Raw genomic sequence first — 71,671 nt, 5'->3', positions numbered from 1 at the left:
ATTGGTGGGAGGAAGAAATCAAGGGGAGAGCGGTGTGTTGGATTGCTAGCCTGATTTGGCATTTCCTCTGGGTGAAGAGGAAAGTGCTTTTGTTCCAGGATAGGGAACGGAGAGGGGGAATCACTCTGTGTAGTTTCACAGAGCTTGTGTCTGTGCATCTCTCCAGGAGCACCTGGAGGGGGGAAGGGAAATAGGATTATTTCCCTTTGTTGTGAGACTCAAGGGATTTGGGTCTTGGGGTCCCCAGGGAAGGTTTTTCAGGGGGACCAGAGTGCCCCAAAACACTCTAATTTTTTGGGTGGTGGCAGCAGGTACCAGGTCCAAGCTGGTAACTAAGCTTGGAGGTTTTCATGCTAACCCCCATATTTTGGACGCTAAGGTCCAAATCTGGGAATAAGGTTATAACGTGAGTGGCAGCGGCGGGATATAGACAGAATCCAGAAGCCAGTAGGAATATTATATTTTTCTTTTCTCTGCTAAGGGCTTTTTAGCAGAGAGAAACAGTTTGGTTTTAAAAGGGAACCAGAGAGAATTTTTTTTTTCTGCTCTCTCTAGCAGTTTGTGGTTTGCATGTTAAGCGAGAAGACTGTTAAGGGTCTTTTGTCATGCAATAGCCCTCCCATTAGGAGGCAAGTAGCAGCACTTATATGCATGCAAATAAAGTGGTTTTTCTGGTTTCCCTTCATTGAACATTAGCTAGAGAGAGAAAGGGGAAAAAAGCACTGTTGCTAGGCAGACTTCAGGAGGCAACAGAGCCTGCAGTTCAAAAGAGAAACACCGGAGGGCACCCCAACACAAAAAAACAGAAACCATGTCTACCAGGACAAAAATGGAGGCCGTAGACCAATTAAAAGAAGCTGAACACAGGCGACAGATGGAGATGAAAGACAAGGAAGAAAGCATCAAACTGGCAGCCTTCCAAAGAGAACAGGCAGCCCAAGAGGCAGCACACAAAAGAAAACTAGAAGAAGAAGAGGTGGCCCACCGCCGAGAAATGGAAAAACAACAAAAAGAAATGGAAAAACAACAAAAAGAGAATGAAGAGAAGGAAAAACAGAGAAAACATGAACTGGAGATGGCAAAAGCTGGGCTGCATGTGCCAGCCAACCCTAACAACCCGGCGCCAATTATTGCTCCACAGCACAGGAAATTTCCCACCTACAAGGCAGGTGATGACACCGAGGCCTTCTTGGAAAATTTTGAAAGAGCCTGTCTTGGGTACAGCATCCCCGAAAACCAGTACATGGTGGAATTAAGGCCACAACTCAGTGGACCTTTAGCAGAGGTGGCAGCTGAAATGCCCAAGCCGCAAATGAATGACTATAAACTTTTTCAAACCAAGGCCAGATACAGGATGGGGATAACCCCAGATCATGCCCGTCGGCGCTTCAGAACCCAAAAGTGGAAACCAGAGGTGTCATTTCCCAAACACGCCTACTACATTGCAAAAAACTATGAGGCCTGGTTAACAGGAAACAACATTCAAACCTTGGAAGAAGTGAACCTCCTCATACAAATGGAGCAGTTCTTGGATGGTGTTCCTGAAGACATCACACGGTACATACAAGATAGAAATCCCAAAACTATCGCTGAGGCGGGGGAGATTGGAGCCAAATGGATGGAACTGGCAGAAAGCAAAAAAGCTACTGTCAAGGGAAACGATTACCACAGGGGGCACACAGACCATAAACCCTACAACCGAGGACAGCCAAAGACCCCACATACCACCCAAGTAAAGCCACAGATATCCTACCCTTCAACCTCACCAGTCTCCAGTAACTCACCTCGGCCCAGTGACCCATCAGATGGAAGATGCTTTAAGTGTAATGAACTGGGACATATCAAGGCCAACTGTCCCAAGAACACCATGCGAGTGCAATTCATTACACCTCCATCACACCAAAGATCCCCAGGCCCAGATGCCTCTCAAATACCCTTGGAGCGAAGGGAAAATTTGAGAGTGGGCGGAAAGAAGGTTACTGTGTGGAGAGACACGGGGGCACAAGTGTCAGCTATCCACCAATCCTTCGTTGACCCCAAATTCATCAACCCAAAGGCCAAAGTTACAATTTACCCCTTCATGTCACAAGCTGTAGACTTGCCTACAGCTCAACTGCCTGTCCAGTACAAAGGCTGGTCAGGAATGTGGACTTTTGCAGTCTATGACAATTATCCTATCCCCATGCTACTGGGGGAAGACTTGGCCAACCAGGTGAGGCGGGCCAAGAGAGTGGGAATGGTTACACGTAGCCAAACCAGGCAAGCTTCCAGACCCATTCCTGTTCCTGAGCCGTCCACAGAAGCCCCGTCTGTGTTACCAGAGACCCAGACAAAGGCAGTGGACCCGGAGTCCATGCCTACCACTGAAACAGCCACAGCATCTCCAGTCCCAGGCCCGGAACTGGAAAAGCAAACAGCACCAGCAAGTGCAACCACATCTTCAAACTCAACGCCAGAGGGCGCCAGCAAGCCAGAACTGGCAGAAGCAAAAGACAGCCATACCCAAAAGGCTCAGCCAGAGCCTGAAATACCCTCAGGTGCACCAGCGGAGAGCGGTTCACCAGCAACGGAAACAACCCCATCACCTACATCGCTTCCAGAGGGACCAAGCCCAAGTCCACAGTCTAAGGAAGAACTGGTGACCCCAGCCTCAAGGGAACAGTTCCAGGCTGAGCAGGAAGCAGATGACAGCCTTCAGAAAGCTTGGGCGGCGGCACGGAGCACCCCACCGCCTCTCAGCTCTTCAAATCGATCCCGGTTTGTTATAGACCAAGGACTTTTATACAAGGAAATTCTTTCTGGTGGACACCGGAAAGAATGGCAGCCGCAAAAACAGTTGGTGGTTCCAACTAAGTACCGGGAGAAGCTCTTAAGCTTAGCCCATGATCATCCCAGTGGCCATGCTGGGGTGAACAGAACCAAGGACCGGTTGGGGAAGTCCTTCCACTGGGAGGGGATGGGCAAGGATGTTGCCAAGTATGTCCGGTCTTGTGAGGTATGCCAAAGAGTAGGTAAGCCTCAAGACCAGGTCAAGGCCCCTCTCCAGCCACTCCCCATAATTGAGGTCCCATTTCAGCAAGTAGCTGTGGATATTCTGGGCCCTTTCCCAAAAAAAACGCCCAAAGGAAAGCAGTATGTACTGACTTTAGTGGACTTTGCTACCCGATGGCCAGAAGCAGTAGCTCTAGGCAACACCAGGGCTAACACTGTGTGCCTGGCCCTAACAGACATCTTTGCCAGGGTAGGTTGGCCCTCTGACATCCTTACAGATTCAGGGTCTAATTTCCTGGCAGGGACCATGGAAAAACTGTGGAAAACTCATGGGGTGAATCACTTGGTTGCCACCCCGTACCACCATCAAACCAATGGCCTGGTGGAAAGGTTCAATGGAACTTTGGGGGCCATGATAAGAAAATTCATCAACAAATTCTCCAATAATTGGGACCTAGTGTTGCAGCAGTTGCTGTTTGCCTACAGGGCTGTACCACATCCCAGTTTAGGGTTTTCACCATTTGAACTTGTGTATGGTCACGAGGTTAAGGGGCCATTACAGTTGGTGAAGCAGCAATGGGAGGGGTTTACGCCTTCTCCAGGAACTAACATTCTGAACTTTGTAAGCAACCTACAAAGCACCCTCCGACACTCTTTAGCCCTTGCTAGAAAGAACCTAAAGGATGCTCAAAAAGAGCAAAAGGCCTGGTATGACAGACATGCCAGAGAACGTTCCTTCAAGGTAGGAGACCAGGTTATGGTCTTGAAGGCGCAACAGGCCCATAAGATGGAAGCATCATGGGAAGGGCCATTCACGGTCCAAGAGCGCCTGGGAGCTGTAAACTACCTCATAGCATTTCCCAATTCCTCACTAAAGCCTAAAGTGTACCATGTTAATTCTCTCAAGCCTTTCTATTCCAGAGACTTACAGGTTTGTCAGTTTACAGTCCAGGGAGATGATGCTGAGTGGCCTGACGGTGTCTACTACGACGGGAAAAAAGACGGTGGCGTGGAAGAGGTGAACCTCTCAACCACCCTGGAACGTCTGCAGCGGCAACAAATCAAGGAGCTGTGCACTAGCTTCGCCCCATTGTTCTCAGCCACCCCAGGACGGACTGAACGGGCATACCACTCCATTGATACAGGTAATGCTCACCCAATCAGAACCCCACCCTACCGGGTGTCTCCTCATGCCCAAGCTGCTATAGAACGGGAGATCCAGAACATGCTACAAATGGGTATAATCCGCCCATCTACCAGTGCATGGGCATCTCCAGTGGTTCTGGTACCCAAACCAGATGGGGAAATACGCTTCTGCGTGGACTACCGTAAGCTAAATGCTGTAACTCGTCCGGACAACTATCCAATGCCACGTACTAATGAGCTATTGGAAAAGTTGGGACGTGCCCAGTTCATCTCTACCATAAACTTAACCAAGGGGTACTGGCAAGTACCGCTAGATGAACCTGCCAAGGAGAGGTCAGCATTCGTCACCCATACGGGGGTGTATAAATTCAATGTCCTTCCTTTCGGCCTTCGAAATGCACCCGCCACCTTCCAGAGGCTGGTAGACGGTCTACTAGCTGGACTGGGAGAATTTGCAGTTGCCTACCTCGATGATGTGGCCATTTTTTCAGACTCCTGGCCCGAACACCTACTCCACCTGGAAAAGGTCTTTAAGCGCATCAGGCAGGCAGGACTAACTGTTAAGGCCAAAAAGTGTCAAATAGGCCAAAACAGAGTGACTTACCTGGGGCACCAGGTGGGTCGAGAAACCATAAACCCCCTACAGGCCAAGGTGGATGCTATCCAAAAGTGGCCTGTCCCAAGGTCAAAGAAACAGGTCCAATCCTTTTTAGGCTTGGCCGAATACTACAGGCGATTTGTACCACACTACAGCCAAATCGCTGCCCCATTGACCAACCTAACCAAAAAGACCCAGCCAAATGCCGTTAAGTGGACTAATGAGTGTCAAAAAGCCTTTACCCAGCTTAAGGCAACGCTCATGTCTGACCCTGTACTCAGGGCCCCGGATTTTGACAAACCATTCCTAGTAACCACAGATGCATCTGAGCGTGGTATAGGAGCAGTGCTCATGCAGGAAGCAACAGATCACAACTTCCATCCTGTCGTGTTTCTCAGCAAGAAACTGTCTAAGAGGGAAAGTCACTGGTCAGTCAGTGAAAAGAAATGCTATGCCATTGTGTACGCCCTGGAAAAGCTACGCCCATATGTTTGGGGACGGCGGTTCCAACTACAAACTGACCATGCTGCACTAAAGTGGCTTCATACTGCCAAGGGAAACAACAAAAAACTTCTTCGTTGAAGTTTAGCTCTCCAAAATTTTGATTTTAAAATTCAACACATCACAGGAGCTTCTAACAAAGTTGCTGATGCACTCTCCCGTGACAGTTTCCCATAATCCAGTAGTTAAAAAGTGTTCTTAAAATGTAAAAGTCTGTTAGTTATATACTTAGTAGTATATGTAAAGGTGCATGTGTTGTATTAATCTGTTTATTTTCAAGTTCTAGAAGGAAATTGCCGCCAGTGAGCTTCCCCACTGTCTGCAATTTGGGGGGCGTGTCATAAACAGATAGCTAAGGGTTAATGTCTCTTTCACCTGAAACACCTGACCAGAGAACCAATCAGAAAACTGGATTTTTTCAACTTTGGGTGGAGGGAATTGTGTCTCGGGGTCTTTTGTTTTCTGTCTGCCTGCTGTCTCTGAGCTTTGGAGAAGTAGTTCTATTTTCTAGTCTTCTGTTTCTAAGTGTAAGGACAAAGAGATCAGATAGTAAGTTATATGGTTTCTTTTCTTTGGTATTTGCATGAATATAAGTGCTGAAGTGCTTTGATTTGTATTCTTTTTGAATAAGGCTGTTTATTCAATATTCTTTTAAGCAATTGACCCTGTGTTGTATCATCTTAATACAGAGAGAACATTTGTATTTTTTCTTTCTTTTTTATATAAAGCTTTCTTTTAAGACCTGTTGGAGTTTTTCTTTACTTCAGGAAAATTGAGTCTGTACTCACCAGGGAATTGGTGGGAGGAAGAAATCAAGGGGAGAGCGGTGTGTTGGATTGCTAGCCTGATTTGGCATTTCCTCTGGGTGAAGAGGAAAGTGCTTTTGTTCCAGGATAGGGAACGGAGAGGGGGAATCACTCTGTGTAGTTTCACAGAGCTTGTGTCTGTGCATCTCTCCAGGAGCACCTGGAGGGGGGAAGGGAAATAGGATTATTTCCCTTTGTTGTGAGACTCAAGGGATTTGGGTCTTGGGGTCCCCAGGGAAGGTTTTTCAGGGGGACCAGAGTGCCCCAAAACACTCTAATTTTTTGGGTGGTGGCAGCAGGTACCAGGTCCAAGCTGGTAACTAAGCTTGGAGGTTTTCATGCTAACCCCCATATTTTGGACGCTAAGGTCCAAATCTGGGAATAAGGTTATAACACCAATAAAACCCTGAGAATGCAAATACTTTAGCCATCTCACTGCTAACATAAATAAAAGCTAAATATAGGTAGTCAAAATGCAACATTCTGTTTTAGTTATAAACTTAAAAATGTTCAAAGATCAAAATCACTGTCAAATAGTCAATTGCTTTCCCCACTTCCACCCTATATTTACGTCAAATATAATTTTGTTGTCACGGTTGCCTAGTCAACTGATTAAAAATAACATTTCACTAATCTCAGAATGTCAGATTTATAGAATTTATTAAAGCTAAAGCACATTTATCATGCTTCGTAAAAATAATTAGGAATGAAGAATCTACATCATTAGCCACACTCAAGGTTGGACTAGACACTCATCTCTTAGGGATGATTTTGAAATGGTGAAATCAATTCTTCCACCATGTAGGGGACAGACTACATGACTCACTAGGGATCCCTTCTAACCCAGTGATTCTGATTCAGCTGCAGCACCACAAAGTCTGAGGCCTGTTTTTGTTAGAGTATTCCTAATGATATAGTAATGAGGCTAATATTTTTTCCTATGTTAGTGCTTTGGATGGGACCCAACTAAGTGTAACCCTTCTGCCCCTCTGAGTTGGCAGCAACAAGGGCCGGGTTCAGTATCCACGGGTTCCGTTTCAATAACACAATGGATAACCGGCTCGATCCCCCACCCAGTGACCTGGGACACTTACATACCACACCCCCCTAGGCGCCTCTAGGAGGCAATACTTCCCCTCTCGCAAGCACGGAGTCTGAGTGTAGCAAAATCCTTTTAATAAAGGAAGGAACCAATGCGGCATCCCATTGGAGAAACACCACAAACAGGATTATAACACAAACCATAAGCAAAAACCCACCTCCAAGTACTTTTGGCAATGTCCTTTCCCCCTTAGGGTCTTAAGCCCAATCACCCCAAGTCCAACAACCCAAAAGTCTCTGGTCAGTGCCACCCCAGAATTCAAAAGTTTATTTGCAGAGTTTTACCCCCCCCCAGCCTGGGTGGAAATGGGGGGAGGGAAGTCCACGCAAGGTGTTAAGGGGCACCTTACATGGGTCAGGGCCAACTGCTCCACCTCTCCGTGGAGTTCTGCTGCAGCCTTCACCACGATCAGCTCCACTACACCAGCTGTGCCGCTCATCCAGCTGTCCCTGCAAACCGCTTGACTCCGCTCACTGTTCCATGGGCTGCTCCAGCATGTTGCAAACTGCTCTGCTCTGCCAGCCGCTTAATGATAGGTCTTCAGGCTCCCCTACTAGTTAACACAGCACTCAGTGATCTCAGCTCAGCTCTTTCAGTGATTTCAGCTCTTAGTGGGGGAACCCTGGTGCTGGTGCACCATTGGCCCAACATGAATTCAGCTCAGCAGTCTCTAGATGGACTCCTAATGGAATCAAAATTAGCTCTACTCTTTTACAGCGGAGAGAGGAGGATGTGCAATTGGTGTTCCAGGCCCTTAAAAGGGGCCCATACCATCAAGTACACACACCAACCTCCAACCTCTCTCAATTCACTGGGTTTTGGAACCCATGTCCCTTGTCTAGCAAGTGTCACTTAATTTGTATTGAAACATCTCTGTCATAAAGCAGTCTCGTAGTTTTTCATTCACATAATCAGGTGGCAACACTTTATTTATCCTGCCCCAATAACAAAGAAATTGGGGATCCCAGAGCTGTCAAAATAACCATCCCAGGCTGCCTTGGGCTATGCTGGGCGTGCCTATGCAAATATCTGAGATTTCACACTTCCTGAAATTCTTTCCACACTTCCCATAATTCACCACCAGATGTCAGGGTAGAGCTCATCCTGACTTTGCTTACATCAGTAATAAATTATATATTAAAAAAAATCGGTATAAGCAACATGTAATATGAATCTGAACTCAGGGAAGAACTACAGTTTGCTAATAACATGCTCACTAGACATTAAAAGACCTCCTCAGTTGCCTTAGCAAAAGTGCACTTTCCTTTGCCTTCCCTTGGGGGCAGAAAAAAAATTGTATACAAAGTCTCAAATCCATAATAATATATTTTCTTTTAAATCTCTGGCATTCGATCCACTTAAAACTTAAGCCTCTACCAGTAAGATTCATCAAGGGCCTGATCCAGGTGCCATTAAAGTCAATGTATTGACTTCAGTGGACTTTGCCTCTGGCCCCAAGTTAAGTATATACTAATATTTTTCTTTAGCTTTCTAGAATATTGTATAAAATTGCTGCATCAAGCTCAAGCCCTGGACAAGAGCAGCTGAGGGCACTTTGCCTCATTGACCTATAAGAGAGAGTGCCTGCCAGAAAAAGAAAGAAATTTGTTGAATATTTCTGAATTCCTGCTGAAGATTAAGAGAAGAGAAGAGATGGTTACAAGCAAATATAGCGTTTTACACAAGATGGGAAAAGACTCAAGTGTGACCGTAAGAGCTTCTCAGTGCCAACTGGCGAAGGGTTCATAGTTCGGTCAGCAACATGACCAACTCACTACACCTAACATATTGCTTTCATAATATTTCCAAAAAGCATCTTGTGAGGTATCAAATGAAAGTCAGTGGGACACTGATGATTTATATTATCATGCAATGTTTGTATTAACACTATGTGAGGAATTATGTATATCTACTGATACTAAGTTTTAAAGTCTGTAACGAAAGGAAGAAACACGTTTTCTTTCAGACAGGAGGGAAGGTAGTTATCTTTATCAAATGTAAATGTAATATTTTCATCCTCTGGACAGATGATCTAATTTCCCTCATAGATTTCTACTACAATTTCAACAATCACCATCATCAAACTCTCTTTAGAACACTCATGGACCAGGATCAACTTCCTGGACACCATGCTTCAGCACTGGAACCCTGCAGACAATTATATACAAAAAACCCACAGTTCACAATACCTAGTTTTACAGTCCAAGTAACCACCCCACACATACCAAAAAAATTGTTATCTACAGCCAGGCAATCAGATACCACAGAATATGGTCTGAGGAATAAGTCCAGGATACACACCTTAACATACTTAAAACTAACTTCAAACAAAGCCATTCCACCAGAGAAGGAGCTTACATCATGTAATCCAAAAACCCCAAGAGAATCCGCTTCAATACAGGAAAAATAAAATCCCTCTGACCACATACTCGATGGGGACCACATCCTGAAAGAAAACCACACACTCTTTTTCTGGTCTTCAAACAACCCCACAACCTCATCAAGTTCATCACCACAGACCAGGACAAATCAAATCAGAGGCACCAGGCACTATTGTAACAACAGATGCAAAACCTGCAGGTATATCTCAACTATAATGATGACCAATTACCCCCCACGCCCCAACACACCTGTCGGGATCCATGGGTCCTACGCATGCCTATCTCCACATGTGGTGTACCACTGTACCTCATCCATGCACTAAATGTTCCAGTAACAACTATGTGGGTAAACCAGACAATCACTATACTTTTGAATGAACTCAGAAAAATGATAAAGGACAAAAACACTGTATGCCCCATGGACTTCTCACAAAACCATCACTCCACGTCTGATTTCTCAGTCTTCATCTTCAAAGGAAACCTGCACAACAATTTCCAAAGGTGAGTCCGGGCACTTAAATTCATAACTGCTAAATGCAAAAAAAAACCAAACCCATGATCCTAATAAAGACACCGTATTTATGACTTATTATAACAATCTGTAACCCACTAAGCCACCTTCTTTGTCTTATGACTGCAGAGGGGTTAACTGGCCACTTCACCTTGAACAGTGTCTCAGAATGTGTGTTAGCTGCTTATGCTGAATAATTTGTTCCACCTTGTATTTAGCTGTGACACTCCAAGTACGTTTCCCAGACCTCAAGAAGGGCTCTGTGTAGCATGGAAGCTTGTCTCTGTCACCAACAGAAATTGGTCCAATAAAAGAAGTTACCTCAGCACCTTGTGTCTCAAATATAAATTCAGCATGGTGAAGCTGATAGAAAGGAAGCTCTATTTGCATGTAGAGTCAACAGGAAAAACAGATTGACAAGGGAATGTGAACTCAACATGGTGCCAACACACCAGAGAACAAACAACAGGGCAGAGAGTGTTATCTGGGGGTGCACTTCAAAAGGATACATTTTAAAAGTTACTGGGCTATAAGCGGAAGGAAAAAGAACCCCTTTGTTATCCATTTACTGAGGAAAACCCTCATAGTATGTAGAGCAATAATGAAAGTCTGGATCCTGGTATGACTGAAAACTAGCAAGTTCTGCAGAAAAGGTTTTAGGTGAGAAACTGCTTTAGATAACTTGAGTATGTTAATCTTTTGTTCTAGTCTTGTAGAAGTGTGTTCTTTTTGCTTTACTTGTAATCTGTTTTTATCCGTGCTCATTACATCTTTGAATCTCTGTTCTTTGTTAATAAACATTCTCTTTTTATTATAAATTCATCTTCGTGCTGTGATATTAAATGTGCATCCTCAGTTGACTCAAGCGAGTGGGTGTGTACAGTGTCTCTTTGGAGACAGCAGACTTGGTAATTACTATTTGTGGCCACTGATGGGCTGGACATTATAGGGAGACACTTCTGAGGTGCTGGGGTACACCAAGCATTACCTACAAATCAGAGTAAAGGCTGGCAAAGCTGAGCAGATTGTTTGGGCAGCTAACAGACTAGCATGACAGGCAGCTATGCCAGTTTAACACTTGCAAGTCTCTCTCTCACTTAGGTAGAGGGTAAAAGACAGTTACTCACCTTTGTAATTGTTGTTCTTCTAGATGTGTTGCTCATATACATTCCAGTTAGGTGTGCGCGCCGTGCGTGCACGTTCGTCGGAAACTTTTTACCCTAGCAACTCCAGTGGGCCGGCAGGTTGCCCCCTAGAGTGGCGCCGCCATGGCACTCGATATATACCCCTGCCGACCCACCCGCTCCTCAGTTCCTCCTTGCCGGCTACTCCGACAATGGGGAAGGAGGGCGGGTGTGGAATGGATATGAGCAACACATCTCGAAGAAAAGACGGTTACTCACCTTTGTAACTGTTGTTCTTCGAGATGTGTTGCTCATATCCATTCCAGTTAGGTGTGTGCGCCGCGCGTGCACATTCGTCGGAAAACTTTTACCCTAGCAACTCAGTGGGCCGGCAGGTCGCCCCCTAGAGTGGCGCCACCATGGCGCTTGATATATACTCCTGCCGGCCCACCCGCTCCTCAATTCCTTCTTGCCGGCTACTCCGACAGTGGGGAAGGAGGGCGGGTGTGGAATGGATATGAGCAACACATCTCGAAGAACAACAGTTACAAAGGTGAGTAACCGTCTTTTCTTCTTCGAGTGATTGCTCATATCCATTCCAGTTAGGTGAATCCCAAGCCTTACAAAGGCAGTGGGGTCGGAGTGAAATGTGGCAGAATGAAAACTGCTGAGCCAGAGGCTACAGCCTCTCTTGACTGTTGAACCAGGGCATACTGCGAAGCAAAGGTATGGACCGAAGACCAATGGAGCTTCGCGACAGATCTCGTGGGTAGAAACACGAGCCAGCAAGGCGGCAGATGAAGCCTGAGCCCTGGTAGAATGCACGGTGATGTGGCTTGGGGAAATATGAGCCAAATCATAACAAGTGGGGATGTCCACCATCACCCAAGATGAGATCCTCTGAGAGGAAAACAAGCAAGCCCTCCCTGTGGCCCGCTACCGGGACAGAGCTGGGGCACCTTAGGAAATGGTTCGGTCAGCACAATATAATGCGAGCACTCCACAGATGTCCAAGGAGTGCAATGGTTGTGCCCATTGCGTTGAGCTGTGGGTAACATGAAAGGCCGAAACCACCTTAGGGAGGAAAGCCGGGTGCGGTCATAACTGCACCTTGTCTTTGTGAAATCTAATGTACGGCGGAACCACCGTAAGAGCTCTGAGCTCGGAGACCCGTCTGGCCAAGACTAGGTTGAGGTCCCAGGTTGGGGCTGGGCGGCGCACCCGAGGGTGCAAGCGCTCCAAGCCTTTGAGGGGCCTCGAACCCATAGAGCGTGAGTACACGGAACGTCCACCTTAGCCTGCTGGAAGGTAGAGATGGCTGCTGAGCGTAACCTCAGCGATGATACCGCCAGGTCCTGCCGCTGAAGGCCAGAGGCAGGCCAAATAGAGGGGGATCGAGACCTCAGCAGGAGCAAGATCGAGCGTATTGCAGCTGTAGAAGAAACGCTTCCACCTGGCCCGGTACGTTGAGCAGGTGGAAGGCTGCCTGTCACCCCCGACTCAGGTACGCAGCAGCCACCGTGAGGCGAAGAGGCTGCAGGTCCGAGTGACGAAGCCTGTCGTTGCCCTGAATGATGAGGTCTGGGTGGGGTGGAAGGGTAATTGGGTCTGTTACTAACAGGCCGAGCAACGTGGTATATCAGTGCTGCCTGGACCACTCTGTAGTGATCATGATGATGCGCGCTCTGCCCCTGCGGAGTTTGAGCAGGACCTAATGAACCAGTGGGAACAGTGGGAAGGCATAATGCAGTTGGCCTTTCCACGGCATCAGGAACGCGTCCAAGATCGATTCTGAGGAGAGACCCTGGAAGGAGCAGAACAGCTGGCATTTCCTGCTCTCGCGGTGAGCGAACAGGTCTGTGTGAGGAAACATCTCCACTTCCGGAAAGCAGGACGCCTCACATGGGGCAGAGTGATCACTCGTAAGACAGGAAAGACCTGCTGAGTCAAAGAGTTAAGATGTTCCGAACGCCTGGGAGAAAGGACGTCGCCAGCTCCATCGAGTGTGCCATGCAAAAGACCTGGAAATGGATGGCCTCCTGACAAAAGGGGGGAGGACCATGTCCCTCCCTGGTTATTTATGAAGCACATGGCCATTGTGTTGGCTGTAAACACCGAGATACAACGGCCTCGCAGCTGCCGCTGGAACCCCTGGCACGCCAGGCGGACTACTCTCATTTTTGGGGCATTGATGAGGAATGCCAGCTCCCTAGAAGACCAAAGGCCTTAAGCTCGGAGGTGACCATGAGCACTCGAGCAGAGAGATGATGCGTCCGTCGTCAGGGGCAGTGAGGGCTGGGGCGGATGAAACCGCATCCCTGTCCACACCAAGGAGGGAGTTAGCCACCACTCTAGGGAGCCTGAGGTGTTCGAGGGAACGGTGACTACCATGACCATTGGCTCCCTGTCCGGGCGGTACGCCGAGGTGGGCCGGACTTGGAGAGGACGGAGGCGAAGCTTGGCGTGTTTGGTTACAAACTTGCGGGCAACCATGAACCCAGGAGACTGAGACAAGAACGAGCTGAGGTCGTTGGGAAAGCCTTCAGACCTCAGATGATTGTTGCCATCGCCTAAAACCGCAGTTGTGATAAGGAGGCTCCGGCTAGATAGGAGACCAGGATAGCCCCTAGGAAGCCCAACCTCTGCGTGGGAACCAGAGTGGATTGCTCTATAGTAATCATCAGGCCTTGACCTGTGAATAAGACCGTGACGATGCGCACGCGCTGAGTGGTTTGTGTCTCAGAGTCTCCTCGGATAAGCGAATCATCCAGATACGGAAAAACGCATATCCGACATCAGCGACGGTAGGTGGCGACTATGGCCGTAAACCAGGAGTATTGACAGTTGGCTATAAGCGGAGGCATCTCCTGTGCGGAGGGAAGATGGCATTGCGAAAGTACGCGTCCTTCATATCCAGGGCGGCATAGTAGCCCCCAGGAGGCAAGGATGGAATAATGGTTCCCAGGGATACCATGCAGAACTTCAACCTTATCCTAAACCGGTTGAGTCCGTGCAGGACCAGGAAGGTCTGGGACCTGCGTTCGAGTGGGGGACTAGGGCATAACGGAAGTAAAACCCCTTGCCCCTTTCGTCCGCTGAAGGGGGACAGGGCTGGAGCAAATTAAAGGTGGTACCTATGCTCCATCGTGCTCAGGACCCACCGATCTGAAAGTAACTGGGGCCACGCCAGGAGAAAGCGGGATCCCGGCCTGTGACTGGTACACCGCCCTCAGGCGAACCTTGGAAGGTTCGTCTTCGGTCCCAGTGGTAATTGCGAGGGACCTTGACTTTGGCTCTTTAGGGGTCCTGACGTTCGCCTGCGACCACCTTGGCCTTGCCGTTTGCCAGAGTTCTGCCTCTGGCTAGGTACAGAGTATGGCGGCTGGGGCCAGAAAGGCCTGCGTTTGGTCGCTGGCGTATGCATGCTGAGAGCGCGCATTAGGACCCTATTGCCCATCAGGCTTCGTAGCCTGGGGCTGTCTCTGCCGCGAAGAGGCCTTTACCAGCAAAGGGTAAATCCTGAATGGCATACTGCAGCTCCGGCCGGAGGTATGAAACCTGAAGCCATGAAATGCACCTCATGGCGACACCCAAGGCCAGAGTCCTGGCCGCAGAGTCTGCTGCGTCCAACGAGGCCTGGAGGGACGCTCTGGGAACCTTCTTTCCCCCGTCCTCCAAGACGGCAGCGAACTCCTGGTGGGAGTTTTGAGGGAGAAACTCCTTCACCCAGGTGCTATAATTATCGCAGCTAAGCAAGGCTTGTTGCTTTGCTACCCAGAGCTGCAGGGCCTCTGCAGAGTACACCTGGCGGCCAAGCAGGTTCATTCGCCAAGCCTCTTTCGGCTTCGGGGCTGGCGCCCGCTGGCCATCATATCAGAATCGTGGTCCTGAGCATAAAATCTGCGCATATGGGATGACACGGATGCGTGTCCGGACGGCCATGGAGGTACTAAAAGAAGGCACAGGCAGAGTCTCTGACTCATTTGGACCTTGCCCAACTCGGCACCGGGGACCGGCACCGGGAGGCGTATCGGTACCTGGAACGAGATCCAGACCCGCAACCAGAACGGTGCCGGGAGGTCGACCGAGATCTCGAGGCTCGGGGAGAGGCTACAGGAGTCAAGGCACCTGCCGCGGTGCCGGGAGTCGGAACGGTGCCGATAGCGGGTCGGCGAACGGGATACCGACCGGTGCAGCGAGTGCGACCAGTACCGATGAGGAAAACAGCACCGGGACTGCCAGTGGTGTCCGGCGTGCCGACAGGACTTGGAGTGTCTGCGGGACCGTGATCATGAACGGTGCCGCTCTGCTGTGCTGACAGAGGACGGTTACCTGAAGAGACTGTATTACCCGCACCGGCGGTGTCGGGATCAGACAGCATCGACTCTGTCATGGCACTGAGAGCCCTCGCCGTTGGTAACGTCTCCGGCGTGGAGGGAACAGCAGGCTCAACCACAGTGCATACTGGGGAGCTGTCAGGCACTGGATTCGACGGCCCTCGTGGGACCAGGATCAACGGTACCGAGGTCGTCAGAGCTTCGGTAGGCGTCGGTGCCGGGCGATCCGAGTTAGATAAGCTGTCTGGCTGCGGTGCCGTCAGCACAGAAGCAGCAGGAGCAATAAGCTCAACCACGGCGCGTGCCGGGGAGCCGTCGGGCACCGGATTCGATAGCCCTTGTGGGACTGGAATCGACGGTGCCGACGTTGTTGGTGCCTCAGAGGCGTCGGTGCCGGGCAATCCGACTTAGACTAGCCCTCTGGCTGCGGTGCCGTTGGCACGGAAGCAGCAGGAGCAGTCGCTCAACCACGGCGCGTGCCGGGGAGCCGTCAGGCACTGGATTCTATGGCCCTTGTGGGACTGGGATCGACGGTGCCGACGTCGTCGGTGCCGTAGCAGGTGTCGGTGCCGGGCGATCCGACTTAGACGAGCTCTCTGGCTGCGGTGCCGTTGGCACGGAAGCAGCAGGAGCAGTAGCTCAACCACAGCGCGTGTCGGGGAGCCGTCAGGCACCGGATTCTACGGCCCTTGTGGGACCGGGATCGACGGTGCCGACGTCGTCGGTGCCGCAGCAGGTGTCGGTGCCGGGCGATCCGACTTAGACGAGCCCTCTGGCTGCGGTGTCGCTGGCACAGAAGCAGCAGGAGCAGTAGCTCAACCACGGCGCGTGCCGGGGAGCCGTCAGGCACCGGATTCTACGGTCCTCGTGGGACCGGGATCGACGGTGCCGACGTCATCGGTGCCGGGCGATCCGTCTTAGACGAGCTCTCTGGCTGCGGTGCAGTTGGCACGGAAGCAGCAGGAGCAGTAAGCTCTACCACGGCGCGTGCCGGGGAGCTGCCAGGCACCGGATTCAGTGGCCCTGGGGGACTGGAATCGACGGTGCCGATGTCATCGGTGCCTCTGCAGGTGTTGGTGCCGGGTAATCCAACTTAGACGAGCTCTCTGGCTGCGATGCAGGTGGCACGGAAGCAGCAGGAGCAGGGGGCTCAACCACGGCGCGTGCCGGGGAGCCGTCAGGCACCAGCAGGAATCGTAGGCTTTCTTGACCTCGGAAGAAGGGAGCGGTGCCGAGTCGACATCGGTGCCGAAACGCCTTGGTAGTACCGGCGGGGTCCGGTGCCGAGGAGGCGCTTCTGCCCACCGCTTGAACATCGCTCGGCGCCCAAGGTGGAGGGGTAAGTGAAAGTCCCGCACCTTTTTGTTCTCGGCTTAAAAGCCTTGCAAATGGGGCACTTAGCTGTCAAGTGTGATTCCCTGAGGCACTTCAAACAGGAGTCGTGTAGATCTCCCTTCGGCCGCGGCTTCGGGCAGGCCGGGCCCATTTTAAAACCCGGTGAGCCATGCATGGGCTCCGGCACCGGGATTATGGAAGGGGCTACTTCCTGAACCCCGCTAACTAAACTAACCATGTTAGCAAAGAAAACACGTATAACTATACAATATATATATATAAGGGTTATAACTGCATAACTATATACGAGAAATACGAGTAGCTAGGGAAGTGGAGGTCAGCTAAGCCGCGCTCCACTGTTCCAACGACCAACACGGGCGGTAAGAAGGAACTGAGGAGCGGGTGGGCCGGCAGGAGTATATATCAAGCGCCATGGTGGCGCCACTCTAGGGGGCGACCTGCCGGCCCACTGAGTTGCTAGGGTAAAAGTTTTCCGACGAATGTGCACGCGCGGCGCACACACCTAACTGGAATGGATATGAGCAATCACTCGAAGAAGAACAACAGTTACAAAGGTGAGTAACCGTCTTTTCTTCTTCGAGTGATTGCTCATATCCATTCCAGTTAGGTGAATCCCAAGCCTTACCTAGACGGTGGGGTCGGAGTGAGAAGTCGTGGCATGGAGAACTGCAGAGCCGAAGGCCGCGTCATCTCTGGACTGCTGGACCAGGGCGTAGTGGGAAGCGAAGGTGTGGACCGATGACCAGGTCGCTGCCCGACAGATCTCTTGGATGGGCACGCGGGCGAGGAAAGCCAGCGATGACGCTTGCGCCCTGGTAGAGTGCGCAGTCACACGGCCTGTAGGGACGTGAGCCAAGTCATAGCAGGTCCTGATACAGGACGTTACCCACGAGGATATCCTCTGTGAGGAAATGGGAAGCCCCTTGATTCGGTCCGCTACTGCCACGAAAAGCTGGGGGGATTTGCAGAACTGTTTGGTCCTCTCCACATAAAACGCGAGAGCCCGACGGACATCAAGCAAGTGGAGTTGTTGCTCCCTGCATGACGAATGAGACTTCGGGAAAAAGACGGGGAGGAAGATCTCCTGGTTGACGTGAAAGGCTGAGACCACCTTGGGGAGAAAGGCAGGGTGCGGTCTCAGCTGCACCTTGTCTTTATGGAAGACCGTATACGGGGGATCTACTGTGAGGGCCCGGAGTTCCGACACCCGTCTAGCTGAGGTGATGGCCACTAGAAAGGCAGTCTTCCAGGAGAGATAGAGCAGGGAGCAAGTCGCTAACGGCTCAAAAGGAGGGCCCATGAACCAGGTTGAGATCCCAGGTAGGGGCAGGGGGTCGGACCTGGGAGTACAGACGTTCTAGTCCCTTCAGGAATCTAGTCACCGTCAGGTGAGAGAAAACCGAGCGGCCATCCCCATCCGGATGAAAGGTGGAGATAGCCTCCAGGTGAACCCGAAGGGACGATATCGCCAGGCCCTGCTGCCTGAGGGACAAGATGTAGTCTAAAATATTGGCGACAGAAACCTCCATAGGGAGGAAACCCCTCTCCGTGCACCAACAGGAGAAACGCTTCCACTTGGCCGAGTACGTCGCTCTGCTGGAAGGCTTCCTGCTGCCCAGAAGTACTTCACGTACCGGGGTAGAGCAGCGTAATTCGGACCTGGTCAGCCACGCAGGAGCCACGCCGTTAGGTGCAGCGACTGGAGGTCCGGGTGACAGAGCCTGCTGAGGTCCTGGGTGATCAGGTCCAGGTGAACTGGCAGGGGGACTGGGTCAGCTATGGCCAGGTCCAGCAACATAGGGTACCAATGTTGCCTGGGCCATGCTGGAGCTATCATAATCATGCGGGCCCTGTCCCTGCGCACCTTCAGAAGGACCTTGTGGACCAGCGGGAATGGAGGGAACGCGTAGAACAGGTGGGCCGTCCATGGGATAAGGAAGGCGTCCGCTACCGACCCGGGCTCCCGGCCCTGAAAGGAGCAGAACGCCTGGCATTTCCTGTTCCCCTGGATGCAAAGAGGTCCACCCGGGGACAACCCCACCTCTGGAAGAGTGAGATTGGCGAAGGCGGGCGAAGGGACCACTCGTGTGAGAGGAAGGATCTGCTCAGGTGGTCTGCCAGCGTGTTCTGTACTCCGGGGAGGAAGGAAGCCATGAGGTGAATGGAGTGGGCTATACAAAAGTCCCAGAGCCGCATTGCCTCCTGACATAGGGGAGAGGATCTCGTGCCGCCCTGCTTGTTGACATAGTACATGGTCATCGTGTTATCGGTGAATACCGCGACACAGCGACCTCGAAGCTGATGGGAGAACGCTTGACAAGCAAGACGGACCGCTCTCAACTCCCGTATGTTGATGTGGAGGTCCACTTCCTGAGGGGACCACAGGCCCTGTGTCCTCAGGGTTCCGAGGTGGGCCCCCCAGCCCAGGTCTGAGGCATCCGTTGTTAGGGATACCCAGGGTTGGGGCGGATGAAACGGGAGCCCCACACACACGACGGACTGGTCTAGCCACCACCGGAGGGAATCCAATACTCCCTGGGGGATGTTGATAACTGTGTCCAGCGAATGTCTGGTCGGCCGGTACTGCGCGATGAGCCACGATTGGAGGGGCCTCATGCGGAGCCGCGCATAACCTGTCACAAATGTGCAGGCCGCCATGTTGCCTAAGAGGGTTAGGCATGTCCTTATAGAGGTCAGGGGGGCTGCCTGCAAGTGTTGAATGATGGCTGACAGTGACTGGAACCTAGGCAACGGCAGAAGGGCCCTGGCCAAGGTGGAGTCCAGAACGGCCCCAATGAACTCTATCCTCTGCGTGGGGAGCAAAGAGTCCGCTGATCCTGCGGACATAGTTGCGGACCTGCAGCTCTGATGTGCCTCAAATCAGCCAGTCGTTGAGGTAAGGGAACACGTGAATGCAACTGCGCCAAAGATATGCGACGACGACTGCCATGCATTTCGTGAATACCCTTGGGTTCGTGGAGAGGCCAAACGGGAGGACCGCAAATTGGTAATGATGGCGGTCGACCATGAACCGAAGGAAACGTCTGTGTTGCGGCAATATAGTGATATGAAAGTAAGCGTCCTGCATGTCGAGAGCGGCGTACCAGTCTCCAGGATCCAGAGATGGGATAATGGTCCCCAAGGATACCATGCGGAACTTCAACTTCACCATATGTTTGTTGAGTTCCCACAGGTCGAGGATAGGTCTGAGGCCTCCCTTAGCCTTGAAGATCAGAAAGTGGCGGGAATAAAACCCCTTGCCCTTCTCATTCTCCGGAACCGCCTCTATGGCTTCTTTGTCGAGGAGCGTCTGCACCTCCTGGCGGAGGAATTGCTCATGAAAGGGGTCCCTGAAGAGGGACGAGGGTGGGGGGGCGGGAGGGAGGGTAAGACGTAAACTGCAGACGGTATCCCGTCTGCACAGTGCGTAAGACCCAGCGGTCGGATGTTATTTGGGTCCACGCCTGGAGGAAAAATGAAAGGCGGTTGGAAAACGGGGGGGAAGGATCTGTGGGGGAAACTGGTACCGCACCCTCGGGCGCACCTTCAAAACGAAGGTTTGGGCCCAGGTGAGGCTTTGGAGGAGCGCTGGTTCTGCCCCCCTTGGTTGCCTGACTGACTGCGCCTGCCATTTCTGACACGGCGCCTATTGAGGTCCTGCTGCTGGTGGAACTGGGGATACGGCCAGCGCTGCTGCTGTTGTTGAGGCCGGAAGGGTTTGCGCTGTGTCCCAGGCGTGTGCATCCCTAGGGAGCACATGATGACCCGATTGTCCTTCAGGCTTTTTAGCCTGGGGTCTGTCTTCTCCGAGAACAGGCCCTGACCTTCGAACGGGAGGTCCTGGATGGTATATTGGAGCTCCGGTGGAAGGCCAGAAACCTGAAGCCAGGAGATGCGGCGCATTGTAACCCCTGAGGTGAGGGTTCGAGCGGCTGAGTCTGCTGCGTCCAAGGAGGCCTGCAACGAGGTCCTTGCGACCTTCTTGCCCTTGTCAAGAATTGCCGCAAATTCTTGACGCGCATCCTGTGGCAACAGCTCCTTAAACTTATCCGCTGCCACCCAGGAGTTATAGGCGTAGCGGCTAAGGAGGGCTTGTTGGTGGGAGACCCTGAGCTGGAGGGCACCCGCCGAATAGACCTTGCGGCCTAGGAGGTCCATACGCCTCGCCTCCTTGGACTTGGGTGCTGGAGCCTCTTGTCCGTGACGCTCCCTCTTGTTCACCGACTGCACTACGAGGGAGCATGGTGTCAGGTGAACATGGAGGTACTCATAACCCCTGGAGGGAGCCATGTATTTACGCTCCACTCCTCGTGCAGCAGGAGGGATGGAGGCCGGCGACTGCCAGATGGTATTGGCGTTGGCCTGGATAGTCCTAATAAAGGGCAGGGCGACCCTTGTGGGAGCATCTGCTGAGAGGATGCTCACCACGGGATCTTCGATCTCGGAGACCCCCTCAGCTTGCAGGTTTAAGTTCTGCGCTACGTGCCTGAGGAGTTCCTGGTGCGCCCTGAGGTCGAGTGGGGGAGGGCTGGTGGAAGATGTGCCTGCCACTGCCTCATTGGGAGAGGAGGATGAGGAGACCCCTGGCAAAAGAGCATCCACGGGGGGCTCTGTCTGAACCCACGCCTCCGACTCCGGAGGGAGCTCAGGGTCCTGCTGGTTGGACCTATCCTCCCCTTCCGGAGAGGGAGGGGGGCGAGACAGCGATGCCTCCGGCGCCCTGCGCTCAGCTGTCGCAGGCTGAGGAGGAAGTTGTTGAGGGCCCTGGACTTGGTGGTACGCCCAGGGTGTCCAGAACCCCCATGCTGCGGTCCCTGGTCCTGCGGAGGAGGGTCCTGAAAGAGGGCTGCGTGTCTGTCTGTGTCCAGCGCATATACACTGTCTGTCTGTGACGAGACAGACAGCTGTCTGGAAGGCCATGGAGGGGCCGAACGCGGCTGGTAGGGATCCCTTAGTCCTGACGCCAAAGATGTTCTCGGTGCCGGGGACCGGTACCAGGAATCATACCGGTGCCGGGATCGGGACCGGGGCCTGCCTCTGACTCGGTACCAGGATCGGGACCGGGACCTGCCTCCGACGCGGCGCCGGGAGGCCGATCGGGACCGGGACCTGCCACCGATGCAGTGCCGGGAGGTCGACCGGGACCTGCCACCAGCTCGGTGCCGGGAGGTCGACCGGGGAGTTGATCGCTGAAGGGAATGGGTTCTAGAGTCCCGGTGCCAGTAGCGGTGACTTGATCCAGACAGGGACTGTTTGGAGGATGACCGGCACCGCGAGTGCGACCGGTACCGCCGAGGGGAGCGGTGCCGGGACTGCGAGTGGCGCCGGGAGCGAGAGCGTCCATGGCGTCGGAACCTCGACAGCGATCGGTGCCGGCTGGGTGAATCCTGAGACGGCGCTCTCATCGTCGGCTTGCCTCTGGATACAACCCGCACCGGGGGTACCAGGGGTTGAGGCTGGGTTGGCTCTGTAAGAGCGATCAGGTCCCGTGCCGAAGCGAGTCTCCGGCGTCGATGGGACCAATAGCTCAACCCCAGATCTTATGGGGAACCTAGGAGGGACTGGACTTGATGGACCCTCAGGGCCCGGAGTCGACGGGATCTCTGCTGGTGGTGCCACGGCCGAGGTAGGTGCCGGGCGCTCCACTCGAGTCTGCCTGGATGGAGTCGCAGACTTCGAGGGCCTTGCTTCAGGTCCCGGTGCTGGGGAAGGACGATGCCGGGGTGTCTTTCCGGTGCTGGCGCGGTCCGGTGCCGGTGTAGAGGCGACGGTCTGCGTCGAAGTTACCTGGTTCAGTGCCGCTTTCATAAGGAGAGTCCTTAATCTCTGTTCCCTCTCCTTTTTTGTCCTAGGCTTAAAAGCCTTGCAAATGCGGCACTTGTCCGAAATGTGCGATTCCCCCAGGCACTTTAGGCAAGCGTCGTGGGGGTCGCTGGTCGGCATCAGCTTCTTACAGGCCGAGCATTGTTTGAAGCCCGGTGAACCAGGCATGGGCCCGGTGCCGTGAAGGGCTACGGCTCAAACCCGCTAATAAGTATTTACAACTATTTACAAACAACAATTAACTAACTATACTTTTATAACTATTTACTACTAACTACAACTATGAACCGTAAAACGAAGGAGAGCTAGGGACGTGGAGGACAGCAATGCCGAGCTCCACAGTTCCAACGACCGACATGGCGGTAAGAAGGAACTGAGGAGCGGGTGGGCCGGCAGGGGTATATATCGAGCGCCATGGCGGCGCCACTCTAGGGGGCAACCTGCCGGCCCACTGGAGTTGCTAGGGTAAAAAGTTTCCAGCGAACGTGCACGCGCAGCACACACACCTAACTGGAATGGATATGAGCAATCACTCGAAGAAGAACAAGGTGATTTACAGTCCTGACCACACTGAGACAGTGTCACACTAAGGAGAGCAGCTTTAGTACCATGCACTTACCAAAACAGCTTGTATACCTTTAATAATTATTTATAATCAACCAGAAAATACTTCAGAATAATACAGATTCAAATTCCCTACTTACACAAAATTGAGATCTTATTAATCTAAGGTTATTGGCTTCAAAATTAGGTCCACAATGTCAATCAATACATGACAAACAATTGCTTAAACAAAATATCAGCGTAACAGTTCTAAAGATGTTGTTATTTTGATTTTAAAAGGCAGTACTAATTAAATGTTGCCCATGGAGATATTTCAACAATCCAGCAGTCACCAGCTAATGTAAAACATCCCTGCATGTGTGCTTGACAACCATGTGGCACCACTGGCATTCGCAAAATGCCGGCTCAGCTGCCACCCAACTGTGGAGGTGCCTAAATTCCCCACACACCTAAATTTTTGTTGTAGAAGTCCTCTTCCTGCCTAAGATTCTGCCTCAGGCAGGTGCTGTGACATCTCTCTCTCACTCAAGCCCTGAAGGACCCTCAAACTAGGCATTTCCCCACCTCCTATGCCTGCAGGCCCAATGCAATAGGGTTAGGTTCAGAGTGCACCTAACTCCACACAAGACAGCAAAGGAGGACTTTATATCGCCCCTCCCCCCACACAGGGTGCTCACCCAGGATATAGGAGCAACTGGTTCAATACCCCCGTTCCCACCCCCTGCTTTGCCTGATAAGAGATTTGATCGGGGTCTCCTACTTATCAAATAAGTGTCCTATCTAGTGTTCTGTGAGCTATTCTGATGTGAGATTCCTTCAATGTCTCTTGCATATTTAATTATTTAATACGCAGTGGAACAGCATCAGAATGTTCCAGTGGTTAGAACACTCCCCTGAGAGAGAGGGGAGACCCATCTTCAAATCTATTTTCTTCCTCCAGCAGAGGAGGGAATTGAACCAGGGTTTCCCTCATCCCCAGGGAGTGGGTTGTGACTCCTCCAGCTGTTTGGTGTGGAGTTAGGCATACACGGTCATCTTTCTTGCAAGAAATGGCGTTGGTGCCTGCCTCCAGGAGCATTCATGGCTGTGAACCCCAAATGCAGATAAGTGCTTCACTCTGGCCTGGATTTAGATGCACTCCTCTTTTTGACAGCTGCTATTGGCTAGTTTAGGTGGCTCAACATGCTGGCTTTTGTGAATTTTGTTTGTTGTCACACAAGTCTCCCCCTGCATTATATAAAGAGGTTGGGTGCCTAACTCAGGGTTAGTGGATTCAACCTGGGGAGACTAAGGATTTAAAAGTTGGGTGTTGCAACATTTAGTTCCTCTTTGTAAATCCAGCCCCTAGATGTTCTTTGTTTAAAGAAAATTTCTTTATTATTGCTAAATTTCATCTTACTGAAATGTAAATTGTTTGGGTTATGTGTAGAGCCCTGCATGGATTTGTATCTGCAAATTTGTATCTGTAACTGATCCATGATCTGCAAACATGGTCCACAGATGTCCGAAGATATACAGCGGATATACACAGATTTGCAGGGATCTAGTTGTATGAATCATTGTGACTGAGTACTTGAACCTAAGGTAGTCACTAAAATATAGTATATAGAAGGCAAGTTTCCTCTTCCTCTCACACAAAAATTAAAACTTTGTGTCTGCCATGATTGTGCTGTATTTAATACACATCCTCCATGAAAACTTAATCCAAGGTTCAACATGTTGATTCAGTTTTAACCATATTGTATACACCTCTCCCCCCAAATGTATTGTTTTAGAAGAAAAAAGAATCTGATTTTAGGTTTTATTTGAAGGTAATATTTGCCAATTATAGTATCAGTATAGAACTTCCACTGTGTTATAATTCAGTTCTATGTAATTTAAGAAGGCTTACCCTGCAAAGTCCTAAACTGCTATCATCTGTATTTTACCACACAGGCAATATTATTTTTCTGGCCAGGAAGGGAAGTATTTATCTGTTCCATAGCACCTGTTCCTGCTTTCCAGCATTTGGGTTGAGATTGAAAGTGCATAGTATTTTGCAATCTTTCAGATAAACGATATTTAGAAATAGATAATTCATATCTAAAAAATAATCAAATAGAGAAAATTGAAACAAGCTTTTAATTTGCAGGCAAAAATTCAAACAGTGCAGAAGAAATGCATTTATAGCTAGGTATTAGGATGAAATCTTGGCCTACTGAATTCTATGGCCAAACTTCCATTGATTTCAGTTGGGCTACCCTAGAACATAAGAACAGCCATACTGGGTCAGGCCAAAGATTCATCAGCCCAGTATCCTGTCTACCGACAGTGACCAATGCCAGATGTCCCAGAGGGAGTGAACCTAACAGGTAATGATCAAGTGATCTCTCTCCTGCCATTCTTCTCCACCCTCTGACAAACAGAGGCTAGGGACACCATTTCTTACCCATCTTGGCTAATAGCCATGAATGGACTTAACCTCCATGAATGTATCTAGTTCTTTTCAATTCTGTTATAGTCCTAGCCTTCACAACCTCCTCAGGCAAGGAGTTCCACAGGTTGACTGTGTGCTGCGTGAAGAACTTCCTTTTATTTGTTTTAAACCTGCTGCCCATTAATTTCATTTGGTGGCCCCTAGTTCTTATATTATGAGAACAAGTAAATAACTTTTCCTTATTCACTTTCTCCACACTACTAATGATTTTATATACCTCTATCATATTCCCCTTAGTGTCTTCTTTTCCAAGCGGAAAAGTTCTAGCCTCTTTAATCTCTCCTTATATGGGACCCATTTGAAACCTCTAATCATTTTAGTTACCCTTCTCTGAACCTTTTCTAATGCCAGTATCTCTTTTTTGAGATGAGGAGAGCACATTTGTATGCAGTATTCAAGATGTGGTTGTACCAAGGATTTATATAAAGGCAATAAGATATTCTCCGTCTTATTCTCTATACCTTTTTTAATGATTCCTAACATCCTGTTTGCTTTTTTGACTGCCTCTGCACACTGTGCGGACGTCTTCAGAGAACTATCCACAATGACTCCAAGATCTCTTTTCTGATTAGTTGTAGCTAAATTAGCCCCATCATATTGTATGCATAGTTGGGGTTATTTTTTCCAGTGTGCATTACTTTACATTTATCCACATTAAATTTCATTTGCCATTTTGTTGCCCAATCACTTAGTTTTGTGACATCTTTTTGAAGTTCTTCACAGTCTGCTTTGGTCTTAACTATCTTGAGCAGTATAGTATCATCTGCAAACTTTGCCACCTCACTGTTTACCCCTTTGTCCAGATTATTTATGAATAAGTTGAATAGGATTGGTCCTAGGACTGACCCTTGGGGAACACCACTAGTTACCCCTCTCCAGTCTGAAAATTTACCATTTATTCCTACTCCTTGTTCCCTGTCTTTTAACCAGTCCCTGTCTTTTACCCAGAGTTTCAGAATAGCCAAATCTGTATAAAGCATGCTGCATTTTTAAAGCCAATAAACCTTCAGATTAAAAGTAAAATATAATTAAATGCAAATTAAAAGGCCCAATGGTAATAGGACATTAAATTTTCAAAATTAAGCACTCAAAGGTCAGGAGAATCCAAAAGGTGAAATTTCTTGTGTAGCATTAATTCAGCTGTGTTGCCCATCCAATATAAGAAGCTATACTTTATTAAAGGAACAACAAATGAAAAAATACTTTTAACAAGGAATTGGAAATACTGCTAACAGGGCAAGATGGCCAAGTTAATTTTTGTGGAGAAAACTTTATTTCCTGAACTTTCAGTGCTTCATTCACAACTTTATCATTGCAATAACATTATTATTACTTGTATTTGTCTGCAGTTTGTTGGTTTGTTTTTAGGAAAAGTCTACAGTTAGTATTTTGCATGATGTACAAGCCTCTTGTTCTTGCAATCTCTTACTTCAGCAGCAGATGAGCTTATAAATTCTTACAGCAATCTGTCAGAAGCGCACAGCTAGTGCAATTTTCTACTGCATATGCTCAGTTCTGGATTCTCCAGCATTCAGATCTTATTTTAATTATTTTGAAAGTTAGCAAGCACATATTGCTCATTAAGGCCTTGTAATGGGGTGCACTCACCTCTTGCGAGCACCCCCTAGTCGAGCGTATGCGTGTCTGAAGTTTCCTCTGCTCATAGTGCCCCATGTTGGCTGCTGCACTTGTCAGGGTCTTTGGTCACTCAGCCCTCCGGCCAAGTCAAACTCTGTGCATGTGCAAAACAATCCCACCCCTTCTGGGATACACAATCCAAAGTGTCCCCAATGTCCTGCAGCCCTCCCTGAGCTAAGTCTTCTAAAACAGTCCAACAGGGCCCATCATGGTACCCTCACTTGGTCCGAGTAGGTTGCAAGGCTCCCACTCTGAAATTGAGTAGTACCCGGAGGGCATTTTCTTCAGGGACTCCTTGCCTCTACTTGAGTCCTCAGTGACCCAGCCTCCACTTCACCTCTGCAGTTAGGTTTCTCCCTGCAGCCAGGGGTATCTTCCAAGGTGACGGCGGTTTAGCTGTCCTCAGCCTTCCATCCTAGCCCAGTCCCCTCTAGGGGTCGAAATGTTGCTTCCAGGGGCCCCTGCCATCTGTGGTGGTGAGGCTGGCCCTGGGTGGACACATAGTTCTCCATTAGGGTCAGGGCCTCTTATCAGGTTTGACGGCTGATGGCATGTCACCCTAGCTGGGAGAATCTGGATGAACTGTTTTAATACGGTAACTTTCACCATGCACCCTAGTCTGTTTTTCTGGGTCTAACTAGCGCAAACACTGGTTCTTCAGATGCTGGGCCACTACCCAGGGCCGGGCTCTAGGTGGGTCTCTCTCTTCATGAAACCTCTGACGGAATGTCTCAGGGCTATCTAAGGAGTTGAATATGGCTGCTTTCACCTAAGTGTAGTCTAGTGCTTCAGTGGGGTCCAAGCTCTGATAGGCTGCTTGCGCAGAGCTGGTCAAGTATGGGACTATAGATAGCCCAATGTTCTGGTGGCCAATGTGCTGTGGTAGCCACCTGTTAGAAGGTAACAAGGAAGGCTTTGGGGTCATCTCTGGGGTCTTTTTAGTGAGCCAGATGGTCAGCCTGGTGTGTAGGGCATCTCCTATGGGTCCGGACACCTAATAGGGCTATAATAGTATCGCCACCTGCTAGATAAGGTGTGCTTTTTTGTGCCTGGTGCTGGGTTGCCAGCTCTCGAATTAGCTATTGTTGCTGGGCTGAAATCTGTTGCAGTATCTGCTATTAATGTTGATGAGTTGCCTGCTGTTGGCAGTTCTCCATTTCAGCAGTTTTTCTGAGACTCTGGCCTCTTTAGGATCATTCAGTTGCTAGTCCAGTTACCCACATTCTCCACCATGTCTCATTGGGGTTCAGGTCTGGTCTGCCTGGCGCCGATACTCTGGGTTATGTTGCCTAGTGGCGACAGTCAATGGCTGTGTCTCCCAGCGGTGAGAGTCAACAGCTGGATCACCCACTGGCACGAATCAACAGCTGCTTTGCCTAGCAGCTAGTGTCAGTGGGTGGCTGTACCGCCCAATGGCAAGAGTCAATGGCTGGGGCAGAGAAACCCAGGCCCTCCCTGCTTCAGCATGTTCCAATACGGGACCCATTGAAGCAGTTATTCCAAAATATGCAGCTTAGGGGAGTGGGTACTTCTACACTGCAGCCTGGGCCACTTCCTACCCCAGCTTCTGTTCCTCTGCTGGTGTCAGTGGTTCCCCTCTGAGTCCCTTCTAGAGTTCTATCTGCACTCCAAAGGACTATCCTCTTGCAGTTGAAGCTCATTGTTGCCAATCTCCATACTAAAAGGTTTGTGTCAGCTTGGTGTTGAGGGATGGGCCCAGCTCTGTGGGGTCTTTGTGGTTCCTTAGCAGGAACCTGCAACACAAAACTGCTCTCCTGCTCCATCCACCAGACTAAGCTAAAGTGATCGCTTTTGAGATCAACCTTCACCGTAAGCATGCCTAGCAGGGGTAGTGAGCCGGGCTTTCTGGGCCAAGAGCTCCTCCTTAACCCTTACTTCCCCAGTGTGGGTTCATACACCCTATCACAAGGAGACAAAGAAAGCAGGTGATTGGATCTGTGTAATGGGTCCTTGCCAGGCCAACCAGTAAAAAGCTGGACAGAAGACTGGGTGAGAAAAACCATCTTCAATGAAGACTGTATTGTGTTCGAGTAAGAGAGTTTTAGAGGTGTGTTTTCACTTTTGTTTATAACCATTGCTTTCTCTCTTATACTTGAACTCACTTAAAAGTCTTTTTTGATTAAATAAACTACTTAACTTTTTTTTTCTAAAATCAATCTATCGGGTTTGTCTTGAGCATTAATGCCCATTAAAGGAACAAGCTGCTGTGTTTTTGCATCTTTAAATGAGCAACAGCCCTTATTACTTCTCTGAATGTTCCAGGAGGCTAGACATTTCAGGGAAGAAGGTTTTGGAGAAATTTGGGACTAGGTATTGTGTTGGGCGTCACTGGGCTAGTAGTAACCGTTAATGGAGAACAGAGTATGGCTGTGGTGTAACAAGCAGGCTGCTGGAGTCAGAGATGCTGAAAAGACGGTTACTCACCTTTGTAACTGTTGTTCTTCGAGATGTGTTGCTCATATCCATTCCAGGTAGGTGTACGCGCCGCGCGTGCACGTCTGCTGGAAACTTTTTACCCTAGCAACTCCAGTGGGCAGGCAGGTCGCCCCCCAGAGTGGCGCCACTATGGCACTAGATATATACCCCTGCCGGCCCGCCCGCTCCTCAGTTCCTTCTTGCTGGCTACTCCGACAGTGGGGAAGGAGGGCAGGTGTGGAATGGATATGAGCAACACATCTCGAAGAACAACAGTTACAAATGTGAGTAACCGTCTTTTCTTCTTCGAGTGATTGCTCATATCCATTCCAGGTAGGTGATTCCCAAGCCTTACCTAGGCGGTGGGGTCGGAGAGAGAAGTCACAGCCTGGAGCACTGCAGAACCAAAGGCCGCATCATCTCTGGACTGCTGGACCAGGGCGTAATGGGAAGCGAATGTATGGACCGATGACCAGGTCGCCGCCCTACAGATCTCTTGGATCGGGACGCGGGCGAGGAAAGCCAGCGATGATGCCTGTGCTCTGGTGGAGTGAGCAGTCACACGGCCCGTTGGAACTTGGGCCAGGTTGTAGCAGGTCCTGATGCAGGAGGTAACCCATGAAGATAACCTTTGGGAGGAAATCGGTAGCCCCTTGACCCGGTCCGCTACTGCCACAAATAACTGGGGGGACTTGCGGAAGGGTTTGGTCCTGTCCACATAAAATGCTAGTGCTCGACGGACATCTAGCGAGTGGAGCTGCTGCTCCCTGCGGGATGAATGGGGCTTGGGAAAGAAGACTGGGAGGAAAATCTCTTGGTTCACATGGAAAGCTGAGACCACCTTGGGAAGAAAGGCAGGGTGAGGTCTCAGCTGTACCTTGTCTTTATGAAAGACGGTATACGGTGGGTCCACCGTGAGGGCCCTCAGCTCTGACACTCGTCTAGCTGAGGTAATGGCCACAAGGAAGGCGGTCTTCCACGAGAGGTAGAGCAGGGAGCAAGTAGCTAATGGCTCGAATGGAGGGGCCAGGAGCCGAGTCAGGACCAGGTTGAGGTCCCATGAAGGGGCTGGAGGGCGAATTTGTGGATAGAGCCGCTCCAGCCCCTTCAGGAATCTCGCCACCATAGGGTGAGAGAAGACCGAATAGCCGTCCACTCCAGGATGAAAAGCAGAGATGGCGGCTAGGTGGACTTGGAGAGAGGACAGTGCCAGACCCTGGGTCTTAAGGGACCAGATATAGTCTAACAGAGTGGTGACGGGAGTCTCCGTAGGACGAAGTGCTTTCTCTGAACACCAGCAGGAGAAACGCTTCCACTTAGCTGTGTAAGTCGCTCTGGTGGAAGGCTTCCTGCTGCCCATGAGAACCTCGCGAACCGGGGTGGAACATCGCAACTCAGAGTCTGTCAACCACGCAGGAGCCATGCAGTCAGGTGAAGAGACGGAAGGTCCGGGTGACAGAGCCTGCCGTGGTCCTGAGTGATCAGGTCCCGATGAAGGGGCAGGGTAACTGGGTTGGCTACTGAGAGGTCCAGCAACATGGGATACCAGTGCTGTCTGGCCCATGCTGGAGCTATGAGAATCACCCGGGCTCTGTCTCTGCGCACCTTGATGAGAACTCTGTGAATCAGCGGGATGGGCGGGAAAGCATAACACAGGCGGGCTGTCCATGGGATCAGGAATGCATCCGCTAGAGACCCTGGCTCCCGACCCTGGAAGGAGCAGAATGTTCGACACTTCCTGTTCACCCTGTACGTGAAGAGGTCCATCCGGGGACGACCCCACCTCTGGAAGAGTGAGAGGGCGACGTCCGGATGGAGGGACCACTCGTGCGAACGGAAGGATCTGCTCAGCCGATCCGCTAGGGTGTTCCACACTCCCGGGAGATAGGAGGCTGAAAGGTGAATCGAATGGGCTATGCAAAACTCCCAGAGACGTATTGCCTCGAGACAGAGGGGAGAGGACCTGGTGCCGCCCTGCTTGTTGATGTAAAACATGGTCGTTGTGTTGTCGGTGAAGACCGCGACACAATGACCTTGAAGGAGATGGACAAATGCTTGACAAGCAAGGCGGACCGCCCTCAACTCCCGTACGTTGATATGGAGGTTGATCTCTTGTGGCGTCCACAAGCACTGGGTTCTCTGGGTGCTGCAGTGAGCCCCCCATCCCAGATCGGAGATGTCCGTGGTCAGGGATGCCGAAGGTTGGGGCGGATGAAATGGGAGCCCCGCACAGACTACCGACTGGTCCAGCCACCATCGAAGAGAGTCCAGCACCCTCTGAAGGATGGTGACGACCGTGTCCAACGACTGTCTGGCCGGCCGATACTGTGCAATGAGCCATGATTGAAGAGGTCTCATGCGGAGTCGAGCATATGCTGTTACAAACGTGCAGGCTGCCATGTGGCCTAGGAGGGCCAGGCACGTTCGTAGAGAGGTCAGGGGGGCCGCTCGCAAACGTAGAATGATGTCCGACAAGGACTGGAACCTGGGCAAGGGTAACAAGGCCCTGGCCAGGGTAGAATCTAGAACGGCCCTGATAAACTCTATCCACTGTGTTGGAAGTAGAGTAGACTTGTCCACATTGATTATAAGGCCCAAGGTCACAAAGAGGGTGCTGATCCTGTCGACATGGTCGCGGACCTGTAGCTCCGACATGCCTCGGATCAGCCAGTCGTCCAAGTAGGGGAAGACGTGGATGCGGCAACGTTGAAGATGTGCGACGATGACTGCCATGCATTTTGTAAAGACTCTCGGGGCCGTAGAGAGGCCAAACGGAAGGACCGCAAATTGGTAATGTTGGCGGTCGGCCACGAAGCGGAGGAAACACCTGTGTTGGGGGGCAATCGAGATATGAAAGTAGGCGTCCTGCATATCGAGGGCGGCGTACCAGTCTCCGGGATCCAGGGAAGAGATGATGGTTCCAAGGGATACCATGCGAAACTTCAACTTCACGATATACTTGTTGAGTTCCCACAGGTCGAGAATGGGCCTGAGGCCGCCCTTGGATTTGGGGATTAGAAAGTAACGGGAATAAAACCCCTTGCCCTTCTCGTTGTCCGGAACCGCCTCTATGGCTCCCTTGGCAAGGAGCGCGTGCACCTCCTGACGGAGGAATTGCTCATGAGAGGGGTCCCTGAAGAGGGACGGGGAAGGTGGGTGGGAGGGTGAGGGCGAAGAAAACTGCAGGCGATAGCCGACCTGCACCGTACGCAAGACCCAACGGTCCGACGTTATTTGGGTCCACGCCGGGAGGAAAAAGAAAAGGCGGTTGGAAAACTGCAGGGAAGGATCCGGAGGGGAAAATGGTACTGCGCCCCCGGGCGCACCTTCAAAACAAAGGCTTAGGTCCTGGAGGGGCCTTGGTGGAGCCTTGGTTCTGCCCCGTTTGCCCACCAGACTGCCTGCGGCGGTTGTTCCTGCCTTGGCGCCTCGAAAGGTCCTGCCGTGGGCGGAATTGAGAGTATGGCCGCCGCTGCTGCTGCTGGTTTTCCTGCCTGAACGGCCTACGTTGTGTCGCCGACGTGTGCATGCCCAGCGACCTTATGATGACCCTGTTATCTTTTAGATCCTTCAATCTAGGGTCTGTTTTATCCGAAAACAGGCCCTGGCCTTCGAAGGGGAGGTCCTGGATTGCGTGCTGGAGCTCCGGCGGAAGGCCAGAGACCTGCAGCCAAGAAATCCGGTGCATCGTAAGCCCCGAAGCTAGGGTCCGAGCGGCCGAGTCGGCAGCATCAAGGGAGGCCTGTAGCGATGTTCTTGCTACTTTCTTGCCCTCGTCCAGGATGGTGGAAAATTCCTGGCGTGCATCCTGGGGCAAGAGCTCCACAAACTTCCCCGCCGCTACCCAGGAATTGAAAGAGTAGCGGCTGAGGAGGGCCTGTTGGTTTGAGACCCAGATCTGCAGCGCCCCCGCCGAATAGACCTTGTGGCCCAGGAGGTCCATCCGCCTCGCCTCCTTCGACTTGGGCGCTGGGGCCTCTTGCCCGTGGCGCTCCCTATCGTTCACTGACTGGACCACCAACGAGCAGGGGATCGGGTGAACGTATAAGTATTCATAGCCCTTTGAGGGGGCCATGTACTTTCGCTCCACCCCTCGAGCCGTCGGAGGGATGGAGGCCGGTGACTACCAGATGTTAGTGGCATTAGTCTGGATCGTTTTTATGAAGGGCAGTGCCACTCTGGTGGGCGCATCGGATGAAAGGATGCTCACCACCGGGTCCTCAATTTCCGACACCTCCTCCGCCTGCAAGTTCAGGTTCTGTGCCACCCGGCGGAGGAGGTCCTGGTGTGCCCTCAAATCCAGTGGGGGGGGGGAGCTGGAGGACGAGGTGCCCGCCACAGCCTCATCCGGAGACGAGGATGAAGAGACCCCCGGCAACAAGGTGTCCACGGGGGGTTCCGTGAGGGGCTGCACCTCCGTTTCCGGAGGGAGCTCTGGGTCCCGGTGAGTATCGTCCGTTTCCGGGGAGTGAGGGGGTCTAGACGCCGTCGTCTCCGGTGGTCTGCGCTCCGCCACAGGGCGGGGGTAATGTGTTGCGGACCCTGGGCCTGAGAGTATGCCCATGGGGTCCAAAATCCCCACTGTGGAGGCCCTCGTTCTTGTGGTAGAGGGTCTTGGAACAGGCCCGCGTGCCTGTCCTGTGCCATGGCATAGACACTGTCAGTGTCGGAGGAAACCGACGGCTCCCTAGAAGGCCAGGGGGGCGCCGAGCTTGGATGATATGCAGCTCTATGCGCCGTGACTGACGCTCCCCTCGGTGCCGAGGCTCGGTGCCGCGACCCACATCAGTACCGGGATCGGTACCGGGAACGGCGTGATGATCTGTGCCGAGATCCCGAGCGGGAGCAATGTCGGTGCCGGGAGCGGGACCGCGACCTTCTGTGAACGCGGTGCCAGGTCGGCAGCGGAGACCGGGACCTACCACCAGCGCGGTGCCGGGAGGTCGACCGGGTTCGGGACCTGCCACCAGTTCAGTGCCGGGAGGGCGACCGCGGGGCCGAACGCCGAGGCGAACGGCTCCTGGAGTCTCGGTGCCGGTGGTGAGATGAGCCCGACCGGGACCGTGCGGATGATGATCCGTGCCGCAAGTACGACCGGTACCGTCTGGGCGACCGGTGCCGGGACTCTGAGCGGCGCCCCGAGCGTGAGCGTTCGCGCCTCCGGGGTGATCGGTGCCAGGACTCGGGAGACAGCGCTCGAAGCATCGGCTTACCCCTGGAAGTTATGCATCCCGGGGGTGCCGGCTGAGGCTGCGATGGCTCCGTAAGTGCAATTAAGTCCTGGGCCGAGGCAAAGGTCTCCGGCGTCGATGGGACCCTTAGCTCGACCCCTGATCTTACGGGGGAGCTAGGTGGAGCTGGACTCGACGGACCTTCTGGGCCCGGAGTCGACAACAGTCCTGCAGGCGGAGCCGCGGCTAAGGTAGGTGCCGGGCGGTCCGCTCGGGCCTGCCTTGATGGTGTCGCAGACGCCGAGGGACGTAGATCTGTTCCCGGTGCCGGAGATGGTCGGTGCCGGGGAGTCTTGCCGGTGCAGTAGTAGAACTGGCTGACTGCGCCGCCGGTGCCGGAGACAGGGCCGCTTCCCTGAGGAGAGCGCGAAGTCTTTGGTCTCTCTCCTTTTTAGTGCGAGGCTTAAAGGCCTTGCAAATGTGGCACTTGTCACTAATGTGCGATTCCCCAAGGCACTTAAGGCATGCGTCGTGGGGATCGCTTGTAGGCACAGGCTTCTTGCACGCCGAGCACTGCTTGAAACCCAGCGAGCCAGGCATGGGCCCGGTGCCAGGGAGGGCAACGGCCCACCCGCAGGCAACGTTCGATAACGATTTACAAGATTCTAACTAACTACTGGACTAAAGGACTATCTAAACTCAACTAAGAACTATCTACAATCAAACAATGAAGATGAACAGGAGAGCTAGGGACGTGGAGGTCAGCAAGCCGCACTCCACAGTTCCAGCAACCGACACGGCGGTAAGAAGGAACTGAGGAGCGGGCAGGCCGGCAGGGGTATATATCTAGTGCCATAGTGGCACCACTCTAGGGGGCGACCTGCCGGCCCACTGGAGTTGCTAGGGTAAAATGTTTCCGGCAGACGTGCACGCGCAGCACATACACCTACCTGGAATGGATATGAGCAATCACTCGAAGAAGAACTAAGGCTTCTTAACACAGACACCCAGTGTTTATATGCTGGCTGGGAGTGTCCAGACAGGGAGCTACAGCAGCGGAGCATTCTAAGTCCCTCAGTGTTACATGACAAGCAGTGACAACTTCTCACTGGTCTGAATTGCACCCCAAAACATGACAGCACATGCTCACAATAACTGGTCTGGATGAAGGACGATGTTCTCCGCCTTGGAGAGTGCTGGTATCAGAATGATTTCTGGTATGACATGGGGCTATAGATCCAGAGGTATCTTAACATACCCTAGAGTCTTAGAGTGGAATGCCTCATCCATCCTAAAGCTAAACAGATCCATTCCCTCGAAGATATATATTTGAAGATTGCTTGGACATCCAAGGGATGCCTGCTGCCTGCAGAAAAGATGCTCAGAGTATCAGGATAGTTGTGGCCATGGACCAGGTGGCTCTGTCTTGACTCACCCATGGCTGCCTGTAATGCTGCCTTTGGTGTGACTGTCCTTCAGTTCCTCTCTGCAGTTCTGTGACAGTCTGGAAAGGAATGAGGTTGCTCTCCCCCCCGCACAAGGAAGCTTTACTTCATGAATAGTGCTTAATTTGCAATTCAAAACTGCAGTAATCTAAAGAGTATCTTTTTCTGATGAAAAGGTCAAATTTCTTCAGATCCTTGTCCATTGGGATACTTTGAGTGGACCTTGTTATGTCTTGGACTGCCAAGAAGTGATCGTAATGTAGGATGCATATCGAATTGCTTAAAGTAACCCACTGGGTGTGATTTGGCACCTCTTCTCTATCTGTTTAAAGGTTGGGGAGTGAAACCCTAGCGTGCCAAAAGCCCTTCTTGCAGGATCCATCAAGCCCCTGCTAATGTATAAGGCAATTCATGTGGGCTCCACAGAACTCAAAAATGTCAAAACAGTTTATGGATGTCCCCTTGGATGACTATAGTTTTGATATCCAAGGTATCTGCATCTCGACAAAAGTTTCTAGAATGCCTGAAGGTAGTCCATGGTTGGCACCAGAGTTCTCTCAGAATAGTGGTGCTATTGGGTTTGATGTTGGTGAAAACAGTGCTAATAGTGGTGTTGGTTCCTAAATCAGTGCTGGAAAGGTGAAGGTGGATGTTTAAAAGCTGGAATAGTTTCTTGGTTGGCTGGGCTCTCGATGTTGATGTTAGCACCAGGCCCAAAGCTTCTGTTTATGCTGTGCTTCCATTCCTGAAGCAGGAAAGCCTTGATAGCTGTCTTTGGACTCAAGGCCCTTCTTCTGATACAGATGTGATAGCTTGTTGGAGCTACATTTGTGGTGAAGCTCTGTATCAGATGTACAATCTTTTGGAGAAAGAGCAACAGATGGAGCATTTATTGGGGATCTGAGCTTCCCTCAGGCAGCAGAGACATTGGTTACGCCACTCTATCAGTGGCAACTGGATATCACACGAAGGGCAGAGAGCTTGAAGTCTAATTTGCATTGGTTGTCTGAGGATTCTCTTCTATTTTTGTATTTTGGAATTTCTAACTAAAATGAAGAATTTAGAAAGTTACTGTTTGTGAAAAAGTACTCATCACTGAAGTCTAAAGAAGACTGAGTACATTGGGCATAGGTCAAGTTCTATCTTGCTGCTGTGGGCAGTGAGAGAACTGAGGAAGGGTCAGAGCTACTGTCCTTGCCTAGGAGCACAAGGCCCACCCAGGGTTTTAACAGACATGGCTATGCAAAATATTCTGAACTTATATTCATACCCACAGCATGAACTATGCTGACACATATGCAAAGAATATTTTATTATTCCACTGATTAATCTCTAGTGTGAACAAATCCCCATGCTGCCCAGGGAATTTGAAGGATGACATTTGGCTGCTCAGAAGGATCACACACTGTTAATTCATTCCAGATTATTAGGACAACTTGTACCTTTTGTGGAAGGTGGTCCTTTGGTGGAGGGATTGTAAGGAACTCTTGAGTTTGGGTTCCAAACTTCTGAAAAATTGTCTGCTGAAGCTGAGCAGATAGTGGCCTCATTCTACCTGCCTATATCCCACAGGAAAGCAGACGGCAGCATGAATTGATTAGTCTGTATTTGACCAAGGGCATGGGTGGAAAGGGTGCATCTCTGTAAACCTTCCATTGATTACTCTTCTTTACTGAAGAATCCCATGTTCTTAGTCCTACTGAAGAGCACAGACTGCTGAGATGCACTGTAGTTAGTGGCAGTTGGGGCCAGAGGATGTAAAGAAAAAGGTCCTTTGCAGGGTCCCATAATGCCATTCCAAGCTGTTTGTGTGTGGTTCAGCTGGTGTATCAGGTGACTCCTCCTCTCCTACCAGCTACTGTAATTGTCTTTGATGCCTCTTTTGCATACTTATTCTTGATGTCCCAAATTGGGAGGAGTGGAAATGTGATTCTTAAATCCCTTCACTGCAATACTGCAGCACAGGATGGAATTTTTCCCCTATGCTGTTAAGTTTGGGAAGCAGGTCTAAAAACTGCCTGTCAGCTACACGAAGAGACAGCTCAAACTAGGTAATTTTCTAGAAGGAACTACTATTGCAGTAGTACTTGGGACCCATGCTCCTGCCTCCGGCCACTATTTTTGTAGGAACTGTTCAGATAAAAAGATGCCTTTCTGCAGTTAAAATGTTCCCCAGTCAAATCAGTGATTGGTATATCTTCTATTACTACAAGCCAGAGAAACTCCTTGTGTGAAAAGAGGGAGACACGTAAAGGGTTTTTTGATGCTCCTTTAATGCTAAGGAACTAGTTGTTCTCATGTTTGAGCCACCATCTTGAACGAGTTTGCCTGAGCCTAAGTTGTCTACCACTTAGATGACAATCGTTCTCTCTCCCCCATATCTTCATTATATGGTGAACAGTATCTGCTTCAATTTATGTCCAGCTGCACTGACAGCAGGAAAGGGATGTTACTTAGAACAGCAAGCTTATAAGCAGCCTGACTCAAGCATAAGTTGATTTTGTCTTTAAGTGCACTTTCACCATTAAAACAAATATTGGTAAAGCAAATTGCCAATTTGTCCCTAGTAAAATGTATATGATGAGATGTACAACTGTTGAAAACATTTCATAGATGCCATTTTGAGCCTGCAGTGATAGAATATCATTAAACAGCTCAAAGTTTGTGGCTAACTGAATAGTCTGAGTAGAAGAGAAAACTATAGTTGATGTTGCTTTCTGCTCTGACGGGGGTAAGTATCTTTATATTTAAAAAAGGCATCAGTAAGGGGATACAGTTGAAGCTTCATTAGTAAAATGTTTTTACACAGTTTAAAATGTTAGTTATCCCTATGTACTGCTCATTATCCATACTACTAACATCAATGAGTTTGGCACCTCCACTTGCCCTGTATCTAACCTACATTATGTTGAAATAGTTGCTAGACAAAGGTAAAGAGAATTAAAAAGATTTATATATGGTAAAACTTCTTCCAAGAGATGTTTACACACACTCTGGCAACAGCTATTTTCAATACTAGCTTTCAGACCATGTTGCACCACTTGAAGCCAGTCACCCTCCACCTCCAATTTAAATGATATACTGAGCATGCTTCTAGCCCTTGAGAACTGCACCCTCAGTACCAACCTCAAAATACATCCTATTCATAGGATGAGCTACATAATTCAGTAGAAGTAACATTTAGATAACAGTCCTGAACACTTTGTGTACAGTTATATTCTTGCTTTCCTTAAGATCTCATCTACCAGAAAATGCAGCAATTTAGTGCTTATGTAAAATTCTCCTTTTGTCAACATTTCATTAAAAAGTTACACAAGTGTTTGCAAGCTTGTCAATACTATTTCTCTATTGTAGTAGAAGGCAATAGCTTGTCCTTCAAGTGAGGAAATCCTAATTTAAATTGCTTGTAGAATACTATTGCCATGCTGGGTTAGGCCAGTGGTTCATCTAGTCCTCAAATGTAGCCAGTATGAGATACTTCACAAGAAGGTACAAGCAACCACACCACTACAAAAATGCAGTCACCCAGATCTCAGGAATTAGTAAAACTTGCCCTGTGATGAGGATTTCTTCACCCTCACTCCCCTGTATCTCATCTTTTAAAAAAAAGAAACAACCAAAAAAAAAAAAAACCAACCATTTAACAGTGTCTACATATTATGAAATTGCACTAATATTAAATAAAGCATTAATCTAAATTCAACTGGCCCTAATCCCTCAGTAGACAATGTAAGGGTGACATTTAAGCTAAACTGCAAAAATTAGGAATATGTTTAGACAGCCACATAAGCCACTCAAACTCCCTGGTAGACACTGTTTAAATCAACTTTTTTTAAACAAATTTTATTTATAATAATGAGGGCAGTTGCACTTAGGAAGGCCTCAGCTCTACCTCACCAGCACACCACCACCTCTATACTTTAACTTAAAAACCATTTCAGCCAAATGTAGTAAAGGAATCCAATTAGCTTTGGACTGTCAAAGGTTCTTCTAGTGGGAGACATTGGGAAACAAGTCAAGTATCACAATGTTTATTGATAGATACAAGTATATAAAATCAGGGCATGAACATGTCTTGATAAATTAAGTAGACTTAATTTCAATACTATAATAAGAGGGACCAATCCAATTTCTCACCATTTTATGTTTCACACCCACAAAAACCACTTCCAAGGGCATTTAACCACCTTTCCAAACTGATCAGTTTTTGTGCAAGTAAACCATGTTTCTTTTAAAAAGACTTGTGCACTTGCCCAGGCTCAAGGATATTAAAATCTAGCACATAAAGCCCATTACTAGAGGTAGAATTACAGGCAATATACTATTACAGCAACAACCATCGATTACAGTTAAGGATTCTCTGTAACAACCAAATGGATAATCAAATATTGCAACGACTCAAGTATTACACTGAGCAAAGTGCATTTCTACAGTATTCTGTGTTGCTATTCAGTTTTCTAACTTAACAGCCTATGATAACTGGCAGCAAAGAAAACCCTTGCAATAGACTGCTTCTGCTTGAGAACTTATGATGTAATTATTGCATGCTGCTAATACACTGTTATCTAAACATTAAAGATACTCTAAAATATTTTATGGTAGACTATGATTAAGACATACTACAAAAACCTTATGCAGAAGAACATCCTATTGACATGCTTCTGCTTTAAATATTGTGAAACATTACAGCGGAATGAATTTTCGCAGTGGTTAGGTCAAATGCAGTTACATCATAGCAACAGTGTTTGCACAAATTTAAGGCTTTGGCTGGTTCTTTAGTCAGCTTCTTCTTCAGATTCTTCTTCTTCAGCAGTTTCCAGCCAGGTTAGCCACTGGTTTACCTGCAATCATATCAATGCAATTTCAGAAGCAGAAAGAGCAGACTGCGTGGCACATGCAGAAATTTTGTATATCTCGTGCATGAGGCTTTCCCCTAAAATACTAGCATAAAAAGCAAGTATTTTTGGTAGCATGCATGTCATCATGGACCTTTGCCCCTTTATTCGGGGGGAGGGGGAGTGCTCCTTTATCCTGCCTCATATTCCCTTCCCCAGCCCAAATAAATGCCACGTAAGAGCATTTCTAAATTAAGCTAAGTACTTAAATATTTTTACAACAGGCTTCCCTGAACTCATCAGCACAATGGAAGTATAAAAGTCTTTCTTACCTGGAATAAAGCTTTGCCCTTCCCTGGAAACTCTTGAGAAATATCCTCTTTCCATGCCAAAAAGGCTTCCTCTTCAATAATTTCCATGTCATAGAAATGAACAAAAAAGCGCAGTAACATGCCTAAGGGGGGCGGGGGGGAGGAAGAGAGAGACCCGGTAAACCAATTCAATATTAGGCACATTGTGTTCCTCAGAAGCAGTTTCCCTAGCTATAGAAAGCTCTATGCAAGGATGACAATTGCACGCTAAATGAAGTTTCATTAGGTAAGTATATGGTTGCATCCAGGTGGTAAACTTTAAGCACATCCTAGTTATAAATGTAGCAGAGGCTACTATTATTATAGAGTGCCCTCTGACAGAGAGATTACTAAACACTCCATGGCATGGATGGTACCAGACTAATACTTTGCCAATTTGCTACTGTATTTGAGAGAAATATATAAATACATTATTCATACCTTTTGGAAAGTTGTTGTTGTAGCAGTGCACCTGAAGTGCATACAGAGCACTCACTTGTAGATCAACATGGTCATGAAGAAACTTCTGCATTACTGGCTTGAAGGAAAGAAGCAGTTGTTTTTCCTGCTCTAACTGCTCTTTAGAAGGAGCAGATGAAGAATCTGGTTCCTCATTAGGTGGGCTCACTTCACTTGAAATATACTGCAAGAAACTAGAAATAAAAGTTGTATGAGAACATTTTGAAGTTATATTTAAGACATGGGTAGGCAACCTATGGCACACGTGCCAAAGGAAGCATGTCAGCTGATTTTCAGTGGCACTCTCACAGCATGGGTCCTGGTCACCGGTCCAGGGGGCTCTGCATTTTAAATGTAATTTTAAATGAAGCTTCTTAAACATTTTAAAAACCTTAACTAAACTATTCTATGTAAAGTAAGTATGTATTAAACTTATAGAAAGATGTTCTAAAACATTAAAATGTATTACTGGCACATTAAATTAGAGTGAATAAATGAAGACTTGGCACACCACTTCTGAAAGGTTGCCAACCTGATCTAAGACTAGTGAATTACTTTGACAATGTAAAAGCAGCTGTATGTATATAAAAAAAAAAAAAAAAAGGCACTTTTGTCAGTTGGTTAAATTCACTATTAATTTTTTCTACTGTCAACTGCTTAAAACTACCCACATTAAACCCAAGACCAACAAGGTCCTATTTGGGAAAGTACTCATTGGGGGAGGGATAGCTCAGTGGTTTGAGCATTGGCCTGCTAAACTCACAATTGAGAGTTCAGTCCTTGAGGGGGCCACTTAAGGATCTGGGGCAAAAATCAATACTTGGTCCTGCTAGAGAAGACAGGGGGCTGGACTCAATGACCTTTCAGTTCTATGCGATAGATAGGTAAGTTATTTGTGGGGCTGTTCTTCTTCAAATGCAAGGAATCCTAATCTGTTTCCTTGGACTTGGTTAGGGTCATTAATGCTGTTTAAAGCACTAAAACAAGTCATCATGAACTCTCTCGTGTAGGATCTTTGTCTCTATATCCTCCTTCTGCAAGGTACACTTTATTCCAGCTATGTGGATACTGCATAAGCCATGAGTGAGCACAAGTCCATTTTTAACATGTCTGAACTACTAAAAAGTATGATTAGTTCAGAGCAAACCTATCATCTCACCTTGTCATCAAAATATTCACAAATCCCTTATCTACATGAAGTTTGGGTGAAATGTTGTCTTTAATCCATTTATAGATGGCTTGAGGAGATGGATCCAACTTTATTTGCTTCAACAGTTCCTTCTCCAGTTTCAGAAGTGGGAACAAGAAACTCAGTCCTTTCCCTTCCAAGATCTCCAGCATACGATCCTTATTCTGATCTATTTCTAAGAAAAATTGAAGGAAAAAATTCTGAATAACTAAGACAACTTTTGAAGGCAAACAGTGAACCAAACCAGCTTAGCTGAGGAGGAGAGATTACTTACAATTGCACAGTAACTAGAGTTCACAATGTTTTGCTACGATGGGTGCTCCAGGTAACGATGTACATGCACCCATGCAGACTTGGATATTTTTCTAATAGTGCCGATGAGTCTGCATCTGCACTGTATGCCTCCTTGTGCTCTGGTATGAAGGAGGAGCAGACTATGACACTCCAGTTCCTTCAGAACCTCACAGCATAGTTAAGACTCCAAAGCAAATGGGAAAGGGGATAGTGGCAAAAAAAACAAAACAAAACAAAAAAAACACATAGGGCTAAGACATCAGGACGAATGCCAATTACTATGAGTAGGTTTAAACTAGTGTAAATGGTAGATCCTCTGCAATTTCAAGTCTTTAAAATCATGATTTGAGGACTTTAGTAACACAGCTAGATGTTATGGGCCTATTAAAAGGAGTGGGTGGTCAAGGTTCTGTGGCCTGTAATGTGCGAGTCAGATTAGAGCAAGAGTTCTGAACCAGGAGGTTATGAAGTTAAAATTGTGTGTGACAGAAGAGTCATGAGCTGTTAGCCTCCACCCTGAAACCGCACTTTGCCTCCAGCATTTTTATTAGTGTTAAATATAATATTAAAAAAAAGGTGTTTTTAATGGGGGGGGGTTGCACTGGGTTTTACTGTGTGAAAGGGGTCACCAATTCAAAAATTTGAGAACTCCTGGATTACAGGATCACCATGGTCCCTTCTGGCCTGAAAGTCTATGCATTTAAGTTAAGTAACTTCTTTGCGTTATTGTCCCTATGGGTGTACCACATGAAAGTCCCAAACAGTTCCTTAATGTGGAGGAGGGTGCTTAGGAGGTGGATTCTGTACAGTGTAGAACAGCTTCAAAGGCTATGTCCACTCTGAAGGCATGATGCTATGAAAATGTATTAAGGGAGGAACAGGTGGCTGACTTGCAAGTGTCCTTGGTGGGTACCTTCTTAAGGAGGGCAATGGAATTAGATGAACCCTCATGGACTAAGCAGTGACTCGAGGGAGTTCATCCCAGAGAGCAAAATGCACCGCCATATCCACTTCAGTCTGAGAGGAGACTGAATGATCCCCTCCAAGGGCAGATTTCAGGGAAAGCCCTTTGGAGGACTTACTTTGAAAAGGACAGAAAGCCAGGGCTCATTTTATATCCTATGTATGAAGACTAGTCTCTGAACCGTATCCAAGTTCCACTTGTCTAGAGAAGACAGCTGAATGTCCTGACTGATGTCCAGTCCAGTGATACTTTATGGAAGAAGTGTGTGATAGGCCTGTAATGTAACTTTGTTCAGAAAAATCACAGCATATGGTGGGTCAGCCATGAAAGCTTCCAGTTCCCCATTCCTTCTGGTTTAGGTAACTACCAAGGAATGAACAGCTGAAGGACAGATGTAGTAGTAAGCAGGTTGCCCTGTGTTTGAAGAGAGATCCTCTTACTGTGTTAAGCATTAAGCTGAAGTTCCAAGGTAAATTGTGGTCCTACACTGGAGGGAACCTATTAAAAAAGCCCTTAAGGAATCTTGCTGCAGGATATGCAAAGATAAGGGTTTTTTCTGAGTGGCAGATGGAACAAGCCCATCAATTTCAGGATTAGAACAAAAGCTGAAGATAGATTTCCTGCTATTCAGAAGGACTTGCAAGAGTACAAGTACTTCCAGATCTGGTACATTCAACATTATGTATCTTCTATCGATTCTCCCGTTATCTACCTACACATAGAACCAATCGAATTTCAGGAGGACATTACTGCTTTAGGCCTGAGAAGCAGGGATGATAAGCTTGGGCAGGTTATGGAGCCCAACTACTGGGTCAGGAGGGCAGTCAAAAGAAGTTAGAGAGACAGACCAGATGGGTCAGGAACCACACCAGTATTGGCCACACTGCGGTTATGAAAGCTATCATGGCTCTCTCTCATTTCAGTTTGAGAAGAGCTTTACGGATCAATGAAGTTGGAGGGAAGACATGTAAGAGACCCCAGGGACCACTGTGCCAGAAGACCATCTCCCAGGGAGTCACAACTGTGTATCTTCCACACACTGTGCTCTGAGAAAACTGGCATTTTAAGTTGGAAGGCATGGCAAAAAAGAAGGTCTACCTGAGGAAGGTCCCTGTTCAGGCTATCTTCCAAAAATAGCACATCTGTCAGCTTCCACTTATGATCTTGATGGCACTACTAGCCAAAAAGAATCTCCAATTAAGAATGCAATGGCACGCAAACATCCTCATCTCAGCATCCATATAGACAACTTGAAGAATATCATGGATACTATAGCAAATATAAGTCAGTGGGGTAGAAAAAACCTGATTAATTTAAGAAATTCTACTATATGACAAAGTTATTTATTAACTGACATCCCCCTCCCCAAGAATGTTTCACAGCATTTTCCACCCTAGTGCACTTTATAGAAGTTGAAAGATAAAATGATTAATGTCATGTCACAGTAAGTATTTTGATCGCTTACCTGGCAACATCTTCTGCATGTTGACTTTGCTTTGTTGGAAGAGTTCAGTTAGCCATTCTCGGTCTTGTAACTTAGCTAACTGCTGAAGGCAAAGCAAGAAGAGGGGGAAATGGGTGCCACTCTCCAGTGGTTGAGCCAGTTCTGAAATGCTCACCAGTTCTGAAATAATGGCACGGGCTGCAAATTGTGCTAAGTAGGATTTCACCAAAGGGATGTCTACCTCCAGTTTGGGACACTGGTCCAATACATTCAGGAATGCCTAAGAAGAGGGAAGAATATTAAGTTGTCAGCAACATGATTAGTCTAGGGAACTACAAGATGAAAGACCCGTACATGCAAGCACTATTCTTTCTAAAAAAGAAACTACACATCCAGTGAAAAGTGTCTATATTATTTGGAGTACCACCTGTATTTACTATAGCAGTGGTTTTTAAACTTTTTGTATTGTGACTCCTTTCACATAAGCCTCTGAGTGCGACCCCCCCCTTATACATTTTGGGGGTGGGGAAGAGGAGACAAATTAATGGAGGCTGGGAGCAGTCTGTCCCGCAAAGCTGATAGCTTGCAATCCTCATGCAACCACCTTGCGACCTGAAGAATTATGACCCCCAGTTTGAGAACCCTTGTACTATAGGATACGGGGGGGGGGAGGAGAGGAGAGAGAGAGGAATAGAGGAGGGGGAGAAAAGGAGAGTGTTTTCCCAATTCCTTACTTGATATAATTTTAATCTAGTCAGTTTCACCATTTTCATGTGTGGATCTTAGTATCCACTGAGGCTGTCTGTCACATTTGAAGCAGGAATGTAGTTGTAAAGCCACAACAATTGGGACAGGCACTTACAAAGTTAGCATTCAAATAACTTAGCTTCAAAAAGTTAGTCCGCTTAAAAACTAAGCATCAGAAAGAGAACCTTTAGCTCAAAAAGAACTCCAGAGCTACAACATGGAGTACCTGCATGAAGTTGTCACTGGTGGCTATTCCTTCCTGTTTGAGTAAGCTGATCAAAGCACTTGCTTTCTCTTTATCTTCATCTGATCGGTCTAGGGACTGAATGATTACTTTGCTCAACATCTCAGGTATGAAGGGCTTTGGAGCCCTCATTTCTCTCACACCACTGATAGCATCATTTGCATTTCCATTGTTCAGATAGTCAGTCACAACAGCTTCCTGAAATAGAAATGAATCTGAGCTCCAATGATTTCGTGCAGTAGCTGTGTCCCATGTGGGACAGAGTACAAAATTAACTTACAGTGAGTTTAAGCAATTCTTCCTTAGAAGGTGGCGGCTTTTTACTGATCTTTGCAGGCTTCTCTTGAATAAGTGGTGGATTTGTTTTGAGACCAAGCTGAGGAGGCTTGAAAATAAGTGATAAAGTTAGGGTAGTTTCAGAAATTAAATATTTGGTTACATTTATTCAAATCTTTTACTGAAACTACAGCCAGAAGAAAACCCTGTATTCTTTCCAACATTGTTTTTTATATACGATTGTGACTTATTTTGATGCATATGCAACAGCTACTTTAATTGTCAGCACTTAAATTGCATACATATTTATACAGAGCTAAACAATAGGCAGTTATCAAATTAGGATATTTACCTGTCCCAAAGGTGGTGTCTGAGTGCGTGGTGGTTGTGCACTGGGAGGAATCATAGTTATTTGGGGCTGAAGCTTTGGCACTTGGTTCTTATTCATTAGAAAAGATTGAGCAGGTCTCAGGCTAATCTGTAAGAAGACAAATCCTAGCCCATCAATTGCTGAAGTTCCCTGGCAAGTCAATAAATAAATCAGAGTATCTCAGAAGCCCTGCTAATGTAGTGTAGTGACTCAGGACACTTTTTGTAAGCCTGATCTTGATCTCATGCCAGTTTCACACTAGTGTATTCAATGGGATTATTTCAGAATTTACACGGGTAAAACTGTAATCAGGATTAGGCCACGTGTATACTTCAACGCCCAAGAACAACAGGATGAACCAAGGATAAAAGGTCCAATTTGAAACAAGATGTGTTAATATAAAGTACCTGTATATTTAAGTCTTGGCTTAAATCAGTATCAAAACACAATATTGCGAGTTTTAGCCTTGGGCTGGTATTTTGATGACTGCAAAATAGACCCAAAGTGATCTGCTTTGAAAACAGATGCATGGCTATTAGATAAGACAAGATTTAAAGGGAAAATATTCAAGTTTACATCTTGGTGACTATGTCAAATGCAGAGTAAAACTCTGCATTACTGTACATGACTATCAGTTTTAAAATTGACGTAAATATTATTTTATCATGGCCAACCACTCCCCAAAGCAGATCTTAAAAACACAAACAAAAAGCCCCCCAAACCTATATTAAGACCAGATGAAGAGCTCCTTTATATGAAAGGCCAGGGGTATTGACCGTGCATTAGGAAAGAAAAATCCTGAAAAATTGCCCTCATATCTCATAATCTTGCTCACAGGACGCTGGACACTCAAGGATAATGAGGGTTAAAGTGAAAGTGGAGAAGGGACAAAGAAGAAAAAAAGAGGAGATAACAAGCAGAGGTCCAGCATTAGTCCTCGTAATAACGCGTCTTGCTATAATCATTGGGCAATATATTAAGAATGCTGCAAGTAATGTAGGTATATACCTCATCTGCATTAAGCTGTCCTTTCTTAGAAAACCGAGGTGGCATATCCTTCGACTGTCCTTGTTGTTGGGATAACAGTCCCTGATTCTGGTTATGGTAGAGCTGGCTTTGCCCCTATTTCCGAGAGAGAGAGAGAGAGAGAGAGAAAGAGACAGAGAGAAAGAAGTGCAGATGACGAGGGTGCACAAAATATGGTAGTACCACCAAAGGAACTAGAAAATATTTGCCAGGGAAGGAAGAAAGAGGAAAATAAAGTAGTGTATTCTATCCCTAAAACCAGGGCCATGGATTTAAAAGAAATAAATGGACACATTACACACTGACTTAGTTATAAAATGTGCACCTTCCCTGGCAATAAAGAAAGAAGTCTCCCTTGCATCAGTCTCTCTATTTTTTCCTCTTTTTTGGAAGGGTGGGGGGGCTAGTTGGGGAAGAAATGACTGCAGTGTGCAAGAAGTGCTTATTTTCCTACCAGCTGTAAAAACCTTATACAAACACAGATGACCATCATCCATCTGGAAGCCTGAACTTCTGTCTCAATCTAAAGAGATTCCAAAAACTAAGGTTTCAGACATACCTAATCACCAAAAGTCTTCCTTACCTGATTTTTTAAAAAAGATTTCCCTAGATCTCCAAACTGGGATTGAGCAGGAGGCATGAGGTGTCCCCCATGGCCATTGAAAAGTTGATTTGAACGATGACGTCCCATGGTTGGTGAAAATCTATCCTGAATAACTCCTGGACCAGTACCAATTCCGCTACCTGTACATAAGAAGGTGAATGAGAACAGTCAGTCAGTCATGTACACACCCGGCATTCAAGAGAATGCTGCTTCTGCCGCAGCCGCCACAGCAGCTTTAGGATTTCAGTTTACCTGGCATCTGTCCAAACATATCAGCAAGCCCTCCAAGTGGGTCCCTGTCAAGTTTCATCCTTGGTGGCATAAACGGTCCCTCCAGAAAGAAGTCACTTCTCATCCCTTGAGCCATAGGAGCAGGAATAAAGACTCCCAGATCCTTCAAAGATAGATTTAGAATCTTAGTTCTGCAAGTCCAGAAACATGTATTACCAGTCTATTCAGATTCTAGAATTAAGATTTTAGTCGGAGTCCAGGAGTTTGACCAACCCCTTCATGCAAACATGCCACAGATGAATAATAATACATCATTACACTTGGTGCAAATGTACATGGAAGTACTTACTTTTACTGCATCTTGACGGATTTGATTGATAGTCTTTGGTCCATTGTCAAGAAAAGCTTTGCGAGGAACCCAGTTGTGTTCTCTCAACTCCACAGTATCCTAGAGGAAAAAAGCAAAAATTTAATGTACCAAAAAAAAAAGGGGGGGGGGGGAAGAGAAAGAGACAAAGAGGGCAAGAAATAGGACTAGCACTCTTACCTGCAGCAGGAAACGAATCCTTGCTGGCAATTCCTTACTTAACATCAAGGAGCGCATACGGGCAAAGTACTGATCCATTAAGGACTAAGAGGAGAAAGAAGCCAAGTTTAACTTAGTTGATTAAAGTTGCAGTTTCCCCCTCAGTAGTCTCTTTTTTCAGTATGAGTATTACAAATTATATTTAAAATGTGGCAGTATTCAAATTATCTACAAATGGTAAAGAGAAACAGGCTGTTGTCCTCCCCTTGTTTCTCATTTCCTTAAAGGAATGGTTTGGACTGAACTGTAGCTGAATCCCTAGATTATCTTCTGCCCAAGTCACTGTGAGGCAAAGGTCAGAAATATCAGCCAATACTATTTAGCTTTGTAAACATTCTGACAGTGACCAGCTACTAAAAATAACTAAGATGACAAGACAAGTCAGAGACCAGGGGTACAAAAAAGTTATAGGCCATAAAACACACATTATGTAATATAATCTTACAGCATTTCTGGGATAAAAATTAGTATTCACGTACATAATTCCTCAGCTTTCTAGAGTTAAAATTGTGAAAAAGCAACTTATTTCTGCTCCCCGCCCCCTTTTGTTTTTGTGCAGAGAGCCATTAAAAAAAAAAAAGTGTTAATACTTCAGTTTGCAAGAAAGACATACCTTGGCTTTTGCATGGTCTAGTCTAGGTCCCACTGTCCTCATTATCTGACAGAGGCACTCCAAATCCTCCCCCATATCCTTGAGTTGGACTCTCTTCTTCTTTTCCAAAAGCTAAAGAGAGATTATTTCCATTAAGAGGGGGATTCTTTTTGCAGACAGTTACGAGGTTAATTCAAAATACAGACTGCTCTCCCCTCTCTCTCTCTATATAGAGCCTTATCCTGCAAAATACCTGGACCAATTTAAAGCCTCATCTTGGAGAATTATTATAGAACTCTTAATAAAAGCTATGTACTGCACTGAAAGTTGCCCCTTTAAAAAAAACAACACACACAACTATTTTGCACTGTCATTAACTATTCAATTTTCCCTACATACACACCCTAAAAAAAATACATACATCTCTTGAAGCAGTATTGACTATTTTGCACTTGAATGTTAGGTGTAAAGAACTATTTTACTGAGGTGGTACACACCAAATTTAGGAAATCCTGACACTTACTGTTTTGATGCACTTATGAAGGATAGATTCATGAATAAGATCAAGCTTGCCAAGTTCTCCAATGAATTTGATGTTCCCCAGCATCTTGATCTTGGCAATAGCTCTCTGTTCCTCCTCCTCCGGGAGGAGGGGGCCATCACGCTTATCATAGACTGGACATAAAAGAGATGTTGGTCAACAATACTGTACAGATATACATAAGATGTAAGTCTAGATTTAATATAGAATAGTTTAAATCTTACTATCAACATTTCTGGTGCGGTTTTCAAATTCATCTTGAAGTTTAGAAATTAGGAGGCGTCTGAATGTCTACAAATGAGATATAATTAGGTTTCAGACCAATGCAGTTATCCACACAAGCAAAAAGTTTAGATTTTCTGTGAGAGAGAGAGAGAGAGAGAGAGAGAGAGAGAGAGAGAGAGGAATAAGACACTCACTGTGCTTTGCTTCTGTCCTGGATGACACTCTGCTGATGGGCCATCAAAGTTGGGTGCATCTTCTGCAAGCCGCAGACATAGCTGAGCATACAGGGAGCTATACTTCGGCTCTTCAAGGGCTTTGTCTACAATCTAAAGAAAATAGTATGTTTCTAGTACAGTACCTGATTAGACTTCAATTAGAACTTTAAGATATTCACTACTTAATCCTGATAGAGTATGTCCAATAGGACACTAACAGAGATGATTTTTAAAACTGTTTTATTTGGAGGCAAAGTACCCAATCATAAAATTACAAGAGTCACTTTGTGTGCGACTATTGTTCCAGATGGACTCCCAGTATTTCCTAGCCTCTTATAGCCTTAAGAGAACTCTAGTGTCTTGTGTAATCTTCAATAAACTGGTATTCCAGTGTTAAAAAATACCCTCCTCCCTCCCCTCCAACCATCTCAGAATCTATTATAGCCTTACAACATTGCTATGGGATTTAAGACCGTAATTGTGCCTGAGCTCACGACGAGTGTATTTGGTTCTGCCTCAGCATCAGGGGGGGTCACAGCATGGTATACGTGTCTGTGGACTAGATTATCTCTCAAAGTCCCTGCCAGCCCCATTTTAGTTCACCTGACTATATTTAAGTAATTTACATAAAGCACAAGGATGGGCAGTACAGTACAACTCTTGTTTTTCACAGTATAACTACTACTAGTAGCAATGTTTCAAAAAAGCTACACTATCACTTGGCACTCGAAGTGTAACAGTGTCCCAAGACCACCTACAGAAATATCAGACGCATTTGTGGCTAGTAAAAGCCTGCTTTAGATGAAAAAGCCTTCACATCCTGTACTACTGCAGAAATCTTTACCAGGAAGGGTTGTTTTAATATATGAATAGAAAGTTAAATTGGTTGTAATTTAGGCTGCTGCTTCTCTTCCAGTTGTAATCCCCAATATGTAATAAAATTAAGTTTGGGGCAATTTTCCTTCATTTATTTGGCCCTATTTTATATCAGAATTGTTCCTGATAGACTTTAACCAAGATTATTCATCCTTTACGCAAAAACTTAGTTTTATAGTACAATCACTTAGATATTCTTATTGAATACTAAATTAATATGTACTTAAAATACACCTGACTTACCAGCAGTATGATCCCTTTTAGGATGAGCTTAGACTCTACACCCACATTGAGGAGCTCAAGGCATAGCTTGTCAAACTTTTCAGGAGTAAGTTTATTTAGTATGCTAGAAGAAGAAAAAAAAAAGTTAGAGGAATCAGTTATGTTTGTAAAATGTTCATATAGACCATAGAGTTTAATTTATGTGAGTTGGGGTTAAGATTTGAGTTGTCCTGGTTTTCTTCCAGTTATCACTTTAGGTAAGTGTTTGTTACTAGAGGAGGCTTTTTAGGGCACATGACAGAAGACAGCTACTCAGGAATCTCTGACCAGCTTGAGGAATATTCTCTTTAAAGCTTATGCACATGTATTTGCCCCTCTTTCTAACCCTTCTATCAGGAACCATGTATTTCAATTCATACATACAAGACAATGGTTTCAACCTTTCATTTGTGGACCCCAAAAACCACCCCCTCCCCCAAGCTTTTAATGGAGGTGTTGACCCCTTTGGAAATCTTGGATGTAGTCTGTAGACCCCTTGGGGTCTGAAGGCCACAGGTTGAAAACTACTGGTATAAAGTACTTATATTATAGGTTAATAAGATAATATTTGGGGGGGGGGGGGAGTAATTTTTAGTATTCCACTTTGCCACTCAATATTAACCTTAAAAACAACATACCAACTCACCCTCTTACTTTCCTGAAGATTGCATCATGTCGTTCTTTGTCATTTGCGGAGTCGTCATCTCGTCTAGTGCTTCGTGAAGGAATCCATTTCTGAGCGTTTTGCCCTGGGGTTTTCCCCAGGAACTCGCTATATTTATTGAAAGATATAAATAAAGGAAGTAAACTGAGAAAAGAAAATGTTGCTCAAATGTTGTCATAAGCAGCATAAGCTTTGAATGTCACCTTAGATTTAGGTTATGAACCTGCAAGTAGTTGTGCAATAGGTGCTCCCATAGCCTATAGGGACATTATGGAGACCCACATACTTTTTTTGTAGGATTGGGTGTTCTCTAGTGTCCCCATCAACTCCTCTCCACACCCCCTTGACCTCATTTCAGTAAAATGAAATCTGTTAGTAATTGCCTACAGTTAGCCAGTTTAACTAAAAAGAAAAATATGTGTCTCTAGTATACAAAGCTGGAATAAAATGTGTCAGCGTTATCTGTTAGGAAGGCAACAAAAGCTGACAAAAAAGTCTAATCAGATGGTGTCTTAGAGAAGTCTACAGGTTTGAGATCAATAATTGCTGTTATGTATGCATGCAGACTTTATTTATGGCTATATAGGACATACCTGTTGCTGGCAGTCTTGGGATAGTGCTGAGGTGCACCCCTACTACCTCCTCCGCCTGAAGAAGCACTGTTTCAGAGAAAAATATATCCTTATTCAAGGTTTTTCAAAAGTACACTCTAGCACAGGCCTAGCTACACAATTTTTTTGTATATTTTATTTGAAAGTTTAGCTATACATCCTTCACAAACAGAAGTTAAAAGTGATACAATTAATCTGTCCCTTAGCATATGAAACTAACTCAACATTCTCAGAGAGAGTTGAACATATATATTGTCAGACATTCTGCTTTTGAGTTATTTCACAATAGTCTGTCATATGGGAGGGTGGGCGGGCACGCGCGCGGATGGACAACACCTACCTGAAACGAGAAGCACCCCCTTCTGCAATCGCACTCTCCACTTTGGCGGCTTGACAACGAAGAATCTTCAAAAGAATAATAAATTGACAGGGTGGGGGGAAAAAAAACCTAGAACAAATCAAGAGTTCATATTCAATTATTCGCTTGTGCTTATAACAGTTCTTTTCTTCAGCAGGATGATGTCTATCAACACAAACCATATTATCTGAATTTAACTATGGGTGGTTTTGTTTTTTTTTTTAAATAATAAGAAGTCCCCCAGAGCTTAAATACGGTTTGAAAGTCAGTTTATTCCGTCCCTTATGTGCAACACTTGATAAAGCCCTGTAGGGACTTCCTCAGAAAGCTCTATTATATGACCATAATTGTCTCTCTTGTGGCCAAAAATAAGGTCTAAATTCTTGTCTGAGACAAAGCTTTTTCTTACAGGTTACTTTAAAAAAGTATATATATATATTCTGTCTGATGTCATATTCGCTTAAGATTCTGTCCAGTTTTCAAATAAATCTTTATTTGTACTATGGTGAAGTTTGGCAGGAACAGCCACGCAATAATGTCAAATCTAACAGGAATGCATCCTAAACACTGTAGTGTGAACAGATGTGCCAGATCATAAAGCGTTTAATCCAGACCTATATAAGGTCACATGAATATCTAATCCATACGAAAGATAATCATTTTAACTACAGAACTGCTTTAAGCCCCATTTGCTTCACCCTACAAATGGTTAAGATTCAAAGATGGAGGCAGTCTGATCGTGCCTGGAAATGTGGGTGGCCTTTAAAAGAAAAATCAGAGCAGTGCTCATCATGGAGGTAGTCTGCTCTGAAGACAAAAGATCGAGCATCTGAACAGTTCTTTGTTTCAAAATTTTGCTTCCATAGCCTTTTCTACTGGCTCAACCATTTTAAAAAATTAAGTCATGAGATAAAGCATGATGGAGCCTAGCAGAGTTCTCCTCACCAGAGGAGAAAACCGTGAAAGATGTTTCCCCCTGAGGAAGTCCCCCCCTCCCTCCTATGCGCGTTTGGCAGGTAAGCGCTACCTCCTGCTCTTTAGAGACACTTTCCGCTTGAGCAATACACTTTCTAATCCTGCCCTGGCAGCTCCCCGCTCCCCCCCCTTCTCCAGCAGCCTGCTCGGGCTGGGGACAAGGGAAGGAACAAAGGGGCTGCGGGAAACGCAGGCGGCAGCACCGGCACCTCCGCAGGACACCGGCACTCCCCCGCCCCCGCCCGTTCCCAGGCTCGGCCGGGCCGGCTCTTTGTTCTCGGCGAGGGAAGCAGGAAGCCCCCAGCCCACCCTCTGCAGGGCGACGAGCTGCTCCCCAGTTAGGCGCAGCCCGCGAGAGCCTCGCGCCCAGACAAAGCGCTTCCCCCTTCGCTAGCGCAGGGAGGCACCGGAAAAAAACACAAAGGGGGGGCGGTGATGACGTTCCTCTGGATCGAGGGGCTCACCCGCCCGCCCCCTGTGGGGGCGATCACGGTCCCGAAGGCGCATCCCCCTCTTGGGCAGGTCAGGGTCAGATCAGGGCCCCTCACCTGCCCTCCCGATGTGCGCGAGGGCAGGCAGGTGCTCCGGGGTTACGCGGGAGCCACGCTGCCCTCCCCGGAAAACTCGGGTCTCTGCTTCCCCTTCCCCCCGCCGCGAGCGGCTGAGGCGCCCTTCTAAGGGCAGAGCCCGTAACCTGCTCCCTCGGCCGCGCCTCCCTCCGCCCGGCTTCTCATCCGAGCCGGAGGAGCTGCGAGTCTCTGCCCTTCGCCCACAGACCGGGGAGAAGCCGGTCGCGACGGCCGGGGCCGCCATTTTGTAGTGAAGAAAGAGGAGGCGGCGAAAAGAAGATGGCGGCCATTTTACCGGCAGCCATTTTAGACAACAGTACCCCCCAGCGCTGTCCGCCGGCACCGGCTTCCTCACCTTCCCTAGGGCCTCGTCAGCTTCACCGGCTCCCGGCGGCTACCAAGGGCGGGGGGAGAGGCGAGAGAAGGGAGGGGAAAAGAGGGAGCCGGGGACCGGGGTAGGGAGGGGGGGGAGCGTACGACGCAGGAGGAGCCTCCGATTCACCCAAGCAGGAGCAGCCAAAAGCTTCCTTCCACCACCTCCATGGAGATCCAACTCACAGCCGCTTCTAACGCGCACTGAGCCAGCCCCACTAACTTTATTACCCTGCGCGCAACCTACCCCGCCTCAGCACAACAGCAGCCAATTGCCGCCGGAGACTCCGCCCACCCTTGCCAATCAGAGCAGAGGAAGGGGGCGGGGATAGAGCAAAGTTGGGGGAGGAGCGAGCAAAGAAAGGTTGGTTGAATAGCAGCACCTCCGCAGTGCAGCACCGGGATGCGCGAAGGCATTTACGGCAAGAGGTTTGCGTAGCTGACTGGGTGAAAGGGGGGCGGTTGCGCAAGTGGCGCACCCATTCAATGGGTGCTGCCTGCCCGTCTCCCTGGTTTGCTGTTTGTTCCTATGTTTCTCCCAACAGGCAGTCTCCTGCTTCAGGAGCGTGAAGGAGCTGTCCCTATGCAGTACATCGGGTTGCCCTGCTCACAGCGAGCAAGGGGAGGGAACGTTTTACTATACTACTCATCCTGTCTGACCAGGTTGAAAACACACTTACACACCTCACATAGTGTTGCCACACACTCAGGGTTATACATTGTGATCTGAGCCTGAAAACAGCTGCATGAAGGACGGTTGCCATGGGGGCTGCAGGGGTCTAGTCCCCTGCAACCAATTCTAGGGTTACATTCCCTGTTTAGGGGCCAGCTAGGGTACAGTAGATGGATTCAGCTGGTAGAGCTGTTCAGTCCATCACATGGCATCATGCACCTGACATGGTTGACAATGATTTAGGAGGCTGGTTCTGACTTGCATAGTTTATACCGTGTTTAACAATCATTCTGAACACAGTTGTAGCTATGGTAGCACAGTTGGATGCCTTGCCATGGAAGGACTTTTGCTGCTGCTGTGACTGAGAGCACATGCACATTTCATAATGCAGCTATGAGGCAGATGAAAGATTTTCCTTAGATAATAAATCACAGTTCTTTCCTCCTTTTAACTGATATTTTTGCACATTATTTTAGAGTTCAAGCTGGTCAATAGTAATCATCATTATCGGACATATCAAACCTGCAAAAAAAACAAAGAACAAACCCAAAACGCAGAATTGGGCTTGTTTTTCGCTTAATTGGCTTGTGAATCGCCCGTTGGCTAGTTTTTGGCTTGTTGCTTTTTTTTTTTTAAATTGGCTCCCAGCAAGCAGGGGGGAAAAGAGTTGAGGTGCACCGCGGGCCCATGCCAGTCCCAGACTGCATGCCAGGGGGTTCTAGACCCAGGATTTTGTCCAGAACCATGATTGTTCAGCTTGCAGGACACATTTCAAAATATAGTCTCTCAAACTATTGTTTTTTCCTCATTTTTCAGAGGGTGGTGGCAGAAATATAATGACACGTTTTAGTAGATATCAGGATGGTTATAGGAGAGTCTGAGTTAGGGGGCAATTGGGAGAATTCTACTTATTGACATTGGTCCAAAGTGCATGTTATAAAGATTTAAAGATTAAATTAATATTTTATATATGCAGCCTGAGCTTTTAAGGAGCATACTCTAATCACTTAAAATAAACAGAGCCCTGTTTAGAGCATGAAACTGTCAGCTACAACTATAACCATGTTATAAGTTGTGAAGCATGGTAAACTGTGCTTAGCAATAAGTGTTGCTCCTTCTTCTGACAGTCAACAATCTGGAAAAAATAGTAGGAGAGGTCTAGGCCAAGGGCTTTGCAGGTAAGTACCCAGCAGAGGCTGAATATACTCCTGTACTCTACCTAGTGGTTACACAATACACTAGTTCTAGAAAAGTGGTGGTTAGATGACAGGAAGGGTAATCTCTTCTTCCAGGAATAATAACCCAACTTCCAGGCCTAGGTCCCACAGAACTCTTGTCTCAAGAATGGACTATAAACAGAGACAAGGCAGAGAGCAAACTCTCCTACAGCTCACACAGCCATTTCTTCCTGAACTACTGACCTCTACGAAGAACTTGCATAACCCCACACTAACAACAGTATTGTGTGCCATCCCAAAGCTGAACATTTGCTTGCACACTAGAAAGACTGGAAGACTGTGTAACAGCACCACCTCATAATGTGTGCCATAACAATATTATCATTGTCTAAGGCTTGGTCTACACTACAGAGATAAGTCAACTTAAGGCATCTTAAGTCAACCTAATTATGTCAGTGTCTACACTAGAATGCTGCTTCTGTCAGAGTAAGTGGCCTGCTACACTGACATAACTCCACCTCCATGAGAGGTGTAGTGCTTATTTCAGTGTAGTTAGGTGTCTGTGTAGACACTGCATTACTTAGATCTGCTGTTGGCTGTCATTCTTGTCAGTTTCACGGCTTCAGCTGTAAGCCCCAGGCTGCTGCTCTGAGCAGAAGGCAGTTGTGAAACTGACAAGAATGTCAATTTCACTGCTGGTAGGCTTCCAGCAGTGAAACTCAGCCCCTACTTGGCTCACAGCTCAGGCTGTCACCCTGGGGATGGTGGGTTACTTCACTATGAGCTCCACACTGCTGTCAGTGTCCCACTTCAGTCATGCAACTGCTCCTGGTGAGGATATGCATCATTGGTGGCCGGTACAATAGGCCGGGCAGGTTAAGCCTCCCCTAACTCAGGCAATAGCTCCATCCATGCTTTGCTTCAAAATCTCAGCCTTGCTCCCCCGAAGCCAGCAGGGGCTGAGTTTGTTCCAGTGGCCCGGAGCTTGTCTGGCTGGCAGCCCGACGCAGCTCAGGCCAGCCTGAGGGTTGGGCCAGTGCTTGGTCGTGCCCAGTCCTTGGGCCTACTGGTGGCCTGGGGCAGCTTGGGGCGGCCAAGGGCCAGGAGCAACTTAGGTCAGCCCACAGGAACGCTGGTGGCCAGGGGTGACTCAGCTGGCTGGCAGGTCCGGCGTAGGGGGTGGAGGTGTCAGGCTCATGCTGGATGGCAGCCAAGGGCAGCTCGGGCAAGTCTATGGCTGAGGGCTTGGGGTGGTTTGGCCAGGGCTTCTCTGGCTGCAGGGGGAGGGGGGCCCTCAGGGCTCTGGCGGGTGAGTGGGGAAGGGGCCAGGTAGGTGAGCTATCCTTCCCGAAGTGCCGGGGGGGGGGGTTTCACCCACCACCATGATATACACTATGGGCAGAAGGAGGGTAGCATGAACACCAACAGCCAATTGAATTACTGCGGTGGCTGTAGGGTGACCTAAATTAAAATCAGCCTAATTTTGTAGTGTATACAAGCCATAATACAATTATAGCTTGCAGTTCAGTGTTTTGGTAGGGATAAGGCTTTTAATTTGTATTGAGTAAAATTTACCCCAGCACTATTTAAAAATAAATGTCATGCACAGACACATATGCTATATGTAGGTAAACACATGTAGGGACTGCTTTTAAAGAAAAAGAAAAAAAAAACTAGGAAGCTCAAGATTTCTTTATGACTTGTGAGGGGGAAAAAATATTCCTCCACCCTTTGTGTTTTGTCAAAAGGCAGCCTTTCCAAGGAGCTTTACAGCAATAATGTTGGCCTTAAGCCTGCATGGGGTTCACACAGGCAGACCTCCGCACCTGTCCACAGCTCCACTAATATCAGCAGGGTTCCATGTGGATGTAGGGTCTGTGCACACAGAGGCGATTATGAGATCAAGGCTTCAGCTATTAAAACACAATTATTTAGGGTGGTACCAGGCTTCTGTCAAGTAAAAGATTTTGAATAGTAGTACAGAATAGATCCAAAAATGTGTGTTCTTGAGGTTTAAAAAAAAAAAAAAAAAAAGTGTAAGTAGTACTCAGAATTCTGGAAAACCAAATTGAAATGAGGGATTGTGTTTTGCTTTCAATTACAGGACATTCCCCTACAGAGCTTGCAGCGCAAATATTCCAGCATTGTGCTAGGGTACAGGATCCCAAAGTGGAAGTGAAGTAAAAGCTTGATCTTTTGACTTTCTCTAATTAGTCTTTGTTGGGCAGTGGGTAGAAACCACTATTTATTTATGTAACAAAATTATGTGGGTGTTGATTAGCAGACCATTGTATCAATGTCATTACTTTTTAAAAAAAAAACCTACACTACAAAATATTTACTTCTATATTATAGTTAAAAAAATGAATGTTAAACTACAATTGCTAAATAAACTAACAGAATACAGCTCATGGTGCATGATCCTTACCTTTTAAAATTGTGCTTTTTCTCTTAGACCCTGACACTGCAAATGTGCATGTAAGTAGCTGTGTACATAAATAGTCCCACTGACTTGAATGAGACTATACAGGCGCATAAATGTTTGAAGAAGTGGGCCATTAATGTGAGCCTGCAAGGTGTTGAGTATCTCTGGAGAGTTGGTTTCCCTTCCTCTTTACTACTGCTAAAAATGTTGGCAGGACAAATTAGGCTTTGAAATACCAGTGTCTCGTATATTGCCCATCTTAACAGTACCACCAACCAACACGGAAGGTACATCATTGCTCTCATCTGAGAGGGGCATAGCCCAAATCACTAGTATAGTATCCAGCACACATCTTACTTGAAGGGGTTTCTATATTATCCCACTTTGCTCCAGGCAATCAGCCATACGTTAATCAGTTATCAGTTTCAGTACGCCCTTTGACCGGTCATCTGTGGTCCTGATGACTAACTTACGATAAAGGTTTCTCCAAACTACCCTATCCTTACCCCTTTAAATATTTTCTTTTTCCATAATGTCACTTATACTGAAAACCAGCTCAATGTCCGGAAGAATCCAGGGCCAGGACTGATCTAGCTATACCTCTCCTCAGCAGTTGCTTCTCTGCGAGTATGGAATAAGTTGCCTCTTTAACAAACAGTTACTATCCATAATCTTTATTCCATGTTTTGTGCCATCTCTGTGACAGATTTTCCTCTTGATGCTGCTGTTCATTGGCACCTGGGCTGTTCCTGAAGGTGGGGTCCACTGCCTTTTTTGTTGGTAAAGAAAGAAAAAGGTTTAAAGAAGCCTCAATATCCTTTCTTCACCCTACATCAAAAACATGGTTTTTGACATGGACTGCTAACTCCAAAAGTAAAAACTCAGTCTGGTCCTCTAGAATCTAAATCCAATTTCAGTACCTGCTCATTGTGACTTGGTGACTAATCAGGAAAGCTAAGACCCTGAGAAATGCTATATGTTGGTATACCCTTACACTCATTCAGAACCCCACTAATGTCAGCGTACATCCCCATTGATTGACATGGAACAGTTGCAAGATTAGGGAAGTTGACAGCTCATCACTGAACATTCAGGAATATCTTTTTATGTTGTTAGACTTTCAGGGTAACTGCATCTGTATTTCCCCCTCCATGGTCCCTCAAGGGCACCCGCTGAAAGGTTTTTGGCTCCTAGCTGTCACCAATCCTGGGTAGAGACCCATCTCACTCCCTTCTGACCAGGGTTTTAAGGCTGCACAACTCCCTGCACTATCCTCAGCAAGTTAGTTTGCCAAAAAGGCCAGTGCCTGTACTTAGCTTTCTCTGCAAGGGCTATGGATAGTACAGGCCTGCACAACTCGAAAAGCATTGAGGGCTATATTACTCCAAAGAAAACAGCTGAGGGCCGAACCCCGCCCCCTCTCACCCCCCCCAAAACACAATCCCTCCAGCCCCCCTGAAATACTCCCCCTCCCCAGCACCACCCACCCCACAGAAACAAACCCTCCTTCCCCAGCACCACCCCACGGAAACAGTGGTATTGAACCTTGGTAATATGTTATAGTGGGCCCCTCAGGTAGTATAATTAAGGTAAAAGAAAAATATCTTTTTGCTAGAAGTAGAATAAGATCTTCCCCCAACTTTGTAATCAATTGCCCTGTTGAATGAATGAGGTGTGATTGAGGAAGGCGTGGAAGGCAGCACCTCCAGACAGCTGCAACCCTTGGAGAGGGGATGGGAGCCAAACCAGATCCGTGCTTGTCTGGCACATTCAAAAATTTCTTGCAACTCCCCTCTTCTGACCTTCAAACAGCCCGCCTCCACCCCCAACTTCACCAAGCTCATCATCCCACAGACCAGACCCTTTCAGAACAAATGAAAAACCTGCAAACATATCTCCACTGCTATGATGATCAATACCCCCCAACACACCTTACAAGATCCCTCGGTCCTACGTGCCTCTCACAACATGTGGTGTACCTCATCCAATGCATCAAATGCCACAACAACTATGTAGGTGAAACCAGACAATCATGCCGGTTCCAAATGAACTCACACAGAAAACTGATACATGACAAAGACATCCTATCACCCAGAGATAAGCACATTTCACAAAGCAGTCATTCCATAGCTGACCACTCAGTTCCTGACATCAAAGGAAATCTGCACAACACCTTCAAAAGACCAGTCTGGGAACTTACATTCATAACTTTGTTGGACACTATGAACTTACAGAGACATTAGTTTTATGGCTCATTACAATGTGTGACACACTCTACTGCCTGGTAACCTTTAACTGCCCACTTCATTTTAAGTCAGTGGTCTCCAACTTTTTTACACTCAAGATCACTTTTTGAATCTAGGGGCAACCCAGGATCAACCTTGCCCCTTCCCCAAAGCTCTGCCCTGCTCACTCTATTCCCCCCCATTGCTTACTTTCCCCTACCCTCACTCACTTTCACCAGGCTGGGACGGGGCTGGGGTTTGGGAGGAGATGCAGGCTCTGGACTGGGACCGAGAGGTTTGTAGTGTGGGAGGGGGATCTGCGCTGAGCCTGGGGCAGTGGGTTGGGGTGAAGGAGGGGGTGAGGGGTGCTAGCTCTAGGATGGAGTTAGGGTGAAGGAGGGGGCTCTGGGCTGATGCAATGTTGGAGTGCAGGAGAGGGTACAGGGTGCAGAAGAGGGCATAGGGTACTGACTCCAGGAGGGGGCTCAGGGTTGGGGTGCAGCATTGGCTGAGCAGTACTTACCTCCGGCAGCTTCCAGTGGGCGCAGCGAGGCTAAGGCAGGTTCCCTGCCTATCCTGGCCCCACACCGCTCCCGGAAGGGGCGAATATGTCCCTGCAGCCTCTGGGGAGGGACAGGGGGCACATGGCTCTGCATGCTCCCCTCTCTGCAAGCATCACCCCCGCAGCTCTCCTGGCCAATGGGAGCTGTGGGGGCAGTGCTTGCAGGCAAGAACAGTGTACAGAGGGAGACTCCTGGCGTCTTGGCCCCAGGGCCATGCTGGCTGCTTCCAGGAGCGATGTGGGGCTGTGGTAGGCAGGGAGTCTGCATTAGTGGCAGCCACACTGCACCTCCAGAGATCACGATAGACCGTTTGGTGATCACTGTTTTAAGTGGTATCCTACAGCATGCATGAACCTCTTATGGTTAACAATCTGTCCCATCTTATATCTAGTTTAGACACTTTGGTTACCTTCTCCCGACCTGAGGAATAACTCTTTGAAGGCTGAGAGCTTGTCCCTTCCACTAACAGAAGTTAGTCCAATAAAAGTTGACTAAACCTACATTGTCTCTCTCATGTCCTGGAACCAACATGGCTACAACACTGCAAACAACATTTCAGTATAGTAATTGGAACTCTTTACACTTCTCAAGTGTCACATCTGCCCCAGATGCATCTGAGCCAGAGTTTTGCTTTATCTAGTCAGCTTCTGAAAATCAAGGTCTACATAAATTACATCAGCATCTGGATTTCCTGCTGCTGCTGCTGCCCAGCACCCCATTTAATTCTCTGTCACATATATTGGCAGCATCCCCCCCCCACCTCCTTTTTTATGCACTGGCCTATCAACTAATACTCACTGGATTCCTCAGATTTTACAGTCAGGATTGTGTGTGATTTAGTGGAGTTCTTTGTAAAAATGTGGAACCCAAAATGTTAAATGTCATTGTTTATTCAGGAGCTTGCCATGCTCGTCAGCTTGTTGCACTTACCCTAACAAGAGACCAAAGAAGGCAAAAAATTTATCACCTCATAATTTCACTGGCTAATGATAAATTATGGACCAGCTTTACCCCATGGGCAGGCAATCACTAGACACCAAATATTAGGGGCATTGATGTTACAGCAATAACTGTTTGTGTGAATGACTGTGGGCTGCTAAGGGTGGGCATTTGCTAGTTTGCTTAATGGTAGCAGAACTTGAGCCAGCCCTGCTTTAATTAGTACTACACTAGATCTTGTGCACAGGTTTATCTATACAGTCCAATAACCTACCAGTGTGCTCTTCATTTCAGCAATCCCATTTAAAAATAGTGCATATTCTAAGCCAAAACCTAACTATAGTAATACAAATATTTAAATATGCTAATCCTTTTTAAAGCTAAAATAGTGCATACGTCCTCAGTATAGTTTGAGCTCTTGGGGGGGGAAGGGGGGGGAATGGTGGCCCTTTATTAAATGTTGCCTACTGGTATACAGGACCCACAGAATGCTTAGATTCACCACCTTGTTAAATTAGTGACAGCATTTTATAATATTTATGATCAGAGAAATTTCTATACTGGGGCAATTTAGTTCAGTATCCTGTTTCTGCCAATGGCCAGGACAAGTTTATTTAGAATAAGACGTGATTTTAAAATTACACAGTACCTGCCTACAGGAGAAGCTTCCCCCCCCCCCCCCGCCCCACCTTCAGTTACTTAATGCTTGACTTATGCCCGAAAGCACAAGAGTACATGCACATGGGTGTATATCCCTCATCAGTTTGCATAATACCTAATGCAATAGTAAATGTTATTTTCCATTAAAAAATAATCTATTTTTGAGACCCATTAAGCCTTTGGCCCCAACACTATGTCTCAGTGAGTTCCACAGATTATGCATTGTATAAAATATTTCCTTTTATCAGTTTTAAATGGGTTGCATTTTAATTGCACTGAGTGTGCCCTTGCTAAAGCAGAACGGGTTTTGTGCTGACCCCTTCCTTCTGGAGCACTGCATATAGACCTACCCTCAATTTGTCTCTCTGGCATCTTCTTGTGGCTGTCTGGCCATCAACTCAAGCTCAACATGGCTAAAATAGAGCTCATAATCTAAACTCCACAAAACCATCCTCACTACCTCCTTTTTCAATCCCTGTGGACAACACTACCATTCTACATGTCCCTAAGGCCCATAATCTTCCATTTGGACCTCTCCCCAGGTCCTCACATAGTCACATCCAGCCAAGATCTAAGTCTTGCAGATTCTTTCTGCATAGCAACTCTAAGATACAGCCTTTCCTAAAACAAATATTGTCTCATTGGTTCCCTGTTAGGGGGACCAGATGTCCTGATTTTATAGGGACAGTCCTGATTTTTGGGTCTTTTTCTTATATAGGCTCCTATTACCCCCCACCTCCTGTCCTGATTTTTGACATCTGCTGTCCGGTCACCCTATTCCTTGTAATCCTCCCTGCTTCGTCTGTATCTGTCTGTTGTTTCTTGTCTTAGACTTAGTTAGTAAGCTATTTGGGGCAGGGACTGTCTTCTTGTTCGGTATTTGTTTAGAGCCTAGCACAATGGGGTCTTGGTCCATGTCATAAACAGATAAGTAAGAGTTAATAGAACAGAAGTACTTCATGTGTCTTTTGACTGTAAAGGGTTAACAAGTTCAGTGAGCCTGGCTCTCACCTGACTAGAGGACCAATCAGGGTACAGGATACTTTCAAATCTTGAGGCAGGGAAGTTTTTGTGTGTGCTGTTAGTTTTTGGCTGTTGTTCACTCTCGGTGCTCAGAGGGACCAGACCTGCAAACAGGTTTCTTTCCAATCTCTCTGATACAGTCTCTTATATCTCCAGAATGGTGAGTACTAGGTAGATAAGGCGAGTTAGGCTTATGTTTGTTTTCTTTATTTGCAAATGTGTATTTGGCTGGAAGGAGTTCAAATTTGTATTTTACTGAAAGGATTTTAATTTGTACTTGTATACTTAGGCTGGGAGGGTATTCCCAGCCTCTATAGCTGAAAGGCCCTGTAACATATTCCATCTTAAATTTACAAAGATAATTCTTTACTGTTTTTCTTTAATTAAAAGCTTTTCTTGTTTAAGAACCTGATTTTTTTTTAATTCTGGTGTGAGATCCCAGGGGACGGGATCTGGATTCACCAGGGAATTGGTGGGGAGAAAAGAGGGAAGGGGGAGAGAGAGGTTAATTTCTCTCTGTGTTAGGATTACTTTCTCTCTCAGGGAGAGTCTGGGAGGGGGAGAGAGAAGGAGGTGGATTTTCCTCTCTGTTTTAAGATTCAAGGAGTTTGAATCACAGTGATCTTCCAGGGGAACCCAGGGAGGGGAAGCCTGGGAGAGGCAATGGCGAGGGAAAGGGTTTACTTTTCTTGTGTTAAGATCCAGAGAGTCTGGGTCTCGGGGGGACCAGAGTGTACCAGACACTGGAATTCCTGGTTGGTGGCAGCGCTACAAGTACTAAGCTGGTAATTGAGCTTAGAGGAATTCATGCTGGTACCCCATCTTTTGGATGCTAAGGTTCAGAGTGGGGAATTATACCAAGACAGTCCACATCTGGGACTCCAAGGTGCTATGATAAATATAAAATAATCAATCATACTGACCTCCTTTATAAAGCACCTGGAGATCTCCTGATGAAAAAGAGCTAGGTATTATTATTATAGAAATGTATTTTCCTGACCTCTTTCAATCCAAGTAGTTTAGGGGTACATTGGTGGGGAAATTTGCACTGTATTTGTTCTGCAAATTAAAAATACTTCATTTCTCAACATTGGTAACCTGGTTTATTTCAGCAGCATGACATTTACTCAAATGATAAGACTGTGTATCTTCAATTCATGAATTGAAGATACAAAGTTTTTAACAACTGTAATAAAAGACCATAGGTGTGCATTTAAGTTCTATGAATTGTTGGCCCACATTCTCTCCTGGGCTGTTTCCATTCAGTATGGGAGAGGGAGAACCTGAAAAGGAGATGGTTATAGTTACCTGATTCTCTGGCCAGTTCTGAGCCAGCTAGGCCTTGCCAGCTGGCAACAGTCCCCCAAAACTATCCACCAGCTGCAGCCTGCAGGAGCACAGCACACTTCTCCACCCATAATACATTCCCATGCTGGGGCTGCAAGTTGAGGTAAGAGGGTAGAGAAGGCACTAGCTATATGCGCCTCTTGTGGCTTGTCTTACAGTGGGGGAATCTCTTGCTGGGAAACTGTGTCTAGTTTCTGTTCCCTTTGCCTAGCCTAAATTGTATAGAGAAAACAGAATTGGCCGCAAAATGTCTCCCCCTTTATTTATTTTAAACCAAGGAGCTGTACTAATACTAATTGCAATGCACACTAGTAGAATTATTGTGGTTAATACAAATGTTTTGTTGAAAATGTTATAAAATTCAGATTTTATGAGGCTTAGCTTTTAGACCAGATGGGCCTTCACAGGAACCTCACATTTTGGTATTAGGCATGTGTTGGGTGTTTCACATTTGAGTGCCTGGGTACTGGGATTAGAGTTGGTTGCAGACTGAAGTAAAAACTGGAAGGAGCCTATTTTTCCAGATCCAACTAAAATGCAGGCTTAAGTGGCTAAGAACTCATGAGAGCAACTGACCTTGCAAGATTTCAATTAACTGGGCTGATGTCTCTGAAGAACTGCTCATAAAATTTTGATACTGACATATTTGAATCAATGCACTGGCTTTTTTGGATAAGATACACAAACTCTAACCTTAAACCTAATCCAGATCCAAACAGACTCCTTAGGTCATCTCTACACATTTAATAGTAGGAAACTGTCTTCCCTTTTGTCCTCTCCTACTACATACTAATATATATATAGGAAGGTAAAACAGACCATATTCTTCTTCATTTGAGCTCTGAACACACAGGGCCAGATTCATCCCTTGTGTAACTACTGACTTCACCAGAGTTACACCAGAGATTAATTTGTCTCACAGTATATTACACATACTATATACTTTACTGATTTACATTGACTCATTTATTGACTTTATTGAATCGTGAAACACAGCAGTTCTCAAGTGGAAAATTAAATGAAAGTGGTGTTAAGGGGAACCTGATTGTTCCGGGTAAAGTGAATCTGTTTCAAGAACCACAGTTGTATGGTTTATCTGGCTCCTTCAGAAGATAAATTGCCGTTCCCTACTAACAGTATTTGGGAAAGATTTAGTATGATGGGAGCAGGTGATTGGCATTAAAGTCCCATCAGATGGTCTGGTTTGACCACTACTGCAGTGAGTAAGATGACTAAATAGAACTATGTACAATAGCATCCAGATGTCCACTTCTACCCTCCACCCAGTGGTTACAGCAATTAAGTGTATATAGGTTACTTAAATTAGTCCCGACTTGTGCTTACTATGCTCAGTTAGGCAATTTGGAAAGGTCTTTCTGGAGTTCCTCACATTGGTTTCCTTAGTCTTGTCTTCCTTAAATAAGAGTTGTATGTCCTCTGGCAACTCACCATTTATTCCTCTTCCAGATCGTAACTATATTTAGCAGTCACTGTAGTACTAATTTCTAGGGCAGTCTATCAACCTCTTTTCTCAATGAGAATTGGCCACGTATATATGCACACATTGTATTTCTTGTCTTCTAACAGTTGTATAACCATGACAGGACTTTACTTCTTAACTGGTTATCATCAATTTTCCTTAGGAGCAAGGCAGTGAGACTCATCACGTAAGACACCAGACTGGGACTGAGAAGAGTTGAGTTCTGTTCCTAGTTCTGCCACTGATCTGTTAAGTGAATTTGGGGCAAGTCACTTCACTTAGCCGTGCCTCAGCTTGCTCATCTACCACCAAGTGGGGATGCTATTTTAAGTGCTTTAAAAATCTGTGGGTAGAGTGCTGGAGTTTGGGTATTATTAATATTAATCTCTTATGAGAATGGCATTATAAAGCCTTCCTTTCCCCTTTTCAGCATTTCCCATCCCCATTTATGTCCTACCTTTTCATTTCCCCCCCTCCCATTGTTTTCTGCATCTGCTAGTCCATTGGGATACATCATGTTATTGTAGTGGACATAGTTTTGGAGCACCAAGTAGTGGTTTTCAGAGTCAGTTATTTTATTAGATTTTAATAGAGTGGAGGCTGGCGATGCTGATTTCAAGTAGAAATAGCTGTGGACAAGAAGTTTCATTTATTTTTAAATACTGATTTTTAATGTTCATGGGAGGAAAAAAAGAGCAATTTTTCCTTGTATATACTCAAATTGAATGACCTTATAGATTACAATGTTTAAATCTTACTACACTGAGAATGAAGAATGTTGTTTCTACTTTAACTCTGGCAGTCATTCTCAAACTGGGGATCAGGACCCCGAGAGGATCATGAGGTTATTACGGGGGCGGGGGGAGAGAAGAGGGGGAAATCAAGAGCTATCAGCCTCTACCCTAAACCCTGCTTTGCCTCCAGCATTTATAATGGTGTTATAAATTAAAATATATTGTGGGGGGGAGGGTCACACTCAGATGCTTGTTATTGAAAGGGGTCATCATTACAAAAGTTTGACAACCACTGAACTATAGATTTTCACTATTCGTGTATTAATTTAATGTTGTGAGATACATTTCCTATGGTGTCTGCTAAAGATCCTGCTTTCCATAACAGCAGCTTATATTGATACCCCTATCCATTCAGTTCTGATAACGAGCTACATAGTACAATAGATTCCTTCTGTTCAAATGCCATTTTCAGGGAGCACAAATCAGGTTTGTTAGTCAGCACACAACAGAGTTCAATTGAACAAAAGAAAGAAACTGACCTGGTACAGCTTTTGTTGTTTCTTGACCAAAGGAGCAATACTATTCATATTTAAAAATACAGAAAAAATTCTATAGGTGAGACTTTGCACAGAGGCTCAACTCCAGAAAAGAAAATAGCCCCAGGAAGGATATGGTTTAAAAGACTGACCAATATTTAGTATCTTGCCAGGTTTTGTATGTTTTGGCAACCATACAAAAAAGGAAAGAGGCTTTTGCATCAGATATTCACAGAAAAATGTGTGTGGTGGGGAATTATAGTCTCTGTATTGAAAAAAAAAAAGAATTCTGTGTACAATACGTTCCCCTCCATCCTTTTTTCTTTGGTATGTTCTAAATTTGATTGCAAATTGGTAGAGAAGGTTAACTTGTGAAAGTGAGATGTTTTCCCCTCACTATCAAGCCTTGTGTCCAAGTTAAAAAAAAAAAAAAGTTGTTCCTCAAACATACAGTAGTTCACAAACAGAAAAACCTACCTGAAGTCAGACCTCTGCCTGCTAGCATCTGGGCACTGGATGCTGTGCCTCCTCCAAAAGGCCTCTCTCTCTCTCTCTCTCTCTCTCTCTCTCTCTCTCTCTTCTGACTACCAAGTTTGCATAAAATCTCCTGGGCTTCCTTGGAGTACCTGATTGGGCATCTAGGCCCCAATCCTGCCTTATAATTCCACCTTACAACAGCTGTGTCAGATCAGAGCCAAGCACTAACTCTGCTTGCTAGAAATCAAAAACAGCTTCTGTATCTTGTCACAGGGATTATGTGCCCAAAGACTTTTAAACAAAGCTGTGATTTCATGCTCTGACCCTATTCCCAATGTGTACAAGTGCCTCAAGTTCTGCTATTTGTGACTGATATATTTAAATAATTAGTGACTCCTCCATGACTCTCTCTCATATTCTAGGGAATTTCTATTTGACAGATGTTTCACAAGAGATGATTGTGCTATTCCACACATTCAGGAAAATTTCAACAAACATCACATACCATCCAGTTTTTAAGAAGTTAGATTACTTGTGTAGCAGAGTTATATTCCAGACCTATTCCAAATGTTATTTCACTGATTTAAATGTTTTTGGCAGCAATAATTAAGTGTGGTCTTCAAACTTCTCTATTAAAAACAATCATTAGCACAGTTCCATGTTTCCAGATGTGAAGCCACTTCCAAAATATTCTTTATCAGAGCTGCTAAGTTAAACAGCTTGATAGTTCCAAAACAACATATAGTTAAGTAAAGTAGTGACAATTAATATTTGTCATAATTTAAAATCATTTTCACATGATGCATACAAATAGTAATGAGGCATGTTATTTTCTTTGGGTCTATTTAGCTGCTGAGGGGGAGGAGAATCAACTAGTTTAGTAGCTGTGCTCTAGGCAGGTACGGTGTCAATCAGAACAGCAATTCAAAAAGATACCTTTGTGGCTTGAAGTTTTGTTGGATACTAAATATAAAACACAGCTATCAGAAAGTCCTACACTCATTACTTTTCTTTAATCTATTTTTAAAAAGACAGAGATAATGGTCTTTTTAGTGTTGCTACCACTAGATCTTAAAAAGCTTGGCACTGATATTTCAAACTACTCTGCCCCTTGCCCCCCCTTTAAA

The 71,671-nt window shown here is 46.9% G+C and overlaps 1 protein-coding gene and 1 non-coding gene across 2 annotated transcripts; both read right to left on the bottom strand.

Annotated features, from left to right (window-relative positions):
• Window positions 1–40,421: 40,421 nt before the first annotated feature.
• Window positions 40,422–56,701, bottom strand: EIF4G2 (eukaryotic translation initiation factor 4 gamma 2). The gene is made up of 22 exons (XM_030562131.1): window positions 56,532–56,701; window positions 54,351–54,458; window positions 53,993–54,058; window positions 53,382–53,507; window positions 52,718–52,820; window positions 51,578–51,709; window positions 51,383–51,449; window positions 51,141–51,292; window positions 50,639–50,749; window positions 49,987–50,070; window positions 49,789–49,887; window positions 49,461–49,602; window positions 49,188–49,348; window positions 48,587–48,700; window positions 47,561–47,686; window positions 47,213–47,317; window positions 46,915–47,130; window positions 45,963–46,221; window positions 43,210–43,414; window positions 42,033–42,244; window positions 41,574–41,695; window positions 40,422–41,247 (listed from the first exon to the last, which is right to left on the bottom strand). Exons 1-22 carry the CDS (start codon window positions 56,699–56,701, stop codon window positions 41,182–41,184), a joined length of 2,946 nt encoding a protein of 981 aa, XP_030417991.1. The 3' UTR covers window positions 40,422–41,181.
• Window positions 48,385–48,550, bottom strand: LOC115651786. The gene has a single exon (XR_004000453.1). It is a non-coding gene; the product is annotated as a small nucleolar RNA SNORD97 (small nucleolar RNA).
• Window positions 56,702–71,671: the final 14,970 nt, after the last annotated feature.

Source organism: Gopherus evgoodei, chromosome 4 (assembly GCF_007399415.2).
Source record: "Gopherus evgoodei ecotype Sinaloan lineage chromosome 4, rGopEvg1_v1.p, whole genome shotgun sequence".
Classification (NCBI taxonomy): Eukaryota; Metazoa; Chordata; order Testudines; family Testudinidae; genus Gopherus; species Gopherus evgoodei.
The sequence above is the reverse complement of the archived record's forward strand: the minus strand, read 5'-3'. Positions and strand labels throughout refer to the sequence as shown.

Coding starts and splice junctions, on each gene's coding strand:
- EIF4G2 (XM_030562131.1), bottom strand. CDS start 56,701: ATGCCTTCGCGCATCCCGGTGCTGCACTGCGGAGGTGCTGCTATTCAA. Junction 50,750..51,140: donor TTCATAAGTGCATCAAAACA/GTAAGTGTCAGG, acceptor ATCTCTCTTTAG/CTTTTGGAAAAGAAGAAGAG. Junction 41,248..41,573: donor AGGGCAAAGCTTTATTCCAG/GTAAGAAAGACT, acceptor ATATGATTGCAG/GTAAACCAGTGGCTAACCTG.